This window comes from Stomoxys calcitrans, chromosome 1 (genome assembly GCF_963082655.1).
Source record: "Stomoxys calcitrans chromosome 1, idStoCalc2.1, whole genome shotgun sequence".
NCBI classification, from domain to species: Eukaryota; Metazoa; Arthropoda; class Insecta; order Diptera; family Muscidae; genus Stomoxys; species Stomoxys calcitrans.
In genome coordinates, this window is record NC_081552.1 from 72895804 (window position 1) to 72961882 (window position 66079).

Consider the following 66079-nt stretch of genomic DNA (forward strand, 5'->3'; position numbering starts at 1 on the left):
GTACAGACCCATCTCCCTTCTCCCATCAGTAGCCAAGACGCATTAGGGACTACTCCTTCCGCTCCTTTCGTTGGCCAATTTCAATGCGCCGAGCATCAGCATGCATTTTGAAGGCTGCATAGGACTACAACTGCTTTATATGCCATCACCGTATACAAAAGTGCACTTGTTGTGCTGACAAAGATACCTTGGACTAACCATCTAATGCTTTTGGATATTGTGGCTTAATAAATTGCTACGACCACTGATGTGAAACTAAGGGAGCTTTCTATTTGCTCATGTGGCGGCTACGGACACTGCGTTATCATTGAAGATATCTGTATCCGTTCACAATGGGCAGACTAATTTGCACTAATTTGTTCCAAACCCCACTGTGCGTCACTTGTTTAACTGCCCAGCTAGACCCACTCAATCCCATGGGAGCATCTTCCCTCCTTAATAAATTCAAAGGAACGTTGTTGGTTTCATCGTAGCTCTCCGATGAGGATGATTCTATCAAAACACTTAAGAAACTGATAATTGCTCTTTTCTTGTGGTCTGGAAGGATACAATGTTTTAATTTTTCAGGGATTTTTCAAATAATTCAGCAAATTTCGCACTAACCGAGTTTTCTGTACATTAACACTAGCTGCTGCCATGAATTTTCATCAAAAGTAAATAACAATTACCAATAAACAATATTTATATTTTTTATTTACCTCTGCCTTTTTGAACCATTTTGCCGTTAGCTTTTGTTTTTTCATGTAAAGGCTGATTTTCATAAAACAGCTGACCTTTACAAAGCATCTGTTGAAAGTTGCAAATTTCTGCTGGCAAAAAAAGTCCCAGCAGAAATTTGCAGGTTCTCTATTTTCGAACTGTCAAAATTTGCTCTCTCTCGCGCACTCTTCTGCTGGCAAATAAAGTACGCGAACGACTTTCAGTAATAATTTGTGCCAATTTGCAAAAATTTTTAGGTTCCCGAACACAGCTATTATTTCTGTTGCTTTCGTCGTTGCGTTCTCGATTTGTTTCGTGTACGTTAACTTAGAATTCAGTCTTATCTCTAGCTATTTCACCGACGTCTTTGTAGGGATTGTGATGCATGGAATCAATGCATATTTTCAAAATCTCTCGTAGGTTGCATTTCAAAAGTTCTGCCCCAATATGGCTCGCTGGGCGGTTCCTGAGACGACTTGCATCGTTTTTGGACCTTGTATCGTGCCATAGATTACTATCCGATCTTTTAGGTAGTTCTTCATTATTCTCATCAAGTATCAAGGTTTATGGAAGATCGTCTCTAGAGCTTGTATTACATTTGCCCACCTGAGGCTTTTGAAGGCATTCTTGATGTCTTGGGTCGCTAATAATATGATCGGCCTCGTTAAGTGACTGGCGCCTTGTGCTGCTAGTACTGCATCTACAAGCGCTTTTAGAACTCGTAGCGTTGATTTTCCGGATCGGAATCCGTACTGTCTTCTGGAGAGACCTCCCGCGACACTGATGGCTTCATTGAGTCTTGGCTTAATAATTCTATCAAGCAGTTAACCAGTTGTGTCTAGCATGCACTGTGGTCTGTACGACGACGGTGATGCGAGTCTCAGATCTTGCTCCTTCCAAGCGTTAGGAAATATGCCGTTCAGAATGCAGGAGTTATACATTACCGAGCAAGTACGTTGGGACGGTTAACTAAATGCAAATTTGTCCAGTAACAGGGACAAACTTCTCACATATCAATGAGTGCTGTCCGATTCAAGTTTAATCCTTTCACTACCGATGTCCTCCAAAGAGGACATGACTTTAAGAGACCACAGCGTATTACTCTTATGATTTTTATTCAATTGTTTTGTTTGAGTGAATTAACGGTACTGTTCGTACGTTAACTTACCAATGGTGGTAAGCACAACACGTGGTTAGTCAGTTTTATTCTGATTTTGTGTGATGCTGTCGGCTGAAAACCACATTTCGTTTTTTCTCAAATTAGGTTTGAGTAATTGTAGTGATCTATTGTAAATATATGAATGGCGATTTCTTTTCTGGAAAGAAGAAGTGTTGCTTAGTAAAATTAGAGATCACGCTTAAGGTGTGTGTAGTGTATTCCCAAAAAGTCAAGTCCTCTGAAGTGGACATCGGTAGCCAACGATTGGAAAATCATTGCATTTTCTTAACTAGGCTATTATACCGTTATGAACCGATTTATACCAAGTTGGCATATATGGTTAAGTTCATTACAGGCGTTCTCGTGCAAAGCAAAAAAATAATTCGTTTAACATAAAGGAAATTTTCGCCAAGTTAACTTCTTTTCTGAAAAACGTTGGACTTCGCATGTTTTTACGATCAATTCTTGCAAGAAATTGTGACATATATATTAAGTTTTTTTACACTGACAATACCTTTTTTTCTTGATATATAGACCATGTTATTAGGGGTTTTAACAAGTTCTCCTTTTTATACCCTCCACCATAGGATGGAGGTATACTAATTTCGTCATTCTTTTTGTAACTCCTCGAAATATTAGTCTCAGACCCCATAAAGTATATATATTCTTGATCGTCATGACATTTTATGTAGATCTAGCCATGTCCGTCCGTCCATCTGTCTGTCGAAAGTTTTGGTATAGCTGCCATATAAACCGATCTGGGGTCTTGACTTCTTGAGCCTTTTGTTATGACTTTCAACAACTGTGCAAAGTATGTTTCAAATCGGTTCATAACCTGATATAGCTGCAATGTAAACCGATCTGGGATCTTGACATCTTGAGCAATTATTATGGTCTGAATAGGTCTATAGCCTAATACAGCTCCCTATTGTACTTTTTGAGCCCCTATAGCGCGCAATTCTTATTCGATTTGGCTGACATTTTACACAATGACTTCTACTATGGTCTCCAACATTCATTCCATTATGGTTTAAATCAGACCATAACTTGATATAGCTCCAATAGCATAGCAATTATTTTCTTTTATTCTTTCCTTTACTTTGTTTGCCTAAAAAGAGACACCAGGAAAAGAACTCGACAGACCATGGTGGAGGGTATAGAGGATTCGGCCCAGCCGAACTTAGCACGCTTTTACTTTTGTTTGTATAAATTATTTTAACGACAGACGTTAAAAATGAATTCTGCATATTGAAAAGAATGCCAAGTTCAATTTAATATTGTAACATAACTTAAATTTTTACGAATTATAAGCAGATCTCAGTTGGTATTTCAAACTCTTTCGAATATATTTTGATTTGTTTCGCTGTTATGATACACAATTATATTAGAAGCTTTCCATTTTCGCACAACCATGATGATTTGGTATTATAATCTACTATATTCGTTATGCTATAATTAAAAAAAATTCGCACGTTTAAATACCTACTTTGTTATGGATATTTCATTATTACGTATATGTTACCAAACAATGTATGTGCCTTAGAAATTCTTATTGTGGTTTTCTTGTACCTGGCAGCCATTTGTGTGTTGCTCTAATATTTTTTGTTATTGGACATACCAGCACTTTAGTGCCGAAACTTTAAAAATGTATACTTCCTGAGTTTACCATCCGCACTTGTCCAAACTGCTCAATATACTGTTTGCTCTTTGCTCAGTCAAAACAAAAAAGGAAAAAAATTGTGTAAGAATGTTTCTATGACAACGACGAGCACACAATTGCAATTATTTGCACGCCTATGGGTCTGCATGGGATTATATTTTGCGTACGTACAAAGTAATTAGAGTGAGTATTTTTTCAACCACTAGCCTATACGCTCCATTACCCACCTTTCTCGCTAGTAGGAGAGACACAAACGGATAATTATTGGCCCGGTACACGAATAATCGTTTGCGTCTGTCGAAGCACTTTTGCAATTAAAAAGTTTTTGGTTTTACAGCAAAAGGAAAACCTTTTTACCGCAGCAAAAGGGTTTACAATAAACAAAGCTAGCTACGTTAAAAATACTGCGTTGACGTCTAACGTTTGAAGCGAAACGTTACACGGTTACAATAAAAGCAAAACATCGTGATAACTGTAATTGGTTTGTCGCAAATATTTCCCAAACGTTTAATTTTTTTGCGTGCAGGGGCTCAAGAAGTCATATCGGCCGATCGCTATATATGGGAGCAATATCTAGTAATTGAAAGAATTGTACGAAACTTTGCATGTATGCTCTAAGTCGTCAGATAATAATTGCACTCTAGGGGTTCAAGAATTCATATCGGCTGATAGCTGATCTGTGCAAAAGTTTAAACCTATTGCTCTCTATTCTCTTATTATTCATTCGTAGTAATTTTCCGTTGCAATGACTCCCTTGACTACCAATGTCCTCTCAGGAGGACATTTTGCTACAGACAAGCCAACTAAAATGTATTCTAGAAAATTGCATTTGTGTACTTCTTTGCGCTCCAGAGAACTAATGGTTGCGAAGAGAAAACAATTTTATACTTGCTTCTTTTAATTCGGTAGGGTAAAAGTTAAGCTCAATGATAAGGGGCCTCCTTTTTATACCCAAGTGCGAGACTTCTTTGGGGAGAAGTTTTTACATGGCATAGGTTAGGTTAGGTTTAAGTGACAGTTTGGCATCAGACTCCTTGAGGCCTAGTACTGACTTCGACTTTTCACATGAACAACAGTAAAAACCCACTATAAAAAAAATGGTGACGAAGATAATCCGAACACATTCCGTACAAGTGGTACGGAGTTCTATGAGCAAAATAGTAGCGACATGTCGCGGTATCAGGATAAATTTCGCACAATTTTAATTGCAAATGTAATTAAATGCTCACGAAATGCACCGAATCAACTCTGTTTCAATACTGTTGTCTTTGTTGTGAGTTGTTGTTTGACTTTTGTTTGGGTTTTGACAAAGAAAAAGATTCCGTCGGACTTCGCAATAATTTAATAGACATTTTCGGTGCGATTGAAGGCTTTAGACGTTTTCGTTCATTGTGACACCACAGGAACAGGAGAAGGAAGATGCCTGCCAGTTCCTATCGTTGAACCTCCAGTTCGCTTTAAACAGCCCAACAACATCCGCTTTATCAGACAAGTTCTCAAAGAAGTGGAATTCCTTCTTATTGTCAGTGCGGGAAACACACACAGCAGATGCTCTACAGTCTCTTCTTCCTCGACGTCCTCGGCTAAAGTCATTACTAGCAACTTTCAGTCTGTCAGCATGTTTTCCGATCAGACAGTGACCTGTCATGACGGACACAATGGCTGAGACATCCATTCTAGCCAGCGACAGTAAAGTCAAGTTTAGACCAGGCCACATACTTTTGGTATGCCCATAACCCCCCTCGTCTTCTAGTTTGGAATTACCCGTATACAAGTCTATGTAACTTCTAAAGGGTGATTTTCTAAGAGCTATAGGAAAGTTAGAAAAGCACATAATTCAGAAAAATGCATGAAATCATTATTTGAATCTATTGTACGGTCCATATAATGTAATGTAAAGGTATACTCCATTCTTAAAACACTTCATTTCAGCCCGATATTCTCATGATGTCTGATTTACTGGTGTTTTCGGGGGAGGTGGTCCCCCAGATACTTGGCCCTGAAAAAATATCAGCATCGTGCTCTTCTTTCAAATACCATTTATTTAAACCCCATATTGCCATTGTCTTAAGAGGAATTTACAGGATGAGGCGTCCCCCAAACACATGGCCCCAAAATAGGTTATCAAATTCGTTTACTAATCTCAAACACCTTTCATTTGAGCCACATATTGGCATGGTCGAAAAATGTTTTCCGTTTGGGAGTGTTGTGTGAAAGGGGTGATACCCTAAATACATGGTCCTACATTTGGATATCAATTTCGTATTCTACTCCCAAATACCTTTATTTGAGCCCCATATTGAGATGGTCACTAAAAAATTGCTGTTTGTGGGGTATTTTGGGAAAGGTTAGACCCCCAGAAAATTGGTTCCGAAAATGGGTATCAATTCTTGTCTACCCCCAATATTTTTTATTTAAGCCCCACATTGCCAGGTCGGTAAATATGCCCCATTTAGGGGTGTTTTGGGGTGGTCGCCCAAACACTAAGCCCGGAAAATATATCAGCAACGTGCTCTATTCTCATATATCTATATATCATTTATTCGAACCTCATATTGCCATTGCCCTCAAAATTGGGTGTCAAATTTGTTTTCTAATCACATTTAAACTCCTTATTGCGAAAGTCACCAAATATGTCCGGTTTGGGGTATTGGCCCTAAAAACTATGAATATTTAGTTCCACTCTCTTTAAGACCCAAATAGTCTTGGTGAGCAAATACGTTCTATTGGGGTTGCTATGGTGGTAGGACGTCCCCTAGACAGTTGGTCCCTAATGTTGATATCAGATAAGTGGTCTACTCCCACATACCTTTAATTTGAGCCCCATATTTCCATGACCGGCTTGGGGGGTGTTTTGACCTTGAAAATATATATCGGATTCGCGTTCCACTTTAAAAACCCTTAAAAAAATTTGAGCCTCAAATTGCAATAGTCAGAAAATACTTACTATTTGGGTGGTGTTGGGGGGGGTGTGTGGCCCCATAGACACTTTTCCCGAATATTGATATCAAATTCGTGATTTACTCCCAAAGACCTTTCATTTGAGCCCCATATTGCTTTGATCGTAAATTTGTCCCCTTTGGGGGATGTGTTTGGTGAGAGGCGTCCCCCCAAACACTTGGTCCCGTATTTGGATATCAGATTCGTATTCTACATTCAAATACCTTTTATTTAAGCCCCATATTCCCATGGTCAGTAAATAAGCCAAGTTTGGGGGTGTTTTGGGGAAGGGGTGGACCCCCAGAAACGTGGTCCCACATTTGGATATCAGATTCGTATTCTAATCGCAAATGCCTTTCATTTGAGTCCCATATTGCCATGGTGGGTTAAATATGTCCGATTTAGGGGTGTTTTGGGGCTTAGGGGGGGCCCCCATAACACTTGGTCCGACAATTGGATATCACAAACGTTTTCTTATCCTAAATACCTTTCATTTGAGTCCCATATTGTCGTCATTGGTACATATATGTTTGGTAGGTTTTAGTGTGGGGCGGCCCCCCTAGGTGCCCCATCCGAAATTTGGAAACCAAATTTTTATTTTTAGAGTACAATATGGGAGCACACAAAATTTCGCTTAAATCGCACCACCCATATCCGAGATCTGGCGTTTCTGAAAATTAGGGTAAGGTTGAGGGTCCGCCCCCCTTCAGATATCAAAAAATGTAGTACCCTATTTTCACCACGGGGTCATTATGCACCACCTGTGAAAATTTTAAGAAAATCGGTTCAGCCGTTTCTGAGTCTATAAGGAACACACAAACATACAAACAAACACAAATTGATTTTTATACCCTCCACCATAAGATGGGGGGTATACTAATTTCGTCATTCTGTTTGTAACTACTCGAAATATTCGTCTGAGACCCCATAAAGTATATATATTCTTGATCGTCGCGACATTTTATGTCGATCTAGCCATGTCCGTCCGTCTGTCCGTCCGTCCGTCCGTCTGTCTGTCGAAAGCCCGCTAACTTCCGAAGGAGTAAAGCTAGCCGCTCGAAATTTTGCACAAATACTTCTTATTAGTGTAGGTCGGTTGGTATTGTAAATGGGCCATATCGGTCCATGTTTTGATATAGCTGCCATATAAACCGATCTTGGGTCTTGACTTCATGAGCCTCTAGAGTGCGCAATTCTTATCCGATTGGAATGAAATTTTGCACGACGTGTTTTGTTGTGATATCCAATAACTGTGCCAAGTATGGTTCAAATCGGTCCATAACCTGATATAGCTGTCATATAAACCGATCTTGGGTCTTGACTTCTTGAGCCTCTAGAGTGCGCAATTCTTATCCGATTGGAATGGAATTTTGCACGACGTATTTTGTTATGATATCCAACAACTGTGCCAAGTGTGGTTCAAATCGGTTAATAACCTGATATAGCTGTCATATAAACAGATCTGGGGACTTGACTTCTTGAGCTTCTAGAAGGCGCAATTCCTATCCTATTTGGCTGAAATTTTTCATGAAGTATTTTATTTTTACTTTCAACAGTTGTGTCAAAAAAGGTTCAAATCGGTTCATAACCTGATATAGCTGCCATATAAACCGATCTGGAATCTTGACTTCTTGAGCCTCTAGAGGTCGCAATTATTATCCGATTTGCCTGAAATTTTGTACTACGGATCCTCTCATGACCATCAACATACAGGGTGGCTGATGAAAGCCGCTACCAAAAAAAAATGTAATAACTTTTTTTCTATTTAATAATAATAATTTAATAATTAATTTAATTAATTAATTAATTAATTTAATTAATAATAATTTAATAATTAATTTAATAATTTAATTTAACATGAATAAAAGAAAAATGTATTCCATACACCGAAAAAAAAATGTAGCAATATTCATCATTGTAGCAATATTCATCAGCCACCCTGTACGTGTTTATTATGATCTGAATCGGTCTTTAGTTCGATACAGCTCCCATATAAATCGATCTCTCTATTTTACTTCTTGAGCCCCCAAAGGTCGCAATTCTTATTCGAATTGGCTGACATTTTACACAGTTCTCCAACATGTAATCTAATAGCAGAGCAAATCTTTTCTTATGTCCTTTTTTGCCTACGAAGAGATGCCGGGAAAAGAACTCGACAAATGCGATCCATGGTGGAGGGTATGTAAGATTCGGCCCGGCCGAACTTAGCACGCTTTTACTTGTTATATATAAGATTATAGACCAAACTGTAGATGTTTGACAGTGAAACAAAACACGAAACGGCCGTGAGCTGTTCAAACCAGTGTTGCCATAAAGATACCAGGGTTATTGTAGTTCCCTTTGGTACCAGGGATATTGTAGTTCCAATGGGTTCGATCAGGAATGGTGGTACAGTATTTTTTTTTTTAAAGCGGCTCAGGCAGTATGTAATCCAAACTGCCTGGGATATCGGACATTGTATCAAGGATAACACAGTGTCCGTAGGCGCTGCATGACCAAAGGGAAAGCTCATTTAGCCTCACAGCAGAGGTTGCTGAAACTTGTCTAGCCACGATGTCTAGAGGCATCTAGGTGTAGCAAGAACCTCTCAAACATCCCAGCATTAGGACGGGATAACCACCGCTGAACATTTTTTTTCGAACCAATGCGTTCAGCGTCATAGGCGGACATGCTAACCTTTGCGATCCGATGGTCTCCCTGTCACTTGAATGACCACTACGAGCGTGCCATCAGGGTCGGGTGGCTTCTTACGCTTGAGACTCTTAGCGGCGGCTTGCAGCTCCTCAGTGGTGAACAAAGATATGTTAGCGGTAGGCTCTGCCTCAGTGTCATCCTCTCTTATCTCATGCCCGGTATTTTCACTATGTTGTAAATGGTATCAGCATCCATCTTGCCTACTGAACTACACATTCCGAACTTTTGCATACCCGAGTTCCCAGTTAATTTATTTTATATCATGTCTTATCTCTTCCCATTTGTCTCCTTTGCTGTTAATTATTGTAGCCTGAAGTTCTTTCTTGGCAGCTTTGTATGCGTCGTGTTCCGTCTCAGCGGCGCCTCTTCGACGGCCCTTGAATATTTTCGCCTGGTTTTTATACAATTTCACCAGCATTTGTCAATCGAAGAGAGACAAGAATAAGTCTCATTCTCTAATGAGCGTACTGTTTGAGAGATTAACATATAAGTGAATGAGATAATTGGCCGCCTTTCAATTCGGTTTTGGACGTGGTAGATCCATCATAAATCAAATATTCACACTGTCCCAAATCCTTAAAAAGACCCAAGAGAAAACGATCCATACTTGGGACACTTCCTCAGTAAAAATAGGAAAGTAATTCTTCGAACCTTTCAATACCAGAAAGGTTACAGACAGTATGTAAGAGAAAGGTTATTCGTTAAATTTAAGGATCAATCGCGTTGATGGAGAATGTCGTCATGGCATGAGTCACGAGCTGTATGTTGACGTTTGCATAGCCAAATGCATCGAAATATTGCCATTGATCAACCAAGTGAAGTAGATTTTAATTTGGCGCCTACAGCTGGGAAATACTTTTCTTCCTTATTTATACCCTCCACCATAGGAATGGGGGTATACTAGTTTCATCATTCTGTTTGTAACTACTCGAAATATTCGTCTGAGACCCCATAAAATATATATATTCTTGATAGTCGTGATATTTTATGTCGATCTAGCCATGTTCGTCCGTCCGTCTGTCTGCCGAAAGAACGCTAACTTTCGAAGGAGTAAAGCTATCCGATTGAAAATTTGCACAAATACTTCTTATTAGTGTAGGTCGGTTGGGATTGTAAATGCGCCATATCGGTCCATGTTTTGATATAGCTGCCATATAAACCGATCTGGGATTTGTATTTTATGATGATAAAACCCATACAAAAGACAATGTCTTAAATAAAGCATGGGTTGGTAAAATGGTAAATACAAAGAGTTCAACAAGTTTTCATTTAAATAGAACAATAATTGGTGAAAAATATTTAACAATTTAGGCAAAGTTAATGAAAAAATATTTAATTAAAAAAAGGGTTAAACAAAAATTTAAAAAAGGAGAAAAATAAACTTTAAAGAAAATTTAACAATTTAATCAAAGTTACTGATAAAATAAATTAATAAATAGTTATAAAAAAACAAAACCAATTATTAATTAAAAGGATTATAAATCGAAGATTTGAAGTGTCGTTCATTACTTATAATTCGAATACTATTGGGAAGATTGTTCCAGAGACGTATAGCATTAACAAACTTTACTTGTTTCCCTCTTGTAGAGTTGGCAAAACGCAGTACAGAAGCCAGATGTGACGGTTCATTGGTATAAATTACCTTGTGGATCAATTGCAACGAGAGTGTCTTAAGGATCGAGCACCATATACTTGTCTGGCAAAGCCAGATACCCGGTCTCTTCTACGCAAACCAAAAACGACATCGTTAAAGGCCACCTGCAATTGATTCCTATGAGTTACATCACAACATTAAAAAACTCGCAAGAGTATAATAGTTTCGGCAGAATAAATGTTCTAGCCAAAAGCATTCTTAGTGACAAATAAAAGTTTCGTAAAACTCCGTAGGTCCTGCCCACTGTCGCAGTGACATGATTCTTCCATGAAAGTCTATCATTAAACTCCAAACCAAGGTTTCTTGCAGATGAAACAATCTCAATTGGGGCTCTAGCAGTTGCCACATCAAGATTGGGCGGTATTGTCACCCGATTTCTACCAATTACAAGGTACTTTGACTTTGTTGGATTTAAAGGTAGTCCATTGGCGATTGCTCATGTGTTTGTCCTATCCAAGTCACTATTGAGGCGAAGTACGCTCCTCTCCGCCGAGGAGCTCATATACAGCTGTACGTTGTCGGCATACATATGAATACCACAGTTGCGCAACTGTCCAGGAAGGTCATTGCTATATAAGGAAAAAGGATTGGGCTCAATACAGACCCCTATGGAACACCTCTTGAGACTAGAAGATAACTAGAAAACCGGCTATCAACACATACCGATTGGCTTCTATTCGAAAGATAGGAAAATATAAGATCCGTTGTATTTTCAGAAAATTGAAATAAATGTTTCAGTTTCAGGTTTATTGGGATCAACGGAATCAAATGCCTTCGAATGATCTAAAAGAACAAAAAAGGTAACTTTATCGCTGTCAATATCACTCCTTACAACTGTGCTTGGGCTGGAAACCAGATTGAAAATCTGTTAGCAGACAATTATTCGCAATATATCCTGATCTTGACTTCTTGAGCCACTTTTTTTTACTATTCCCTTGTTTCTCATAGTTTTCCGGGGGCGCGTTGTTGGCCCAGCGCCCCAGCCGCATGGGTTTTGTGGGATGGCACATGTATCCCTTGTTGTGGCGAGCCGCTTGCTCTAAGTTCCGACGCTCGTCCCCAGTCGCCCCTAACCTGGGACAAGACGCTGATGTTCGCCATTGGTTATTTGAAGGCGCCAATAACTCGCCTTGTCATCTCGAGTAACATTGGCACTCAGTATTTAATTGGGAGCCAGTGCTACCTGACTCCTCACTGAGACTCTCCTCTCGAAAATGGCTGACTGCCCGCGGCCGCATTTGCAGCTACTCCGCAAAAAAACAGAGCTTTCCACCATCCACAACCTGTGGACGCGCCCGGTAGCTTTCAGCTAAGCTTCCAGTGATAACGATGGACACCACACAAGTCGGAGCTCAAAGTTCCAGCCTGTGTGGTGCTCGTAGTTGAGATGTTTTGTTTTGATTTTCAACAACTGTGGCAATTATGGTTTAAATCGATCCATAACCTAGTATTGCTGTCATATAAACCGATCTTGTACAATATATTGACTTCTTGAACCACTAGAGGGCGCAATTTCTATCCGATTTGGCTGAAATTTGCATGAGGTGCTTTGTTATGACTTCCAACAACTGTGCGAAATATGGTTCCAATCGGTTTATAACCAGATATAGCTGCCTTATAAACCGATCTGGGATCTTGCCTTCTGGAGCCTGAAGAGGGCGTAATTATTATCCGATTTGGCTGACCCCCAACATACGTGTCAAATATGGCCTGATTCGATCTTTAGCCATATAAACCGATCTCCCTATTTTACTTCTTGAGCCCCTAAAAAGCAAAATTGTTATTCGATTTGGCTGAAAATTTTACACATAGACTTCTACTATGGCCTCCAACATTCAATGCAATTAGCATAGCAATTCTTTCCTTTTAGCCTTTGTTTGTCTAAAAAGAGATACCGGGAAAGAACTCGACAAATGCCATTCATGGTGGAGACTATGTGTATTAGATTCGGCCCGGCCGAACTTAGCACGCTTTTACTTGTTTTTGTTTGATGTCCAGTCACTTCAGCCCTGCTGAAGAATTATTTGGCCATGGAATTATTACGCCAACGCCAAAACTACTTCTCTTTATTTGCAGGACTTATTTTGAAACTATCTGGTACTTGGTAACTGATGATTTATAATTGACAACCGGTTTCAAATATTGAAATAGTGGTTACCAAATCAAAATAACCATCTTAGTGCACTGAGTTCGATTCTTCGCCGGAACACCGCACTATAAAAAAGAATATGATGACGAAAAGAACACAGAGACATTCTGTGTTCGATGAGCAAACAACAAGAGAGATGTCGCTGCGTCAATATAAACAACTCTGTTTCAATGTAGTTGCTCTTGTTGTTGTAAGGCTTTCGTTTCTGTTATGGCGTCCATTAGAATTAGGCACATTTCGCAATCAATTATTGGACAATTTTCGTGCGAATGCGAATATTTCATAAAGTCATAGATCGATATTACCATCTGACTTCTTAAATGCCAAATTTTCTTACCTTGGTTTTGGATTGCTTTTAAAATTTAAATGAAAACACATTAATTTTATAAAAAAAACAATGAATATTGAATGCATTTTATTAACATGAGACAATGTATAATCGATTTCTTTTACTCAAGAAATTTTAGAATTTTATATACTTTTTTTTGTAATAATTACAAAGTGTCCGTTTAGTACAAGCTAGAAAAATGAAAAAGAAAACAGGAAACAAAACATTATATTTTTGGAAATATATTCGATGGCTTATTCGTCCGGTTCTGATTTTATAGCGGGGGCTTTGGCAAATTCAGATTCAAAACTATCTGCTGCTATAGTACCGGCCGTTTCTAAAACGGGGATATCAGGGGTGATGACAGGATTCAGTTCATCTTGTAGCATCTCTTCTAGAGTTGCATTGTATGGACTTGAGCTGGGCGATGGTCGTGGCGATACTGTTGGTGAGCCTCTCGGGGAGTCAAGGATGTCAAATAATTTGGAGCAGCTAATCGATCCATCGGAACATTTACTGCCAGAGGTAGAGGCTACAGCGAGCGGATCACTGCTAGCGGCTGTTGCTGCCGAGTTAAGGCTTACAGGCTGTGATATATGAAATTGTTGTATTGGACTATTTGAGTTTGTTGTGTTGCTGTGGTAATTGTTGCAGCCGTTCAGTTGAGTTGTTTGTTTCTGCTGCAGTTGTAGATGTGATCGTTGCTGTGCCAAAATTCCACCCATCAATTGAATTCTAGCATGTTGCTGTTTTAGTCTTAGATTATTCTGTAGCAAAAGTTTTTGTTGTTGTAGATGTTGCTGTTGTTGCAGTGGTGTCCTTTGCAGTTGTATCTTTTGACCCACAGGGAGCGGTGGTGTAAACATTTTGGAATTCAATTGGGAAGGCCTATTTTGCGTTAGAGTTGTACCTCCTGCTGTTCCACTCAGTGCTGGGCCACAAATGGAATAGCGTCTGCGGAATATATTTGCACTGGGAACATGGGTGGTAAGGTTGAACTTGGTAGCCGATGACGGCGGTGGTGTTCCACTGGCACCATTTGACAATACTGGTGATTTATTCGAATTGGGTGGCAACATTGGAGATTGCGTTGTAGAAGTTGTGGGGTTTGTCGTCTTAATAATTTTGGGATACTGAATAGCAGTACCTCTTATGATGGGAGGTGGCGCTGGCGCCAGTGGCTTGGAAATTGTCACTGGCGCTGGTGGTTTAGGAATTGGCGCTGGTGCTTTAGGAACCGACACTGGTGATATACCTCTGGAGGCCAAGGGCACGACTGGTTTGCTGGGAGGTTTCGATGGCGTTACGAAGAATGTTCCCGTAGAGCCTTGGGTATTTGTTATTCTATCTCCTATATTTGTGAGAGATGCGCCCGCAGGATTCTTGGGATAGATGCGATATATGCGCTTCTTATCTCCACTGTGGGCAAGCAGAGTTCCCCCACCGTTGCCTGTTACTTGCACTGCTCTGTGCAAAATATGACGTGGTATGCCCATGGAGTCATTTGATTTAGTGCTGGTAATCTGACTGGGGGTTGTTTGGTTCTGACTGGGGGTATTGACTTCTTTAATAGGAGTAGGAAATTCAATGGTCATGGGCGAATCCAATTCAATGGTGATGGGCGAATTTGCACCCTTATTCCCATTTTGCTCATTCGTGGTTGAGCTAAGGTCGGTGACAACGGGCACCTGGTTAGTAGCATTAACTATCTCCGAAGATGTTTTAGCTGCTTGCACCAAAGAAACAAGTTGCCTCATTAGACGAATCTCCCCACTTGAGGTAGATTCAAAATGTTGGGCCAAAGTGGGTGGAAGTTCTACCACTTCACCTTCATCATTGGGAAAATTCTTTGCATCATCAAGGACCTCCATTAAAGCTAAGTAGACTCGTTGTTTGAAATTAATCTTTTGGCGAAAGTTCATGTTTCTAATTTGAGGTCTTAGAGACTCTAAAAAGGCTTCATCCATGGGTTCGACGACATTGGTGTTGCATTGAATTCCCATCTCTGCTGTTTCGTTGCCAGCAAAATCGGTATTTGTGGATATGTCAGATGTAGTTGGAGCCTTGGCAAAGCTGCGCACTAGAATTGTTGGTATTCGAGGTTCGGGCAGTTTTGGTTCCGGCTGTTTTGGTTCCGACTGTTTTGGTTCCGGCAGTTTTGATTCCAAGAGATTTTCATATGATTTCCCTGTTTCATTAACAGGTTTCGGCATCTTTGGTTCTTTGAGAATTCCCAAGAGGTTTTCAACGGATTTGCGTGTTTTATCGAGAGGTTTTGGCTTGCGCATTTCTGGCTCCTCATCTGGTTCATCCAAGTTGATGATGTTCTTTTGCATATACTCACGTAAAACCAAACCGCCAATCGACTTGCGACGCTGCATAAGGCGTTTTTGCCTTTTTTCTGCTTGGGTCTCCGGTGCATCAGTGTCCAGTTCATAAATACGCTTGGGGGCTTTGCGGGTACGTGAGGGTCGTAATTCCAGCAGTTCCTCGTTGGCCCTTAAATGAGCCTGTATTTCGGGTAGTGCAGGAGAAGGTGATCTTAACATGACGCAATCATCATTCGCAGCATTATCTTCTTTTTCTATAATAGGTAAAGGAACACTTTTCCGGCGAAGTGGTGTAAGCAGATCTTGCGTTCGAAGATTGGCAGCACATTCCTCCGCACTTTTAGTGGTATCACTATCATTAAATAGCTCACCAATCGGTACATAGTCATCATTCTTTTCCCCTTCCTGCTGAGAAACACTATTTTCGTCAGGCTGAAGAGTACTATCATCATTTCTATCCACAACACCGGTGTGAGGTATCAAAAAATCCAAATGATCCTGCAGATAGTATTGAGAATTGTTGCCGTATTTCCGATATGAGCGGGTGAAGGCATTGCGAATTATCTTCCAACGAAATTTGCAATTGGCAGCTGTTGTTAAAATTGGGAAGAGAAATGCAGGGGGAAGAAAATCGGGTAAAAACTGATGTGGAAATATTGCGGTATGGTTATTACCCTAAATATTTAAAAGTTATTTATTGCAATCTAAATGTACAAATACATTTCCAAATCTGAGGTGCTTTTGTGCTTGGGCTTTCCATTTTTGTGGGAATGTTGTTCAAAATAAACTAATATTTTTTAAATAATTCTTGAAAATTTACGTATATATGAGATACGTGCATGCAAAAAAAAAAACCATTTTCAAGATATTTGTAAACTTATGAGCAAGCAAGCTAAAATGCGGATGGACTCTGCGTGAGTAAGCAAATAATGTATTGCTGTAAACGAATCGTTTCTAAACAATTATGTTATTTAGCTTATTGTAAATGATTCAAACTTCTTTTACGCCAAACAAACTAACATGACCTCTTCCTATACAGAATGGTAAACAAATTACCAATCGATGCTGTCAACGAATCATCTTTTGCTTTAAACGATTGATTTTTGTAGAAATCGAATCGAATAGCATCCCCGAATATTTTACGAGTACATGTGTTTTAATGAACCTACGTTAATTTGATATGTAATAAATTATATTTTACGACCACCAAGGCCACTGTGTCTTTGTCCACTGTGCCGTGGAAGCCGTCTGCTAATGTCCTACAACTATTCTTCATAGTTTTCGAAGAGCGTTTGTCCCAGCGATGAATAAAACAAACTTCTGGAAGATTTTTACGCAATAATTCTTCATTATGAGGCTCGAAACGTGTGGAGAAATTTTGGCAACTCATCACGACATTTATTACGCAAAGCAACACATTCCGTTAAAATCGTCCAGAAGATTTAATTATAAGTCGCCTGAGTTAACTTTCCGTGATTGTTTTTATTTTCATGCTTGACTTGTATTGAATTATGTTATTCGATGTTTTATTTTGAGTGGAAAACTTCCACAACACTAAACCGAATTCTCACTTGGGTTATATGGCGATTGGTACTCAGTATGACGAGTAATACAAACATTTTTTTAAGGTTTTTCGTAGATGTTACGTTTTCAATGAACAAGTCTTGATATGCATTTTTAGATGTTCCAAGCGAACAACGCTTGTTCCAGCCGAGTAATGAGCAACTCTTATAGGAGAGTGTTTTATAAATCTTCGGAAACACTCATTTGTTACTCGTCCACACAATTCTTGCGCGATTCTAAAATCTTCCAAGACTCTTCTGACTTACTGGTTAGCAATTTATATGGAAAAGATTTGCGGAACACTCTTCCAGAAGAGTCGCCTTGAGCACACAACTTTTCACGACGCACGTGTGCGCCTACGAAATTTCGAGAGAACCTATCTTAAGTAAAACATTCCAACGATTTCAAAAATGCTACCCACAATCATAATAAAAATAATAAAAAATATCAGATTTTTAGTTTAGGAGATCGGCCGTTCAAAGTTGACCTTTTTCGATTTTCAAAAAAAAAAAAGCACAATTTATAGGTATTTTGGTCCATTTTTATTTGATCTATAGAAGTATATACTTAATAAGTTTAGAATTATAAAAAAAATAATAATAATAATAATGATTTCTTTGAGCTTCTCCATGTAAATCACTATTTAAAAAGTACCAACTTTTCACTATTTTTCAACTTTGATGGAAAATAAAAAAAATATACCCAAAATAACCCTCGCCATATTTCCAAAATACGCTCCTCGAAGGCAAAAGTCGGGCGGAGCCGACTATATAATACCCTACACCTACCCTACGATAAAAAATTCGGGCAATATATAAATATATATGTATATGAGAGCTATATCTAAATCAGAACCGACTTTAAAACTGATCGTTTGAAAATTGTTGTTACTACGGCCAAATTTGGCGATAAATATGTGTGGGTGCTACATCTAAATCTGAACCGATTTTTGAAATCATGCACACATGTTAAGATCAGTAACAAAACAATCCGTGCCAAATTTTGTGGAAATCGGTTACAAATTGTGTTTATTACAGCCTTATAAGTGTAAATCGGGCGATACATATATATTGGAGCTATATCCAAATCTGAACCGATTTTGATGAAATGTAGCAAATATGTCAAAATTAGTAACAAAACAATCCATGCTCAATTTTGTGCAGATCGGTTGAAAATTGTAGCTACTACGGCATTTTAAATGCAAATCGGGCGATACATATATATGGAAGCTATATCTTAATCGGAACCGATTTTGGTGAAATTTCGCAAATATGTTAAGATCGGTAACAAAACAATCCATGCCAAATTTTGTGCCGATCGGTTGAATATTGTCCTTACTACCGCAATTTAAGTGCTAATCGGGCGATACATATATATGGGAGCTATATTTAAATCTCAACCGATTTTGATGAAATCTAGCATATATGTCAAAATCAGTAACAAAACAATCCATGCCTCATTTTTGTGCAGATCGGTTGAAAATTGTAGCTTCTACGGCAGTTTAAATGCAAATCGGGCGAAACATATATATGGAAGCTATATCTAAATCTGGACCGATTTTGATGAAATTTTGCAGATATGTTAAGATCGGTAACAAAACAATAAAATTGTCCTTACTACCGCAGTTTAAGTGCTAATCGGGCGATACATATATATGGGAGCTATTGGGTTGCACAAAAAGTAATTGCGGATTTTTTAAAAGAAAGTAAATGCATTTTTAATAAAACTTAGAATGAACTTTAATCAAATATACTTTTTTTACACTTTTTTTCTAAAGCAAGCTAAAAGTAACAGCTGATAACTGACAGAAGAAAGAATGCAATTACAGAGTCACAAGCTGTGAAAAAATTTGTCAACGCCGACTATATGAAAAATCCACAATTACTTTTGGGCAACCCATATATTTAAATCTGAACCGATTTGGATAAAAATTTGCAGATATGTTAAAATCAGTAACAAAACAATCCATGTCCAATTTTGTGCAGGTCCGTTGAAAATTGTAGCTACTAGGACCATTTAAGTGCAAATCGGACGATACATATATATGGGAGCTATATATCTAAATCTGAACCGATTTGGATAAAAATTTGCAGATATGTTAAAATCAGTAACGAAACAGTCCGTGCCAAGTTTTGTGCAGATCGGTTGAAAATTGTGGTTATGGCCATTTAAGTGCAAATCGGGCGATACAAATATATGGGAGCTATATCTAAATCTGAACTGATGTTGATAAAATTTTGCAGATATGTTAAGATAATAAAACAATCCGTGCCAAATTTTGTGCAGATTGGTTGAAAATTGTTGCTACTACGACAATTTAAGTGCAAATCGGGCGATACATATATATGGGAGCTATATCTAAATCTGAACTGATTTTTATCAAAATCAATATCTTTCGTCCTTGGGCCACAGAAGTAATATGTGCAAAATTTCATGATGATTGGACAACAAATACGACCTGCACTTTGATTACAAGAATACATGGACTCACAGACAGACAGACGGACGGACGGACGGGCGGACAAGGGTAAATCGAATCAGAAAGTGATTCTGAGTCGATCGGTAAAGCTCTTCTCCTTCTTAGCGTTGCAAACAAATGCACAAATCTATAATACCCTGTGCCACAGTGGTGGTGTAGGGTATAAAAATCAATTTGTGTTTGTTTGTTCCGTAGACTCAAAAACGGCTGAACCCATTTACTTAAAAATTTCACAGATTGTGTAGGTTGGCATGTTACGCCCTAAAACACCCACTTAACTGAGTTTCATTTTCAACTATGGCTATATAGAGCTCAAATCAACGGTATTTAGAAGTAAAGAACGAATTTGATATCTACTCCAGGGCAAATTGCAGGTGGGCACCCAACCCCAAAACACCCTCCCTCCCCTACAAAGCACTTCTCATTACCCTAATTTAAAAACCAGTAAGGAAGGGCAAAAGTCGGGCGGAGCCTACTGTATAATATCCTACACCTACCCTACAAATCGGACGAACATATATATGGGAGCTATATCTAAATCAGAACCGATTTCGAGCAACCTTCTCAGATACTGTCACAGTCGTCGATGAAAGCGTTATACGAAGTTTTGGGAAGATTAGTCAATAAATGTGCTTGCAGTGGCTCTAGGAGTAAAAATCGGGCGATACATATATATATATATATATATATATATATATATATATATATATATATATATATATATATATATATATATATATATATATATATATATATATATATGAGAGATATATCTCAATCTGAACCGATTTTCATGAAATTCACCAGTAATTTCGAGAGTCTGGAGAAAATCCTTCCTGACAAATTTCAAGAGAATCGGTTAACAAATGAGCATTTCATTGCATTATTACTGCAAATAGGACGAATATATATATATACATGGGAGCTATATCCAAATCTAAACCGATTTCTATGAAACTAACCGGTAATGTCGGGAGTCATAAGAAAATCCTTGCTGCCAAATTTCGAGGGAATCGGTTAACAAATGACCATTTTATTGCAGTAGCTACATCCAAATCTGAACCAATTGTTTCCAATTTCAATAGGCTTCGTCTCTAGGCCGAAAAACATGCCCATACCAAATTTGAAGACGTTCGGATGAAATCTGCGACCTGTACTTTGTACACAAATTAACATGGACAGACGAACAGACAGGCAGACAGACGGACATAGCTAAATCGAATCAGAAAAAGTGGTTCTGAGTCGATCAGTATACTTATCAATGGGTCTATCTCCCTTTCTTCTGGGTGTTACAAACTAATTCACTAAGTTATAATTTTTTAGAGGCAAACAAATGTAAATAGACATTGTTCAAGAAATGTTTGGAAAAATCCTATAACATTTGAACGGATAAAAATATCTACACGAAACTTGACATAGTGAATCTAAGCCAGTAATCCGCTTGTTGTGCGCTCTAAATACTAAAAAAGTAACCTCGAAAAAGAAAATATTAGTTAGGAATTCCGTATTACTACAAAATCCTTAGTTGTTTTCCATGCCAAGCCCCTAAGTTGGTTCATGTCTGGGCAATGACATAAGCAATGCTCCAACGTCTCATCATACCTTACACATGCTATCACTTGCCGCACCGATTTAACATAAGTGAGCTCGTAGTCCTATGTGTCCCGTTATGATACCGAGAGCTATACTGACCTCCTTCTTACTTTCTTTCAGTAATAGCCTCGTCTTCTCACGATCTGGATCTACCCATAGGATTTTTGACGTCCTACCGACCGTTTCGCTGTTCCAAGGGTTTATTGACGGCAGTTTTCTGGCCTTCACTGCCAAATCGTCTGCTTTCTCATTCCCAGTTACTCCGTTATGGGCCGGCATCCAAACGATGCGGATCGCGCCACCCTCGGAGAAGGCGTTAATCTCTTTCTTACATTCCAAGACGGTTCGTGATCTTACCGTCCTGGTTGCCATTGCCCTTATCGCCTGTTTACTGTCCGTAAAGATGTTCATATTCGACGTCCTCGCGACGTTATTGCCACACCATCTCGCGCATTCCGTGATCGCCGAGATCCCCGCCTGCAGGACCGTATTATGGTCGACAGTTTAAAACAGTTCTCAGTCCCTGGGTTCTCAATGTAGACCCCCAGGCCAACCATCCATCCCTGTAAAATGATCTTCCAGATGGCAATACTAGGGTTCCGTCAATTCAAGACTTTGCTGCGGGCAGCAGTGCCTCGCGTCATCTCAGGTATCCGATCGGAATCCTCTTCCATTCCTTCCAGGTTTCCTATCGTCGACTCGGTTTTAACGCAATGGTATGGCCTGCTCCTATCCTCTATCCATTTTCCGATCGCCGTAAGTCTCATGGACTGGCCATTGCAGTCCACCGAACTACTGAGGCGTAAGAAAGAATTAGTATAATAACGCTCCTGTAGAGCCAGCGGACTATTCTCGGATTCAGGCCCCATTTTAAACCTACGGCCCATCTACATAGTGCCCAACATCTCTGAGCTTTCTCGGTACGCTCCTGAATGTGACACTTCCAATTCAGTGTCCTGTCCAAGATCACACCTAAGTATTTGACCTTGTCAGATGTCGAAATTCTTTCGGCCCGTCTGCATAGCTGGTTCGGATCCTTCTCCTTAGAAGTATTATAACATAGTCTGCGTAGCAGACGCGTTCAAATCCCCCCATTAGTCAGCATCCTTAATTGGTTATTTATGGTGGCCACCCATAGGAGTGGCGATAAAATGCCCAATAAATATGCAAAATTTGGAGACCCTAGTAGGTCCAGGGGCTGACATGGGGTGCGAATGTAGGTCACCATTGGCATTTAAATTTTAAAGTGCAGCCAAATAGACATTTATAGGCCGATCGTCGTGATACTACAAAAACATGCATATATGTTTGGAATTTTTAGGAGATATTTGAGTTGGAAAATTTTTTTTTAAGATTTAAGTCAAGGTATCGTCGGCATTTTTGAAATTGTGGAAATTGCTAATCAGATTATAGATTATACCATTGGAAAGGTTACAAAATTCTGGTAGTGTAAACAAATTGATAAAGATTGCCCTTTTCTATTAAAATTTCCGAAAAAAACTAAATTACGAATTATGATGAAAATTTTACAAAAAATTTAGAAATTTAAAAAAAAAATAGTTTTGGTTGATAATTTTAAAATATTAAAACCTTAAAAAGAGAATAAAATCTAAAATTAAAAAAAAAATACTCCATTTAGTTACCATTTTCCCACAAATTTTGCCTTTGATAAAGGCCTGGTTATGCTCTCGTAAATGTACCGCAAATGTAGAATGAATGCACCGTAAATGTTAAGAGGCAATTTTGCTTATTATAAAACGTAGCATCGGACGTCGGAAAACTTTAGGCAAACCTCGAGGGTTACGAGAAGTCGAGACGTCTCTCTTACTGAAGGAGTACGCGATGGCGTCTTTCCTGAATATTGTTAGGGCATTTAATAACGAGGAGATGGGTCGACAGTCACCGCCCTGAACAGCACGGGGGTCGAACTGAGTTTCTCCCTTCGTGACTGTATGCTAGAGTCACGAAGGGAGTGAGACTGCCGGACGAGTGTATGTTGGGCAGAGCTCTGTGCCATAACGATAGCCACTAAGGAATTTCTGGGAAGGGATTTACAGTTTTCGAAATCAGTACACATATATGGCGACCCTCAAGACCGTGGGTTCTAGGACAGTGAGGTCGAAGTTCTTGGCGGAATGTGTGGAATCTCTGAATAGACTCCAGTTTCACGACATAGTGCTAACATGGATTAGCGCATAAGAAGGCGCCGTATTGACGCTTACCCCTACTCTCTTCTTGTAATTTCTTTTAATCACATATTTTTCATTTTCATTTCACCACAGGTCAGACTGGCCACCGAGTGAACTCACCTTTTCATGCGTAAACCTAAGCTATTAACAATAAATTGTGATAAATTCCACAGAGAAATCACAAAATAGGGGAAAAGCTGTTTTCTAAATTAAATTTTTGGTTTTGAAATTTGTTTAAACTTCAAATTTTGTCAGCTGACACGAAAACGGAACGTAAAATTTTGTTTATGCAGATCTCTACTTCCCGGTTACGGTCGACAGACGTTCGGTAATCATTTGTATGTGTATTCATAAGCCAAAACGAAACAGCTGACACCTTTTTACTACATTTATGGTATTTTTACGAGAGCATAACCAAGCCTTAAGCCATAACAAAACACCTAAAAAGCGTAGCACCCTTTTCAAACGTTCATTTTATAAGCTGAACACTTATCTGTCATATACCGTTTAAATTATTCTTATTCGGTTCAAAATATAAGATTTTTTGGTTGTTTCTGTTTCTGGAGACGAGCTTAATGATCAAAGATGCAAATGGAAAAGGAAAGCCAAAGGTGGCAACACACACCAACCACTATGGGACGCGTTTCGTCTTTGGTTAGAAGACTTTTCAACCATATTGGGTGTGATGGCTTCAAGGGCCGTGTGTTGGTATGTTGTATTTAAATCGTATTAATTGCGAAAACGCATCTATGATACAATTATCGCATTAACCAAGCTCGACAACCCTGCTTATTAGCCGACTTTTTTCCAATGCATTTATTTTTGTGTAATGACAGACATTCTGTCTGGGGTAAATCACACTTTCTTCCGTACCACACATGATTTTTGTGCATCTGTTGGAAGTTGTATTGATGGCTTCGAACGCTAAGACAACGACATTGGCTCTCGTCGTTGCTCCGTGGTCCCAGGTTCGAATTCTGGCCGGGCTCTGCCAAATTTAAATTTTTCAAGTTTTTTTGCCCGTTGGGGCGAGATTATTAAATTTTACAATTCTTTGTTTGTTTCTCTTTCGAGACGAGCTGAATGATCGAAGATGCAAATGGAAAAGGAAAGCCAAAGGTAGCAACACAAACCATCCACTATGGGACGCGTTTCGTAAGATTTACGATAAGAAAAATGTTTGCAACGAAAAACTCAAACCACGCCACTGTGCGACTGTGGAATCGTCTAAGACTCTTAGATATGCTCGTTCGTGAGCATAACCTTCATCTAGAAGATTCGCGGAAGACTATTTGGCTATTGAAAATGTTTGCAAGGTTTTTACATATGCCTGAATGAGCCACGCAACCACTCATAAATATATTTATTGAGATATACAACATTCAGATGACCAAATCATGTGTTACCCTTGTTGTCCTGCCAGTAACCAGTTGGCATCATCACCTAATTCAGTAGCTAACTTTTAAAGCCAATTTTGTCTCTTCAGTTCCAATTTTACGTAAAATTCTAAATGTAGTTATTTATGCATTTGGCTCTCAAATACTATTGTATTTACCGAATTAGTAACAAGTACTGCTTACAGGAGACGGTTTAAAATAATGATCGTGATTCATGCGTGCAAGAAAGAACTTGAACCACCAAAAATTCACACATGGCACTGATAGATTTGCAAGCCCAAGTCCGAGTTTTTTAGAAAATTTGGTATAATTTTTAATGCATTTCACATTAAATTTTTATACCCTCCACCATAGGTCATCCTGTTTGTAACTCCTCGAAATATTCCTCGGAGACCTCATAAAGTATATATATTATTGATCGTCATGTTAAGTAGATCTAGCCATGTCCCTTCGTCTGTCTATCGAAAGCACGCTAACTTTCGAAGGAGTCAAGCTAGCCGCTTGAACTTTTGCACGGATACTTCTTATGAGTGTAGGTCGGTTGGGATTGTAAATGGGCCATATCGGTCCATGTTTTGATGTAGCTGCCCTATAAACCGATCTTGACTTCTTGAGTCACTAGAGGGAGTTCCGTTGGTGTTTTGTTATGATTTCCAACAACAGTGTTAAGTGTGGTTTAAATCGCTCCATAACCTGATATAGTTGTTATACAAACCGATCTGGGGTCTTGATTTCTTCAGCCTCTATAGGGCGCAATTCTCATCCGATTTGGCTGAAATTTTGCATGAGGTGTTTTGTTATGCCAAATATTTTAATTGGTCCATAACCTGATATAGGTGTCATATAAACCGATCTGGGATTTTGACTTCTTGAGCATCCAGAGGTCGCAATTATTGTCCGATTTGGCTGAAATTTCGTACAACGACTTCCCTCATGAACTTCAACATACGTGTCAATTATGGTCTGAATCGGTCTATAGTCTGATACAGCTCCCATATAAACCGATTTTCCTATTTTACTTCTTGAGCCCCTTAAGGGCCAAATTTTTATTTGAATTAGCTGAAATTTAACACAACGACTTCTACTATGGTCTTCAACATTCTGTTCAATTATGGACTATAACTTAATATTATAGCTGCAATATCATAGCAACTCTTCCCTTTTATCATATGTTTGCCTAAAAAGAGATACCGGGAAAAAAACTCGACAAATGCGATCCATGGTGGAGAATATATTAGTTTCGGCCCTGCCGAACAAGGAATATGATCAACTGGTCAAGTTTGATATATTTGCTTTTAGAAATCTCAATTGGAATGAAAGATTGAAGAATATGGATATTCACAATTTTTTTGGTCTAAAGCTACTTAGCTAGTAGCTATAGACCTTTAAGTTTACTTAGCCATATGAGCAAGATTTTTGAGCAGATATAAAAGGATAGACTTTGGGCCTATGTTGACGATTTGGAGTGCTACTCATCAAATTAGACGAGTCGCAAATTTCATAGGTGCTGAACTAAGACAGAGAAGATCAACAGCCATGGTTTTGTTGGATGTTGAAAAAGCTGTCGACACAGTTCGGCATAATGGTTTGGTTAACAAGTTAATTCAATTCAATTTTTCAATAAATTAATACAATTAATGATTATAAATTACAATACCATTAAAGTTGATCGGGATATTTCCGGTTTTTTGCCATCTTTCCAGGTGTACCCTAGGGTTCCGTTTTGGGTCCTCTGCTGTACATCATATACGCTGCAGATTTACTGAACAGTAACGACTATGTTCATGCTTTTTTGGCGCGTGACTCTGCCATTTTGTACTCAAGCTTGTATTCACAAGACATGGTATGCCATTAACTTATGCAAGAGTTATTAGACAGAATTGTAGAATGTTCAAGTAAATGGAAGATAAAACTTGAGGCTACAAAGTCGCAAGCCAATTACTTTACGAAACGAAAGAAGGCTTGTTACACACCCCAATCCTGTTTGAGAACGGGAACAACATTGAATGGAATAATTCGGTCCGATATCTTGGAGACCTTCTTACTACTCGATTGACTTTTAAAGACCATGCCTCGCATATTATTGACAAAATAAATATAGCTATTAAATTTCTGTATTCTTTAATTAGTCGTAGGTCAGAATTAATCATAGAAAAAAATATATGTATTCCAAAATCTATATTTCAACCAATTTCTTTATATGCCTGTCCTAATAGGAGCAGTTGTGTAAAAACTCATATTGGTGAAATTTAAGTGGCATAAAATAAAGTACTTACGATGATGTTAAATCTGCCCTGGCATTTCAGCAGAAAAAGACTTCCCGAAATAATGTCGTACAAGCAATAATTGTCTAAAAACATTAGAACTAATGTTAATTTATTTAATGTGTCAATAAATAGTTTTGCGAAATTGCTAACCTGCTCTCGGACAATTTTTCCATATTTCATTGAAGATTTTTGTGTTAAAAAATCTTCCTGCGCTAAAAAAAAGTAAAACGTCTGAGACATTTTTACGATAAACAAAATACTTTTATTACGAAGTTCTTCTTTATATAACGTTTCGCTTCAACATATCAAACGTTAGCCATAAACGTAGTATTATCGAATGTGAACCCTTTAGCAACTCGCCTGCGGTAAAAGTACCTTTCTTTTGTTGTAAAACCAAAAACTCTTTAAAGGCAAAAGTGCTTCAATAGCCACAACCGATTATTCGTTTACCGGACCAATAATTATTCTCTTGTGTCTCTCCTACCAGAGAGAGAGAGAGGGGGGGGAGTATTTAAGTTTTTAGACCGGTCATGGATAAAAGTGATGGGCGAATGGTAAACTTGAAAATTGACAATTTTTTAAGTTTCGCCATAGATACGTCCAACTACAAAAATCATTAGTGCAACATGCAAGGCTCTTAATATAACTGTGTATCACATTATTGAAATAAATCTAAATAAATTCTGGAAGAGTTTGAATTACCAACTTAAATCTGCTTATAATTGGTAAGAATTTGAGTTCGAATTGTGTTACAACATTGAATTGAACTTAGTAGCCTTTTCAATATGCACACTCTATTTTTAAAATTATAAAGAATATACATATAATTAATTGAACGTCATAATAAATTTATAACTAAAGAAAAACTAGTTGAAACCCCGAATAAAATTTTATATATCAAGAATGAAAGGTATTGTCAGTGTACAAAAAACTTTAAATTTATCGCAAAAACAAAAAAAAAAAAAAACAAGTATTTTATCGTAAACAAAATCCAAAGTTTTTAAGAAAAGAAGTTTACTTGGCGAAATTTTCGTTTATGTGAAACGAATTATTTTATTGCGTGTAGATATACTTAATGTAAAGCACTCAAAATGAATGCAAATATTGTCCACTCAGGAACAGGCGCAAACTTCTCACATATCAATGAGTACAGTCCGATTCAAGTTTAAGCTCAATGATAAGGGGCCTCCTTTTTATAGCCGAGTCCAAACGGCGTTCCGCAGTGGGACACATCTTTGGAGAGACGTTTTTACATGGCATAGTACTAAAAATGTGTAGATGTAATAATATGTTCAGACCAGAGCAGAGTTGATATCAGGAGGGGGGATTCAAATGAAAGGTATTCGAGAGTAGAGAATGAATTTTCAGAATTGGGTCGAAGCAACTGGGGGGCCACTCCGACCGCAAAACCCACTCAAATAGGCATATTGGACGACCATAACAAATGTGTGTGAAGATAAATTCCGAATTTAACTAGCAGAGACACAAACCGCTTTGTTAACAGAGTGCGAGAGAGAGTAACAGAAGTATTAACAGAGATCCACTGAGGGGTTAGCAGAGCTCTGTAAATACTTAACAGAACCAAAAAACAAGAGAAATTAATTAAATTTCTTACTTTTTATCAATTTTTGCAAATATTTGTAAAAAAAAGTAAAACCATAACAAAATTTGGAGTAAAATATCAATGCTTTGAATCAAAAACACCAAAGTAAAAATATCTATTACCGTAGTACTGAGAAAAATTAAAAATTTATAAAAAAAATATTCTGGGCAGGATTATGACCAATGGTCCTGGAGGACATCTAAGAATTCTACAAGGTACTACCATACATCGTTGGAAAGGTCACGATGTGTGCTTTCCAAAACATGTCTTTATTTGAAAATCGAGCAGTTGATTTTTTCAAATTGCTGTCTTTTTTAAAAAAATTCTGGAAAAAAAATCTGGACAGGATAATGTCCAATGCTCCTGGAGGACATCTAAGAATTCTACAAGGTACTACCATACATCGTTGGAAAGGTGACGATGTGTGCTTTCCAAAACATGCCCTTATTCCAAAATCGAGCAGTTGGTTTTTTCAAATTCCTGTCTTTTTTAAAAAAATTCTCGAAAAAAAATCTGGACAGGATAATGGCCAATGCTCCTGGAGGACATCTAAGAATTCTACAATGTATTACCATACATCGTTGGAAAGGTGACGATGTGTGCTTTCCAAAACATGCCCTTTTTCGAAAATCGAGCAGTTGGTTTTTTCAAATTCCTGTCTTTTTAAAAAAATTCTCAAAAAAATTCTGGAAAGGATTATGACCAACGCTCCTGGAGGACATCTAAGAATTCTACAAGGTACTACCATACATCGTTGGAAAGGTGACGATGTGTGCTTTCCAAAACATGCCCTTATTCGAAAATCGAGCAGTTGGTTTTTTCAAATTCCTGTCTTTTTTAAAAAAATTCTCAAAAAAATTCTGGAAAGGATTATGGCCAACGCTCCTGGAGGACATCTAAGAATTCTACAAGGTACTACCATACATCGTCGGAAAGGTCACGATGTGTGCTTTCCAAAACATGTCCTTATTCGAAAATCGAGCAGTTGGTTTTTTTAAATTCCTGTCTTTTTTAAAAAAATTCTGGAAAAAAAATCTGGACAGGATAATGTCCAATGCTCCTGGAGGACATCTAAGAATTCTACAAGGTACTAGCATACATCGTTGGAAAGGTGACGATGTGTGCTTTCCAAAACATGCCCTTATTCGAAAATCGAGCAGTTGGTTTTTTCAAATTCCTGTCTTTTTTAAAAAAATTCTGGAAAAAAAATCTGGACAGGATAATGTCCAATGCTCCTGGAGGACATCTAAGAATTCTACAAGGTACTACCATACATCGTTGGAAAGGTGACGATGTGTGCTTTCCAAAACATGCCCTTATTCGAAAATCGAGCAGTTGGTTTTTTCAAATTCCTGTCTTTTTTAAAAAATTCTCAAAAAAATTCTGGAAAGGATTATGACCAACGCTCCTGGAGGACATCTAAGAATTGTACAAGGTACTACCATACATCGTTGGAAAGGTGACGATGTGTGCTTTCCAAAACATGCCCTTATTCGAAAATCGAGCAGTTGGTTTTTTCAAATTCCCGTCTTTTTTAAAAAAATACTCAAAAAAATTCTGGAAAGGATTATGACCAACGCTCCTGGAGGACATCTAAGAATTCTACAAGGTACTACCATACATCGTTGGAAAGGTGACGATGTGTGCTTTCCAAAACATGTCCTTATTCGAAAATCGAGCAGATGGTTTTTTCAAATTCCTGTCTTTTTTAAAAAAATTCTCGAAAAAAAATCTGGAAAGGATTATGGCCAACGCTCCTGGAGGACATTTAAGAATTCTACAAGGTACTACCATACATCGTTGGAAAGGTGACGATGTGTGCTTTCCAAAACATGTCCTTATTCGAAAATCAAGCAGTTGGTTTTTTCAAATTCCTGTATTTTTTAAAAAAATTCTGGAAAAAAAATCTGGACAGGATAATGGCCAATGCTCCTGGAGGACATCTAAGAATTCTACAAGGTACTACCATACATCGTTGGAAAGGTGACGATGTGTGCTTTCCAAAACATGGAAAGCACACATCTTGGAAAGCACACATCGTGACCTTTCCAACGATGTATGGTAGTACCTTGTAGAATTCTTAGATGTCCTCCAGGAGCATTGGACATTATCCTGTCCAGATTTTTTTTCGAGAATTTTTTTAAAAAAGACAGGAATTTGAAAAAACCAACTGCTCGATTTTCGAATAAGGGCATGTTTTGGAAAGCACACATCGTCACCTTTCCAACGATGTATGGTAGTACCTTGTAGAATTCTTAGATGTCCTCCAGGAGCGTTGGCCATAATCCTTTCCAGAATTTTTTTGAGAATTTTTTTAAAATAGACAGGAATTTGAAAAAACCAACTGCTCGATTTTCGAATAAGGGCTTGTTTTGGAAATCACACATCGTCACCTTTCCAACGATGTATGGTAGTACCTTGCAGAATTCTTAGATGTCCTCCAGGAGCATTGGACATTATCCTGTCCAGATTTTTTTTCCAGAATTTTTTTAAAAAAGACAGGAATTTGAAAAAACCAACTGCTCGATTTTGGAATAAGGGCATGTTTTGGAAAGCACACATCGTCACCTTTCCAACGATGTATGGTAGTACCTTGTAGAATTCTTAGATGTCCTCCAGGAGCATTGGACATTATCCTGTCCAGATTTTTTTTCCAGAATTTTTTTAAAAAAGACAGCAATTTGAAAAAATCAACTGCTCGATTTTCAAATAAAGACATGTTTTGGAAAGCACACATCGTGACCTTTCCAACGATGTATGGTAGTACCTTGTAGAATTCTTAGATGTCCTCCAGGAGCATTGGACATTATCCTGTCCAGATTTTTTTTAAAAAAGACAGGAATTTGAAAAAACCAACTGCTCGATTTTCAAATAAAGACATGTTTTGGAAAGCACACATAGTCACCTTTTCAACGATGTATGGTAGTACCTTGTAGAATTCTTAGATGTCCTCCAGGAGCGTTGGCCATAATCCTGTCCAGATTTTTTTTCGAGAAATTCTTAAAAAAAGACAGGAATTTGAAAAAACCAACTGCTCGATTTTCGAATAAGGACATGTTTTGGAAAGCTCCTGTCGTGACCTTTCTAACGATGTATGGTAGTACCTTGTAGAATTCTTAGATGTCCTCCAAGACCATTGGTCATAATCCTGCCCAGAATATTTTTTTTATAAATTTTTCATTTTTCTCAGTACTACGGTAATAGATATTTTTAATTTGGTGTTTTTGATTCAAAGCATTGATATTTTACTTTTTTTTTACAAATATTTGCAAAAATTGATAAAAAGTAAGAAATTTAATTAATTTCTCTTGTTTTTTGGTTCTGTTAAGTATTTACAGAGCTCTGCTAACCCCTCAGTGGATCTCTGTTAATACTTCTGTTACTCTCTCTCGCACTCTGTTAACAAAGCGGTTTGTGTCTCTGCTAGTTAAATTCGGAATTTATCTTCACACACATCCATAACAATATGTGGCTCAAATGAAACGTAATCGGGAGAAGATAACGAATATAATCCGAAAGGAGCAACAGGCTATATAATTAATTGATATCGAAAGGCGGCGGACCCTCCACCGTAACCCTAAAATAAACACACTACTCAAAATCAAAAGTGGACCCATAGACACAGTATGAGTATCAAATGAAAAATATTGGAGAGTAAAATACGAATATGGTATACAAAATTGGGTTCAACTACTCATGGGCCCGCTCCAACCCCAAATACCTTTCAAATGAAAGGTATTCGGGGGTTCATTGACCCATTCAAACAATTCAAATTTGTGCTTAAGTGGCAGAAAGGGTGGCGCACAACTCTGCTACACCTATTATGACAATATTGGGTTCAAATAATATATATAAGGTTGTGGACTGCGTTGGCTGCCGTACCCCTAAAACTATGACGACTCGTACATCGTTAATGGCGGAGATGCAACTACAGGCATATATCTCACATATCAATCAAGTTTGTCCAATTCAAGTTTTAGGTCATCGATAGGGGGCCTTCTTTTCCCAGACAAGCCCAAACGACGTGCTGCTGGGTAAAGCTTTTTTGTTCAAAAGTTTTACATGGTTTAATTACTAGCTACAGTTGCCACCGTTACCAAATATAGAGCGGCAAGTTGGTTTTTTTAGAACATAAAATCGTTTAATATGCCAATTTGATTTAATTCAACTAAAAACTTAATTATGACTATTTAATATAATCATAAAATCATTTAAAGACAACTACCACATGACGATCAATGTTATAGGCGTAAGCCACTCCAAGTGAGTAGAACTAACATTTAATGTAGCGCTATCTATTGGATGTTTCCAATTCAATCAACTGAATGGAGACGCCAACACGAACAATGAGAGGGCAGAGTGGTCAAAATTGATCATAGACCATTTATCTTTGTTATGGAAGCCTGTCGGTGCTTTGAATAAAGAAAAATAATATATAGGAATTTGATTGCGGTTGCTTGGGGTATTGTTTTTAAACTTTCTCACTCTGAGACGGGCCTTAACCGAGGTTTTTTAGTTAGTTTCCCTGATGTGGTATAGAGTGTTTACCTCAGAATGAGGTCCAAGCAGTTGTGACCCGACTGAAGAACAACAAGGCAGCAGCAGCCGACGGGTTACCCGCTGAACTAGTTAAGACCGGAGGCGACACTCTGATAAGGCATATGCATCGGCTTATCTGCGCAATCAGGCTAGAAGAACGCATACCCGATGATTGGAACCTCAGCATACTATGTCCCGTACACTAGAAAGGAGACAAGACGGAATGTGCCAACTATAGAGGAATAAGTTTCCTCGCCATCGCATACAAGATACTGTCGAGCGTACTGTGTGACAGATTAAAACCTAAAGTCAATGAGTTAATTGGTAAATTCACCATATACCATATATTCACACTGCCCCAAATCCTGGAAAAGGACCGAGAAGGAGAAATCAACACCTACCATCTCTTTGTTGACTACAAAGCCGATATCGATACCCTTTTTCGTTCAAAAGTATTTCAAGCCATGTCTGGTTTTGGTATCCCTGCAAAATTAATAAGACTCCGCAGGATGACACTTGCTGACAAGGAGGCAGCTTATCGTGTGATTTCTTTAATATGAGCTGTAGAACGGCGATAGCAACGTTAAACGTATCAAAATACAACAGTGGCGATGGCTAGGTCATGTTGTCAGAATGAATGAAGAAGCTTCAGCAAAGAAGTCTTTTGAAGACGATCACGATGGTACACCCAAACCGGTATGTCCAAAAGCCCTATGGAAAGATCAAGTGGTAAGAGACACCTTGAATCTTGGTATCAGACATTATAGAAGGAGCGCAGACGATCGAGGCGCTTGGAATGCTATTCTACGTTCGGCCAATGGGACAAATGTTCTGTCACAGCCAATTAAAGTAAAGTAAGTTTCAGGTTGTTTAAGTGCGTGTCTTTGCCATAGACAAAAATAGAAATATATAAAACAATTTCTATAGAATAAAGAATTTTTAAGAAGAAACATCTGTCGAATTGAAACTTTCTTAGATTTTAGATTGAGAATAAGAAAAATATTTTTCAGATGGTGAAAATGAAAGCTCAGCAGAGCGGGCCGGGCTCAGCAGAGCGGGCCGGGCTCAGCAAATATATCTATCTATTTATCTATATATACAAAAATTAATTTGTGTGTTTTTGTTTGTATGTTTGTGGGTCTGTAGATTTGTTTTGTTCCGTATAGACTCAAAAACGGCTAAACCGATTTCTTTGAAATTTTCACAGATTGTGGTCCGGAAGGAGCAATAGGCCCTCCCTCCCCCTCACCCCAAATGTACTACCCAAAAATAAAAGTGGATCGATCGGGACAATATGGGACTCAAATGAAAGCCATTTAGGAGTAGAGTACGAATTTCATGATAAAAAGATATAAAAGTTATTGAAGACTAGAAGACGAATATCGTATTAAAATTTGGGCCCAACCCCAAAACTCCTCTAACGTTCACGTCAATATGGGACTCAAATGAAAAGTATTCGGCAGTAGATTACAAATATGGCATATAAAATTGGGTGCAAGTAATGGGAGGTTACTGCACCCCCAAATACCATCAAATGGGTATATTAGCCGACCATGCCTATATGGGACTCACATGAAAGTTTGTGTTCAAGTCTAGGTGGTGTTTTTCCTCCTAAAAATACGTCAAATAGGTTCATTGGCCCATTAAAACAGTATGGGACTCAAATGAAAAGTATTTGAGAGTAGAAAACGAATTTGATATACAGTTTTGGAGCCAAGTATTTGGGGGTAAGCCCTAAAGCACCCCCTAAATTGAACTTCATTTTCGACTATAGGAATATGGAGCTCAAATCAACGGTATTTGAGAGTAAAGAACGAATTTGATAACTATTTGCAGGGCAAAGTGCCAGTGTCCGCCCTAGACCCGAAACACCCTTCAAATGTTTCATATTTACTGACCATAGCAATATGGGGCTCAAATAAAAGGGTTTTGGTAGTGGAGCACGAATTTGATATCCATTTTTGAGTCGAAATATCCTAGGTGCCATCCCTCCCCCCTAAAAACGCATTTCATTACCCTAATTTTTAAAAACACCAGATCTCGGAGATTGGTTAAGCGATTCGTTGGAAATTATTTTTGCAATCTTACAACCAAAACAAAAAATGGTTTCTATTGTTGGGATAGGGTGCCTCGGGGGCCATGGGTATATAGACCAATCACGGCAATATAGATATTGATATAGAATTTGATATCCAATTAAAGAGCCATGTGTTTGGGGAACTGCCCCACCCAAAAATACCTCCCTATTATATAAAAGCTATTTGATGTGGAAATTGATTTATTTTCAGAAAATTTATACTCATATTCGGGACAAAGATGCCAGGGTTCACCTCACCCTCAAACAGAACTAATTTAGCGATCATGCCATAATGAGGCTCATATAAAATGTATTGCAAGTAAAGCACGAAGCGTATATTTACTTTAAGGGGCAAGTGTCTGGGTGCCCACCCCACCCCCGAAATACCCCCTAAACCGGAAATATTTACTATTACGATAATAAAGGGCTCAAAAGAAAGGAATTTGGGAGTGGAGTAAAAATTTACCCAGGAACCGAGAAGGGGCAAACTTCTCATACATCAATGAAAGCTTTCCCACCCCCTTATCCTAATTTTCAGAAACGCCAGATCTTGGAGATGGGTGGTACGATTTAAGCGAAATTTTGTGTGCTCTTTTATAGTAAACTAAAAACAAAAATTTGTCATCCAAATTTCGGATGGGGTACCTAGGGGGGCGGCCCCACCCTAAAACCTACCAAACATATATTTAGACCAATCACGACAATATGGGACTCAAATGAAAGGTATTTAGGATAAGAAAACGTATGTGATATCCAATTGTCGGACCAAGTGTTAGGGGGACCACCCCAAGCCCCAAAACACCCCTAAATCGGACATATTTACCCACCATGGCAATATGGGACTCAAATGAAAGGTATTTGCGAGTAGAATACGAATTGATATACAAATGTGGGACCACGTTTCTGGGGGTCCACCCCTTCCCCAAAACACCCCCAAACTGGACTTATTTACTGACCATGGGAATATGGGGCTTAAATAAAATGTATTTGAATGTAAAATACGAATCTGATATCCAAATACGGGACCAATTGTTTGGGGGGGACGACTCTCACCAAACACATCCCCCAAAGGCGACAAATTTACGTCTTTGGGAGTAAAGCACGAATTTGATATCAATATTCGGGAAAAGTGTTTACGGGGCCTTCCCCCCCACAACACCACCCAAATAGTAAGTATTTTCTGACTATTGCAATTTGAGGCTCAAATAAGAGGGGTTTAAAAGTGGAACGCGAATCCGATATATATTTTCAAGGCCAACACACTGAGTGGCCGCCCATCCCCCAAAACACCCCCCAAGCCAGTCATGCAAATATGGGGCTCAAATTAAAGGTATGTGGGAGTAGACTACGTATCTGATATCAACATTAGGGGCCAACTGTCTAGCGGACGTCCCACCACCATAACAACCCCCAAATAGTACGTATTTGCTCACCAAGACTATTTGGGTCTTAAAGAGAGTGGAACTAAATATTCATAGTTCTTAGGGCCAATACCCCAAACCGCACATATTTGCTGACTTTTGCAATAAAGAGTTTAAATGAGATTAGAAAATGAATTTGATATCCAATTTTGAGTGCAATGGCAATATGAGGTTCAAATAAATGATATATATGAGAATAGAGAACGTTGCTGATATATTTTAAGCGCTTAGTTGTTGGGCAACCACCCAAAACACCCCTAAATCGGGCATATTTACCGACCATGGCAATGTGGAGCTTAAATAAAAGGTATTGGGGGATAGACAAGAATTGATACCCATTTTCGGAACCAATTTTCTGGGGGTCTAATCTTTCCCAAAATACCCCACAAACAGCAATTTTTTAGTGACCATCTCAATATGGGGCTCAAATAAAGGTATTTGGGAGTAGAATACGAAGTCGATATCCAAATGTAGGACCATGTATTTAGGGCATCACCCCTTTCCCAAAACACCCCCAAAGGGAAACAATTTTTCGATCATGCCAATATGTGGCTCAAATGAAAGGTATTTGAGATTAGAAAACGAATTTGATAACCTATTTTGGGGCTATGTGTTTGGTGGACGCCTCATCCTGTAAACTCCTCTTAAGTCAATGCCAATATGGGGTTTAAATAAATGGTATTTGAGAGAAGAGCACGATGCTGATATTTTTTCAGGGCCAAGTATCTGGGGGACCACCTCTCCCCCGAAAACACCACTAAATCAGACATCATGAGAATATCGGGCTGAAATGAAGTGTTTTAAGAATGGAGTATACCTAAAGATAAAGGCACTTATATTGTTAAACTGTTAGTCAAGTTAGCATGGTATTTCACTAAAAGATCTTTAATTGTCGAAAATAAATATTCCAAGGAAACTTTTTTTCCATATAGAGTAAAAGAAGGCGCAGTGGAGCGGGCCCGGGTCAGCTAGTTAGACATATATTTGGCTCATTCGCACTTCTTCGCATTACATAGGTGTGAACAGAACGCAGAAATAGTTACTCACAATTAGTATTATTAAATAATAATTTAACTCCTACAATTCAAAATATGTTAAACGTATGACATGTTTACCAATCACTTGCCATGATGCAAAAAATTGGATTTCAATGTCAAAAATAGTTAAAGCAATTAACACCTTGTTTGAAAATTTTTCATTAATAAGTCAATACCATGTTTAATCGGCCAAATGTAGATCTATATTTTTCTATGCAGGCGCTTGCAATTTTAAACAAATACTTCCTGTTAGTGTTGGTCGGCTGGGATTGTAAATGGGCTCCATCGGTCCATGTTTTGATACAGCTCTCATATAAACCGATCTTGGATGTTGATCTCAAGATCCTTTAGACGGCGCAATTCTTATCTGATGTGGCTGAAATTTAATAAGAGGTGTTTTGACTTCCAAAAACTATGCTAAGTATGGTCAAAATCGGTTCATAACTTGAGATTGGTTTATAGGGTAGCTTACCCTATAAACCAATCTCGGATCTTGACTTCTTGAGCCTGTAGAGAGTGTAATTATTATCCGAATTTTGCACGAAGTGTTTTGCTTTGATTTGCAACACTTATGCCATGTATGGTCTAAGTCGGTTCATAACCTGATATAGCTCCTATATAAACCGATCTCCCGATTATACTTCTTGAGCTTCTTTACGAATTCACCAAATTTGTATAAATTTAATTCAAATACAAGTTTTAACACAACTTTTTTTTTTTTAAAAAACAAACATAGGTTGACAGATTTTGTAACAGAGATGACTAAATCCATTAACTTCCCTGTAATACCAAGCATAGCGTTAATGCAATTATAAAGGTGCTTTTCAAATAAGTTTTTTGTCAGTCATGCAATCGTCACTTGATTAAAAACTTAGAATAGCATAATAAAAGAACGTTTGACTTCACTTTGTACACCGTAATAGATCCATATTAGAAACTCTAAATAAAATGTCCATAGAAACCTTAAAGAATTGTGACTGATACAAATAATTATTTAAAAAGCAAAATCTTTTTTTTAAATTTTCTTCTGCCTATGGGGCAATCTTCTTGTTTACCTGTTCTTTGACCGATTGACCTTCATATGTTTGTGTGTTCATAAAAAAACAATATGCAGCTAAGCATCATGCACAAGGCCGGGTATCCGCGCCGACGTTCAATGTGCGTGCACTAATAAATAGGTAACAGCTGAAAACCACGCAAACCCAACCCGTGTTGAACAAACAGTCAATACAACGCTCAGAATAGCCCGAACTTGTAGTGTAACACAGCCCGAAATTATGGCAAGCATGGTCTATATTTTACTTAGTTTGCAGGAACTTTTTTAATTGAAATGCGAACTACAATTTATGCAGCGATGGAATATTTTAACGGCCGACACGGGAGCACCACACAGGCTGAAACATTGAGCTCCGACTTGTGCGGTATCCATCGTTATCACGGGAAGCTTAGCTGAAAGCTACCGGGCGCGCCTACAGGTTGCGGATGGTGGAAAGTTCCGTTTTTATGCGGAGTAGCTGCAAATGCGGCCGAGGGCAGTCAGCGATTTTACGAGAGGAGAGTCTCAGTGAGGAGTCAGGTGGCACTGACTCTTAATTAAATACTGAGTGCCAATTATACTCGAGATGACAAGGCGAGTTATTGGCGCCTTCAAATAACCAATGGCCAACATCAGCGTTGTTCCCAGGTTAGGGGCTGCTGGCGGCGAGCGTCGGAGCTTGGAGCAAGCGGCTCGCCACAACGAGGGATACGTGTGCAATCCCACAAAAGCCATGCGTTTGGGGCGCTGGGCCAGTAACCCGTCCCCGGAAAACTATGAGTAGTACTACTATGAGAAACAAAGGAATAGTAAAAACGGACCTTCCCCCCAACGTTTACGACCCACGCAAACGAAAAAAGGACCATGATTTGCGGATCTGCACCGCACTCTTTATAGAGAAGGTGCAGTATACGCGCTGGCGGATGTATTAGAGAAGTACAAGGCAGATATTACCGTCTTATAGGAAGTGCGATGGACTGGGAAGGCGTCACTACAACACCAAACGGTGACAAATTGTACTATAGCTGTCATAACAGGAGGCATGAATTTGGCTGTGGATTTGTGGTTAGTCGGAGACTGAAATACCTTGTCACCAGCTTTACGCCGGTGGATGAGAGGCTAGCCAAAATCCGCATAGAAGCCAAATTCTTCAACATCAGTCTTATTTGTGCCCATGCCCCGACGGAAGACAAAAACGAGCAGACATAGGAAATTTTCTACGAGCACCTAGAGAGAGAATATGACCGCTGCCCCGCCCATGATATTAAAATCGTTCTGGGAGATTTTAATGCGAAAATAGGGAAGGAAGACATTTTTGGTCCAACAGTCGGAAAGTTTAGCCTCCACGAGATAACGTCCAGTAATGGGTTAAGGCTTATAGATTTCGCCGCGACAAAAAACATGGTAGCACCAGATTTCAACATAAAAATATTCACAAAGCCACATGGCTGTCACCCAATCAAAACACGAGGAACCAAATTTATCACGTTGTGATCGATGGAAGCCATTCATCCAGCGTGTTAGATGTACGATCGATCGGTGGAGCGAATAAAGATTCGGATCATTACCTTGTAGCAGCAAAGGTCCGCACCCGTTTCAACATGGCGAGGAAAGTACGATCTGACACTGCACGGAAGCTGGACATTGAAAAGCTGCAGACACAACAAATGGCAGCGGCATACTCCACTCGACTGACCCAACTGCTTGATGAAAGCACTCCTTGTTCCGATGATATAATGGCGCAGTGGCAAACTATTGCCCACTCCATGAAATAAAGCGAAATCCGTACTTGGGTACCGAAAGCCTTCTCCAAAAAACCCATGGTACGACCAAGAGTGTCGAGATGCTACTGAAGCCAAGAATACGGCATATAGAGCAACCCTGCAATCAGTAGCAACACGCCAGATGAAGGAGAGGTATCGGGAGAAAAGGAGAGAGGAGAAACGTCTATTCCGCAGAAAGAAAAAGGAAATGGAAAGACGTGAGTGCGAGCGAATTGAGATGTACAGGAGTCAGAACGAAGTCCGGAAATTCTACCAAAGAATTAAACATCCAACCGATGGCTTTGATGCAGACACATCCTCCTGCAGAGGCGAAGAAGGAAATCTGGTAACTGACACAGATAACATGCTGAGGATATGGAAAGAACACTTTACCCAACTGTTAGTATCCGACGTTGGCGGCGAAGAGGATACCGCAAAACCAATCAACGAGGATGGTATAGAATGTTTACCTCCTAGTCAGAATGAGGTCCAAGTAGCTGTGACCCGACTAAAGAACAACAAGGCAGCAGGAGCCGACGGGTTACCCGCTGAACTAGTTAAGACCGGAGGCGACACTCTGATAAGGCATATGCATCAGCTTATCTGCGCAATCGCTAGAAGAACGCATACCCGATGATTGGAACCTCATCATACTATATCCCGTACACAAGAAAGGAGACAATACGAAATCCTCCTCTCCGCCCTATCAATGCTGTTTTTGACCTGGTAAATTGACCCTGGACCAGATATTCACACTGCGCCAAATCCTGGAAAAGACCCGAGAAGAACAAATCAACACCTATCATCTCTTTGTTGACTACAAAGCCGCCTTCGATACTCCTTTACGTTCAAAGGTATTTCAAGCCATGTCTGAGTTTGGTATCCCTGCAAAATTAATAAAACTCTGCAGGATGACACTTGCTTATACGCGTTCCTCATTAAGAATAGGAAAGAATCTCTCCGCATCATTTAATACCAAACGAGGTTTCAGACAAGGAGACAGCCTCTCGTGTGATCTCTTTAATATCCTGCTGGAGAAGATTATACGAGATGTAGAAGTGAATAGATATGGCACACTTATCACAAGAGAACATATGCTACTCGCCTATGCCGACGACATCGACATCATAGGTCGGTCACCGGAAGTAGTAACTGCTGTCTTTGAAAGAATCGAAAGAGAGTCAGTGAAAATGGGTCTGGCAGTAAATGGAGATAAGACGAAATGGATGGTGTCCACTCCCAAAACTCCTTGTACAACCAAGCAGATAAAGAAAATTGAGAAAGTTGGGAACCACAACTTTGCTTGCTTGGACTATTTGAGAGAAAGATTCTTCGTAAAATATACGGACCAGTTTGCGTTGATGGAGAATATAGGCGATGTATGAACCACGACCTATATGAGCTGTATGACGACGATAGCATAGTTACACGCATCAAAATACAACGGCTGCGTTGGCTAGGCCATGTTGTCAGAATGGATGAAGAAGATCCAGCAAAGAATTCTATTTCTCTATTCTATTCTCTAATGAAAAAACAATATTTTCATTAAATTCTTTCTAAAGAAAAAATTTTTATAAAAAAAAATCAATAAAAATTTTTCTAAAGACTAAATTTTAATGAATTTTTTAAGGATAAAGATTCAGCGGAAAACTCTCTGAAGACAACTTAACCTTAAAAGCAAAAATTTCAATAAAATTGTGCATGGTGCGACACTACCAAACAGCAAATTTCAATAAATATTTTTACAGACAAAATTTTAACCCATTACGTCGGGCGTAATGTCCGATTTTGATGAAATTCATAATTGATCATAATTTAGAGAATTTATATTGACGCAGCAATTGTTTTAAATAAAGGGTGATTTTTTTGAGATTAGGATTTTCATGCATTAGTATTTGACAGATCACGTGGGATTTCAGACATGGTGTCAAAGAGAAAGATGCTCAGTATGCTTTGACATTTCATCATGAATAGACTTACTAACGAGCAACGCTTGCAAATCATTGAATTTTATTACCAAAATCAGTGTTCGGTTCGAAATGTGTTCAAATTTTGACAAATTTTGTTCAGCGATGAGGCTCATTTCTGGTTGAATGGCTACGTAAATAAGCAAAATTGCCGCATTTGGAGTGAAGAGCAACCAGAAGCCGTTCAAGAACTGCCCATGCATCCCGAAAAATGCACTGTTTGGTGTGGTTTGTACGCTGGTGGAATCATTGGACCGTATTTTTTCAAAGATGCTGTTGGACGCAACGTTACGGTGAATGAACACATTTCGAACCGAACACTGATGTTGGTAATAAAATTCAATGATTTGCAAGCGTTGCTCGTTAGTAAGTCTATTCATGATGAAATGTCAAAGCATACTGAGCATCTTTCTCTTTGACACCATGTCTGAAATCCCACGTGATCTGTCAAATACTAATGCATGAAAATCCTAACCTCAAAAAAATCACCCTTTATATAGATTTTTAAAACATTAAACAAATTACAACAAATAATCATTTTCTTAATATTTTATGACCATTTAGCGAAGAAAGCTGGATTTAATGATATGGGCATAAAACAGCACTTGTTGTCAAAAGATGTAGAATTATTGCCATAAATTTATTTTTGTAATATCGAAACCATCAAATGCAACAAGACACTAAAACGGATTCCAGAAATCTCACTGGTAAGAATTTTGAGAATTTTTTTTGTTTTTTTTGCTCCCATATAAACCGATCTCCCGATTTGACTTCTTGAGCCCCTACAAGCCGCATTTTTTGTCCGGATTGGCTGAAATTGAGCACGTAGTGTTTTGTTACGATTTTCAACAACTATGCCAAGTACGGTCATAATCGGTCTATAATCTGATTGTGATGGCTTAAAGGGTCGTGCGTTGGTATGTTGTATTTGAATCGTATTTAATAGCGAAAACGCATATATGATACAATTATCACATTAACCAAGCTCGACTCTGCTTATTAGCTGTACTTTTTCCAATGCATTTATTTTTGTGTAATGGCAAACATTCTGTTGCATCTCCGATCATTGAGCTCGTCTCGAAAAAGAAACAAACAAAAATTGTAAAATTTAATGAAAATTCGGAAGAGCCCGGGCAGGTTTCGAACCTGGGCACACGGAGCAACAGCGTGAGCTATTGACGTTGTCTTAGCGTTCGAAACCATCAATACAACTTCCAACAGATGATCAAAATCATGTGGGGTACGGAAGAAGTGTAAATTACCACAGACAGAATGTCTGCCATTATAGTCGGCACCGCCCGACTAAATAATACACTACACCCACCCTCTGATTACCAATTGGGAGCTATCTATAATTCTGGAACAATTTAATGGACATCGGCGGAGATGGGTTATTGTATCCGTATCAAATTTCGAGCAAATATGTTAATAAGGCTACGTATTTATGTACACAGAAAAAAATATCACGAACAGTAAAAAGGCGTTTAGTTGGGCCGGGCCGAACTTTGAATTCCCACCACCTCGGGTATATATGTAAACCACATTTCGTCAAAATCCGGTGAAAAATGCATACCGTATGCCCTATAGCAGCTATATCGAAATATTTTCCGATTTGGACCAAATACTAATAAGTACAAGTCATTATTCGATTGTGTATAACAAAATATTGGTCTGAACCATATACGATACGGATGTCGAAAAGCCTAACATTAGTCACTGTGCCAAATTTCAGTGAAATCGGATCATAAATGCGCCTTTTATGGGGCCAAGACTTTAAATCGAGATGTCGGTCTATATGGCAGCTATATCCAAATCTGGACTGATCTAAACCAAATTGAAGAATAATGTTATTGAGCCTAACACAATTCACTGTCCGAAATCGGACAATAAATGCGCCTTTTATGGGCAAAAAACCTTTAATCAAGAGATCGGTCTATATGGCAGCTATACCCAAATCTGGGCCGATCTGAGCCAAATTGAATCGAAGGGCCTAACACAACTCACTGTCCCAAATTCCAGCGACATTGGACAATAAGTTCGCCTTTTATTGGCCCAAAGCCTTAAATCGAGAGATCGGTTTATATAGTAGCTATATCCAAATCTGGACCAATTTGGGCCAAATTAAAGAAGGATGTCGAAAGCCCTAAGACAACTCATTGTCTCAAATTTCGGCGACATCCGACATAAATGCGCCTTTTATGGGCCTAAAGCCTTTAATCTAGAGATCGGTCTATATGACAGCTATATACAAATCTGGACCGTCGAGGGGCTTAACTTAATTCACTGTTCCAAATTTCGGCGACATCGGACAATAAATGCGCCTTTTGTAGGCCCAAAACCTTTAATCGGGAGATCGGTCTATATGTCAGCTATATCCAAATCTGGACTGATCTGAGCCAAATTGAAGAAGGATGTCGAGTGGCCTAACACAACTCACTGTCCCAATTTCACAAAGTCGGATAATAAATGTGGATTTTAGGGACCTAAGATCCTGCATCGGCGGATCGGTCTATATGGGGGCTATATCAAGATATAGTCCGATATAGCCCATCTTCGAACTTAACCTGCTTATGGACAAAAAAAAAAGAATCTGTGCAAAGTTTCAGCTAATTATTTCTATTTTTAAAGACTGTAGCGTTATTTCAACAGACAGACGGACAGACAGGGCTAGATCTTCTTAGATTTTTACGCTGATCAAGAATATATATACTTTACTAGCTCGACCGGGCCCGCTCCGCTGCGCTTTATTTTACTATTTATTTTATTTATTATTTATTTATTTTCGACAATTAAAAATATTTTAGTGAAATACCATGCAACGAAAATAGTATATCGCTTGACAAACAGTTTAACAATATAAGTGCCTTTATCTGAATCCCATATGATCTTTATTGGTCTACGAATTGAAGTTTGGATGTAAGGTGTATTCCATTTTAAAAATACTTTATTTCAGCTCTACCTCCCAAATTCCTTTCTTTTAAGCCCCACATTGACATGGTCGGTAAATATGCCCGATTTAGGGGCCTTGAAGATATATCAGCAACGAGCTCTATTCTCATATATTTGAACCCCATATTGCCATTGGCCTCAAAATTGGATATCAAATTAGTTTTCTAATCTCTAATACCCTTCACTTAAACCCCGTATTGAAAAAGCCAGCAAATAAATTTATGGGGTATGGGCCCTAAAAACTATGAATATCGAGCTCCACTATATTGAAGACCCAAATTGTCTTGGTAAGCACATACTTGGGGGTTCTTATGGTGGTGGGACATCCCCTAGACAGTTGGTCTCGAATGTTGATGTCAGATTCATGGTCTTCTCACAAATACCTTTCATTTGAGCTCTATTTTTCCATAGTTGGCAAACATGTCCGGTTCGGGGGACTGGGCGGCCACTCAGTGACTTGGCTTTGAAAATATATATCAGATTCATGTTCTACTCTAAAATACCTCTTATTTGAGCCTCATATAGTAATGGTCAGCAAATACCTCCTATTTCGGTGGTTTTATGGGGGTGGGGTGGCCCCTTAGACACTTTTTCCGAACATTGATATCAGATTCGCGCCTTTCTTCAAAAACCTTTCATTTCGGCCTCATATTGCTATGGCAGTTAATTTGCTTTCTTTGGGGGATGTTCTCGGGGATGGGCGGCCCCCCAAACACTTGGCCCCACATCTGGATATCAGATTCGTATTCTACACTCAAATAGCTTTTATATAAGTCCCATATTGGCATGGTCAGTAAATAAGTCCTGTTTGGGAGTTGTTTTGGGAAAAGAATGGATCTCCAGAAACTCTGTCCCAAATTTGGATATCAGATTCGTATTTTACTCGAAAATACCTTTCATTTGAGCCCCATATTGCCATGGTCAGTAAATAAGACCTGTTTGGGGGTTGTTTTGGGAAAGGGGTGGAGCTGCAGAAACTCTGTCCCAAATTTGGATATCAGATTCGTATTTTACTCGAAAATACCTTTCATTTGAGTCCCATATTGCCATGGTCGGTAAATATGTCCGATTTAGGGGTGTTCTGGGGGTTGGGGTGGTTGGTCTATAATTTAATCATGAATCGAACAACGTTTGCAAATTATTGAATTTTATTATCAAAATGCGTGCATGGTTAAGAAAGTTTATCGCGTCCTTTTTCCATTGAGCGACGAAGCTCATTTTTGACTCAATGGGTACGTAAATAAGCAAAATTGTCGATTTTGGAGTGAAGATCTGCCTGAAGCATTGCAAGAGCTACCAATGCATCCAGAAAAAGATATAGTTTGGTGCGGTTTATGAGCTGGTGGCTTTATTGGACCGTACTTCTTCAAAGATGATGCGAATCGTAACGTAACTGCGGATGGTGAGCGCTACCATGAGATGATATCCAACTGCTTTTTTGCCCAAAATGCAAGAGCTTGACTTGCACGACATGTGGTTTTAACAAGACGGTGCCACATGCCACACAGAGCGCATTACAATGGACTTATTGAGAGGCGAGTTCGGTGAACATTTTATGTCAAGTTCGGGACCGGTCAATTGGACGCTTAGATCGTGCGATTTAACGCCTTTAGACTATTTTTTGTGGGGCTATGTTAAAGCTCATGCCTATATAGACAACCCCGCTTCAATTGACGCATTGGAAGACAATTTATTCGTGAGATACCGCCCGAAATGATCGAAATAATCTTCAAACATTAAATTATATGGGCCGTACTATCGATTCAAATAAAGATTTCATGCATTTGTCTGAATTGTATGTGTTTTGTTTTTGAAAAACTTTGCTATAGCTCTTACAAAATCATCCTTTATATCAATTTAATTTCACGTTATGCTAATTTTCTCTTATGAAATGGAAATCTACGGAAATCATATCCTATTATGAAATAAATTGCATTTAGTTCATGTAATTGAAATAGGTATATAAATTTCCTACATTTTTCCCCTAATACCAGTTAAAAAATTGTTAACTTAAGTTTAGTTACATATATTACCGACAAGAAAAATAACATCCTAAATCGTAATGTGTGGCATACTAAAAAAAATTTGTATGAAAAAAACTTATGTAGGAAATGTTTACTGAAACATCGATTTTGAGGACTTGGTCCTTTAAAATTCATAACGTTGCAGAACCGAGTAAAAAACTATTTGCTACAACAATTTTTAGTTAGTTTAGAATAAAAAAAGGTATTTATTTCCCTTAAACTAGCGGAAAGAAAACATACGGCAGCATGGAGAAAGTGAATTAAAAAATAATCAAGTCCGTTAAAGATCTCGAGAAAAATTTTAAGGGAAAATCAAATTTCGTTGTGGAAGTCTGCTCCGATTTTTAACAGATGAGTTAAGTAAAATGATGCTTATCTATTGCATTAATTTACATTATCTTTTTGTTTTTTTTAAGCGTTTTCAATGCTAAAATATCGACCTTTTTTCTAGATTCAACCTTTAATTCCCCAACTACAAAAATACAACCAATGGTGTTGTAGGTAAGTGCTACATCATTTATTTATATATATTTATTAATTTATTTATTTGTATATTTACTTATTTATTTATATACAGCGGTCAAAAAAAGTATTCATCATTAGCAAAATTGATAATAAATTCACTTATTTTGGGTAATTGAAGAAAATTTAAAGTAAACAAATAATGCAGTTTTATGCAATAGTTTATTTTTCGTAATATGTTTTAAAATAAATTCAAAAAATAAATTTAATTAGCGCAAAAAATGCAATTTTATATAATAACACCAAAAACAGAACAAAAAAAGTATTCATCATTGATGTGCTATCATCAAAGTCAAATTCAAATATTATTTGGGAATCCCCCTTTTCTGTTTTATTTAGTAAAGGAGGCTTTGCCCTTGACAGCAAATATTTAATTTCATTGAAAATATAGTTTTTGTCAAAATGGGTCGTAAGCAAAACGAGGTTTCTGATGAGGTAAAAGTTTTGATAATAAAACACCACAGGAATGGTTTAACTCAAAAAACTATCAGTGAAATATTAAATAGACCACGATCTACTATACAATCCATCATCAGAAAGTGGACAGAAACGAAAACTGTTGACAATAAACCAAGATCTGGTCGACCAAAAGCACTTTCAGTTGGAGATGTGCGTTGGCTAGTGCGGCAAGTTCAGAAAACTCCGAAGACAAATGCGACCATTCTTCGTAAAAACACTATGGAATATTTAGGGAAGGAAGTTACTACACAAACAATTCGAAATACACTCAAAAGGCATAGTTACAGAGGAAGAACTGCACGTAAGAAGCCCTTTATAAATAAAATAAACCGAGTGAAAAGGATAAACTTCGCAAAAATGTATGTAAAACAGCCCGAATCATTTTGGAAAACAGTCATTTTTGCAGACGAGAGCAAGTTTAATCTTTTTGGGTGCGATGGAAAGGTCATAGTGTACAGAAAACCAAATACAGAGCTTGAAGAACGAAACACAGTTGCTACTGTAAAACATGGTGGAGGTGGTTTAATGGTTTGGGGGTGTATGGCGGCTTCAGGAGCGGGAAATCTTGAAATTATTAATGGAGTAATGGATCATAAGTATTACATTGACATTTTAAAGAGGAATTTAAAAGATAGTGCTGTAAAACTTGGGCTTGGTAATAACTTTCAATATTATCAAGACAATGACCCCAAACATTCAGCTTTAAATACCAAGATGTGGATGCTGTATAACTGCCCCAAAGTCATTAAAACTCCTCCTCAAAGTCCCGACTTGAACCCAATTGAACATCTTTGGGAACATCTCGAACGCAAATTGAGAACGCGCAATTTTTCGAGCCAGAGTCAAATGCAACAGGTGATAATGGAGGAATGGACTAATATAGACCAAAATATAACCGCTAAATTAGTCCAATCGATGTCAAACCGTTTAAAAGAAGTTATAAGACGCGGTGGTCGAATAACAAAGTATTAATTTTTTTAAATTATGTTATTTATTTTTTTGTTTTTTTGCAATGATGAATACTTTTTTTGTTTAATTTTTTGTGTTCAGCTGTAAAATGGCCCTTTTTGTTCCAATAAATACTATTTTTTTCTTTAAAAACAATGAAATTGTGTACATATATATCACACAAGCACTACTGCATCATTAGTTTAATATGTTTTTATTCCAATTGTCTTTTGTAGACTTATTAAAAAAAAAAACATTGAATGATGAATACTTTTTTTGACCGCTGTATATACTTATTTATGTTTTTAATTATTTATTTACTTTTTTCCTTATTTATGTGTTTATTTATTTTTTAATCTCTATTTTTTTTATTTATATACTGACTAGCCCCCTCCGCTACGCCTTCTTTAACTCTATATCTTTTTAGAGTGGGGACACTTCGCCCCGAATGCGGATATCGAATTGTAGCCGCGTTCGAATCCTGGCGAGATCGTCGAACAAAGCGGCATTTATCCCCTCTTAATGTTGGTGACATTTGCGAGGTACAATGCCATGCATGGTCATTTAAAAAAATTTCCCCAAAGAGGTGTTGCACTGCGGGGCGCCGTTCGGACTCGGCTATAAAAAAGGTCCCTTATCATTAAGTTTAAACTTGAATCGGAAAGCACTCATTGATGTGTGAGTATTTGCCCCTTCTCGGTTCCTGGTGGTAATGTTCTTCCTTAGGGCAATATTCTCATTAGGGGAGGGATGGCACCTCAGATATTTCGACTCAAATATAGATAACAAATTCTTGCTGCACTTACTAAATCCCTTTAATTTGAGCCCCATATTGGCATGGCCGGTAAATATGGAACGTTTCGAGGGTGTTTTGGGGCTGTGGCGGCCACCGGCACTTTTTACTGAAAATAGATATCAAATTCGTTCTTATTCCCAGCGGAAATGAAGTTCAGTTTAGGGGGTGCTTTAGGGTGTACCCCAAAACACTTGGCTGCAAAATTGGATATCAAATTCGTCATTTGATACCCTTATTGTGCTCATCGGACCACTTTCGGATATGGGCGGCGTTTTTGCGGTAAAGGGGAGGGTCCGCCTCCGCCCGATTTCTAAAACTTATGTTTCCTTCCAGACAAATCTACTCTTACTACTCTTTTTGTACAGACATCGCATTCACCTCAACGGTTTGTGTTTTTATCAAGCAAACAAAATACGAATTTCTACAAAGATATAATGAAATTCCTTATCTTTAAAATTTTAAAACTGAAATTTTAATGGATGTTATTAGCTTTTAAGTAAGTATTCCTTAAAATGGTTAACATGTACTCTTTAATGCAAGTATAATATATATTCTAATTTTTTCTATACTTACTACAGACTTTGGAAACTATTTACACATCTAAGGATAAGCGAATTACTATATTAAAATACATTATGTATTAATTAAAGGGTTATAGTTCGACTTCGGTTGACGAAGTTTGTTTTAAAGAGAGTGAAATAATTTATTCAATTTTGGTTAAAAAATATATTGAATTTCGACACCGAAATTGAACTTACCTAAAGTATACATATTCCAACATTTTGTAAATTGTAACTAGATTTAAGTTAATTTGTATATAACTAAATTAATGATTTGAATAAAATGGGGAAAAAATGTTTGGCGCCAAATCATGCCCAAATTTACCAAGTTATTTAAATTATGCAAACTAAATATGTTTCTGAAATTAGTATTCTAATAAGAAATTGATCGGAAACATACTAGTTAATTGAAAGGGGTTGGTTTCTGGTCAATGGGGCTCAGGTTAAGCCGTGAACTGTTTAGTCTGCTGACGTCAATCCCATAGAACATTTATGGGGAGACATTGAAATGATGTTACAGAGAACCGACTGTCAAATACAGAAGAGCTATGAAACGCAGTGCATTATGCCTGGCACAAAAATCGTTTTTAACTATCACAGTATCACCCTGTAAACAGATGCCAGGATCTTATTGAGACTCCATGTATCATAGATGGGCCCAAGTCATCAAAACAGAGATTAATACACTAGCCACAGGAATGATTTAAATTTTTGATTAATCAATTTTCAACTTTTGCGCCATTGCCTTTAAAAGTATTGGATTATGTATCACTACTCCTATTATATTGAATAGCGAATTTCGGAGAAAAATATTTATTCAATGAAATATTACAAATTATTGTAGCTTTAATTAAATAATTTATTGTTGAATAATTAAGGGAATTGATTAGTAAATAATCCTACGTAAAATAGTTTTAATAAACAAAACTAATTCTTAAAGTGCATTATTATAATACATACTCTAACACTACTTTTATTTTGAACACAACTGTATATGAGAACATTAAAAATTAAAAAACAAAAGCAAATTTTTTTAATTTTGTTTTATGAAATTATTATTTTAAATTTGTGATACATAGTTTTAAAATTTAGGAAATTCTGCAGAAAGCGGCCTGTGGGCGTTTTTAAATTCAATCATTTGTTTTAAAATTATAGCGGTTCGAAAATTATTTTGTTAAAAAGTTTGAATCTTGACAGTATGGCAACCCTGCATTACACGGACCTAAAATTATGCTCTTTCAAGTACTAAAACATATATAATTGTCAAAAAATATAAGCAGTTTTTTAAGTGGTGTTTTTCTAGAGAACATCTCATATATAAAATATATGCTTGTATATAAGTTGTGTCATTTGCCTTCACTTGTGCAATGATTTCGGTTCTCTTTAGTGGTGGTGTTAGAAGTCCTACTTCATTCGATTGGGATGAGAATTTGTCCTATTTACAATATAATCGACTTATACATTGCATAGTTTGCCCATGAACATTCCACTAAGGAACAGGGGCAAACTTCTCACATATCAATGAGTGCAGTCCCATTCAAGTTTAGGCTCAATGATAAGGGGCCTCCTTTTTATAGCCGAGTCTGAATGGCGTGCCGCAGTGCTACACCTCTTTGGAGAGAAATTTACATGGCATAGTACCTCACAAATGTTGCCAGCATTAGGAGGGGAAAAACCACCGCTGAAAAAATTTTTCTAATGGTTTTGCCAGGGTTCGAACCCATGCGTTCAGCGTCATAGGCGGACTTGCTAACCTCTGCGCTACAATCGACTTATATACATCTATAAAATGATGTGAGTGAAGACAAATCCGAATTTTATTGGTTAAGACACAAACCACTAACTTATAAGCCCTCTGTTACTGGCAATAGCAGATCACTGCCAAAAATTTTTACACACAATCAACTAGCTAAATACGAAACAATTAAAAAGGCATTAGTTTCGGCCGGGCCGAACTTTGGATACATCCGAAATACGTTAACCACCTTTCGTCATAATACGGTGAAAAATACATCATTTTTGAACACATTGCAGCTTTGTCTAAATGTAGTCCGATCTCCACCATATGCAGTAAGGCTATGTAAGGGTCTATCACAAATTATTGCACCATATTCATCGGTTAACAAATTCACCTTTAATGGGCCTAAGAACAGCTATATTCAAATATGGACCGGTCTGAACCATATTGAACACGAATACCGAAGAGCCTAAAGATACGTTCAGATCAGTCAAATATTTGATCTAACTTGTTTCATCACGTTTACCTTAAATATGTCAAATTCGTACATTCTTGAATTTTATTAATATAAGACACATTGATTTGTCCAAAAACAAATCAAACAGCATTAACCATTAAATCTTTTTATTTGCCCTACATTCGATTGCATGTAAAATTTTTGTTTCCTTGTTCGATGTCACAACAAAATTGTATTGGGTTGCCCAAAAAGTAATTGTCGATAATATAGTAGTAATATAGTCGGCGTTGACAAATTTTTTCAACGGCTTGTGACTCTGTAATTGCATTCTTTCTTCTGTCAGTTATCAGCTGTTACATTTAGCTTGCTTTAGAAAAAAGTTCGCGAAATTTTATTTACATTTGTTTGTTTGACGTCAATTTTAATATGGGTACCACATGTATTGAAAGAAATTCATTTAACAAACCGAATCAACGCTTGTGATATGCACCTTAAACGCAATGAATTCGATACGTTTTTAAAACGAATCATAACTGGAGATGAAAAATGGATTGTTTACAACAACGTTAGTCGAAAACGATCATGGTCCAAGCATGGTGAACCAGCTCAAACCACTTCAAAGGCTGATATCCACCAAAAGAAGGTTATGCTGTCTGTTTGGTGGGATTGGAAGACGGTGGTTTATTTTGAGCTGCTTCCAAGGAACCAAACGATTAATTCGGATGTTTACTGTCAACAATTGGACAAATTAAATACAGCCATCAAGGAGAAGCGACCAGAATTGGTCAATCGTAAAGGTGTCATATTCCACCAGGACAACGCTAGACCGCACACATCTTTGGTCACTCGCCAAAAACTGAGTGAGCTTGGCTGGGAACTTTTGATGCATCCACCATATAGCCCTGACCTTGCACCATCAGACTACCATTTATTTCGATCTTTGCAGAACTCCTTAAATGGTAAAACTTTCGGCAATGATGAGGCTATAAAATCGCACTTGGTTCAGTTTTTTGCAGATAAAGGCCAGAAGTTCTATGAGCGAGGAATACTAAATTTGCCAGGAAGATGGCAAAAGGTTATCGAACAAAATGGCAATTATATATTTGATTAATGTTCAATCTAAGTTTTATTAAAAATGCATTTACTTTCTTTTAAAAAATCCGCAATTACTTTTTAGGCAACCCAATAAGATCAAACAAGGAAACACAAATTTTACATGTAATCAAATGTAGGGCAAATAAAAATGCTTTTTTTGATCTAAAGGTTAACACTATTTGATTTGTTTTTGGACAGACAAAATGTGCCAAATATGTCAAGAATTTACGTATTTGACATATTTTGGGCAAAAGTGATAAACCAAGTTGGGTCAAATATTGAACTAATTTGAACGTAGTCTAACACAGTCCACAGTTATTGTCCCAATAAAATCGGGAGATCGGTATATATGGCTGCTATATCCAAATATAATCCGATCTTGACCATACTCGTTACGAATGTCGAAGGGTCTAACAGAACTCTTTATGCCAAATTTCAGAGAAATTGGCAAATAAATTCGCCTTTTATGAGCCTAAAGCCCTAAATCAGGAGATCGGTGTTTATGGCAGCTATATACAAATCTGGAACAGGGATGTCGAGGAGATTAACACAACATGCTGTAAAAAATTTCTCTAAAATCGGACAATAAGGGAACCTATTATGAGCCTAAGACTATAAATCGAGAGATCGGTCGAGGAGCCTTACATAACTTACTGTCCCAAATTTAAGCGTAATCGGACAATAAATGCGCCTTTCGTAGACCCAAGACCTTAAATCGAGAGATCGGTCTATATGGCAGTTATATCCAAATCTGAACCGGTCCGAACCGTATTGAACAGGGATGTCGAGAGGTCTAACACTACCCACTATACCAGATTTCAGCGAGATCGGATAATAAATGTCGCTTTAATGGGCCTAAGACCTTAAATCAGTAGATCGGTTTATATTGGGGCTATATCAAGATATAGTCCGATATAGGCCATCTTCGTACATAACCTGCCTATGGATAAAAAAGAATCTATGCAAAGTTTAGACTCAATATCTCTATTTTTAAAGACTGTAGCGTGATTTCAACATACAGACGGACATGGCTAGGTCGTCTTAGATTTCTAAGACGATCACGAATATATATACTTTATAGGGTCGGATATGGATATTTCGATGTGTTGCAAACGGAATGACAAAATGAATACATATATCCTTCGGCGGTGGGAATGAAAAATTGTTTATTCATAAAAATTTAATTTCAAACGCAACAATAAAGCCCTAAAAATATCTAGAAAATAAAAGGTGAATAAATAATAAAATTGTTTTCCCTCAATGTCAATAATAAGCTCTAACAAGATAAAGAATATTTTAAAAATGGTTAGACCACTGTCGTTTGAGACCGGTTTAAAATTACCAACTTTTCCATTTTCGCACAGTTGTTCCCGCAAAATTCACAAAATTATCCCAAAAATTCGGTATTTAGACAATTATTTGGAATATATGCCTATATGGATTAGAAACTAGACTTTATAAGCTGTCGTTTGAGACCTGTTTCGAATTACCAACTTTTTCCGTTTTTCCACAGTGGTTCACGCAAAATTGACTATCTAAATGCATTAGAAACTAGATTTCTTAAGTCGTTCAAGGCCGATAACAAATTACCAACTTTTTCCATTTTGGCACAGTGGGTCACGCAAAATTGTCTTTCTAGTCTTTTGACTGGTTTTCAAGTTTAACCCAAAAATTCGATAGTTAGACGATTATTTGGAATATATGCCTGTATGGATTAGAAACTACATTTCTTAAGTCATTTGAGGCTGATTTCAAATTACCAACTTATTCCGTTTTTGCACAGTCGGTCACACAAAATTGCCTTTCTAGTCTTTTGACGGATTTTTTCAAGTTTTTTCCAAAATTTCGATAATTAGACGATTATTTGGTATATATGCCTATATGGATTAGAAACTAGACTTCATAAGTGGTTCACGCAAAGTTGCCTTTCTTGTCTTTTGCCCGATTTTTTCAAGTGTTACCCTAAAATTCGATAGTTAGACGATTATTTGGAATATATGCCTATATGGATTAGAAACTAGACTTGATAGGCTGTCGTTAAAGACTGGTTTTAAATAACGATAACAAATTACCAACTTTTTCCATTTTTGCACAGTGGCCTAACCATTTTTAACATATTCTTTATCTTTTGTTTGTTTCTGTTTTGAGGCGATCTTAATGATCGGAGATTTTCTTTGCAAATGGAAAAGGAAAGCCAGAAATCGCAACACACACCAACCACTATGGGACGCGTTTCGTCTTTGGTTAGAAGGCTTTTCAACCATATTAGGTGTGATGGCTTCAAGAGCCGTGCGTATTTATTGCGAAAAAGCCTCTATGATACAGATACCAAGTCAGTTAAGTTAGTGGTTTGTAGATTCGGAAATTAACTTCACTCACATTATAAAAAGTTTGTGTGTATAAAAGCATATTGATTTAATCAAAAACTAGTAAGGAAAGGCAAAAATCGGGCGGTGCCGACTGCATAATACTCTCCACCTACCCTATAAATACAATGTGGGAGATATATCCAATTCTGAACCATTTTTTTCCAATATGAATAGGCTTCGTCTCTAGGCCGAAAAAAAATTTTGAGATAATCGGATGAAAACTGCGACCTGTACTTTGTACACAAATTAAGATAAACAGACAGTCGGACAGACAGACAGACATAGCTAAATCGAATCAGAAAGTGATTCTGAATCGATCTGTATACTTAACAATAGATCTATCTCTCTTATAACACCCAGAAGTTACAAACAAATGCAATTAGTTATAATACCCTTTACCATAGTTGTGATGTAGGGTTTGAATATTCTGACGGTCAAAAAGTTCTTTTGCCAGAAGTTTTAAGGGTATTCAATGAACACAATCGAAATTTGGCTTCCACATTTGAGACAATGTGAAGTGGCGGTACCTGCAAATCTACTGCAGAATCGTTCTTAAACCCCGGTAGACACGTTTGGCGGTGTACAGGAGACTAATTCGATACGTGACTTTATCATAGCTATGTACATGTGTCACATGTACACAAACATTTACAAAACAATATCCTGTTTTGCTATATAAGTCAAAAGATTCATCAATTAATTGACAACCCCTTTAGGACTTGCTCGATTAATCGTTGAAACTCAACTTTCAAATAATGAATAATCGGATTAATCGATTAATGAAATAAATCTACACATGTAGTGTTGACCGCCACACTAGTTTTTCGCCCCACCGAAGTTCCACAACCCTTAAGAAATAGACAATTATTTTTCTTACGTGAAGGAATTGGTACTAATTTATGTGTACCATTAATTTGTATGTATTCTACAGCACATATATCGTTCAATTTTTCTCATACTTAAGAAGCTCTGCCTTTATCAGAGCTGCCATGTATTTTCATGAAAAAACGTCATAATTGAAAAGATTTAAATTTCAAAGACATACTTTCAACATTTTACGAAGAAATCTTCTCTAGGTCAAAATTCTAATGAAATTTTCTCCAAAAGACAAATGTCTTTCAAGTAAAAAAAATATCGAGATTTTCATTAAAATAAACTTTATATGAAATTTTATTTAAAATAAAAGGCTTATGAAATTTTCGTTAAACCAAAATTTTACTGAAATTGGTAGATCGTAAAAGTAAAATTTCAACGAAATTTTTTTTAAAACCAAATTTTAAGGAAATTTTGCTTTTCGCTAAATGTTTTTCGTGATTACTTTTTTTAGATAAAAGATTTTGAAGCAAAAAAAAAAACAGCTAATTTCATTCAGTAGGGTATTCCTTTTAATTAAGGAAACAATTTTAATAAAACCAATCCCGCTGACGATAGCTTAGTCAAAAATAGCTTGAAGGTCACTGGATGAAAGAATTGACACATAAAGAGATGAAGTACAGCAAAAGGCAGTTCTTAGTTTGTCATAGTATACTTTGATTCCATATGAAATCAACTGTGAGTTCTAAGGATATACATACATATACCAGAGACAACCAGGCTGGGAACTGTGAACTGGCAGACGGGATTGCGCCGACGAAGGCCCTAACCAAGCACCCGCAAGGTCCGCCCATGTGATGTTTGTCTGTGTCTGTACCGCCTGTATGTCTGGCGGTTCCTCTTCTGTAATCAAAATAAAGATATTTATTCTCATTGCCAAACCGCCCGTATCTCTCCCCTTGGATGATTAATGAAAAGTATTATGTCGTAATTGAGATTTTTGTAGTTTTTCAAAATGGTAATCCCGAAAAACATGTGTTTCCAACTTTAAAAAGCGAACATATAACGAGCCATAAAGTCAAAGGTTTAATGAACATAGACAGTATATGTACTAAGTTTTAATGACATATGCTTTTAAGATAAAATCAATCAAGGGCATTTTCTCTAAAGGCACAATTTTAATGAACTGTTCTTTAAAGACTCACACCGGTATTTACAAAACTTAATGTAGTTTTTAAATAGGTTTTTTTGACAGATTATCTTTGTAGAACTGTCGAATAAACCTATTTTACACTTTATTAAGTTTTGCGAATACCGCAGTAAACTCCCCCACAGACAAATGATAGATAAAACTTAGTCTAAGGACAAAAATGTCCTTAAATTATAATGAATTTCTAATAAAGGCAAACTTTTAGAAAAGGTTTGTTATGGAAAATATGGAAAGGAGGGAAGATGAAATTTTATCTATTATCAAATTTTAATAAAAAAGTGTAATTAAATTTGTTTTAAATAAATATACAAAATTGACGAAACTGAATATTTTTTACTAAAGAAACCCGTTAGTTTTTGAAGGTATTCAAAGATAACTTCTTCAAGCATCAATAGCCTTAAAATATTTAAAATACAACAAACAACATTTTCCCTTGTAATCAATTGAATACTACTAGATCTTATATACAAATATCGTCAGAACTACATGCTTTTAAATGTATTACTTTTTTTCCTTCCCTTTTAAGATGTACACAAATCTGACAGATTTATCTTAATTTCAACTATACCATACAAAAGTCTTAAAACGATCCAATAATCGATTACCAAATACAATTAATGGTATTCAAATGAAACACAACGCTGCACATCAACATGTGCTATGTTCCACAGCGCTGTTTAATATGACGAAAAAGTTTGACAAGCCATGGAGGCTTGCAAGGGCAACATCTGAATGACTCTCAAACTAAGCCGAACAAGCAGTCGCCACTATGGAAAGCCATCCAACAAGCAACACATTGGCAAATGAATGGAACACAAAACGCACAATGGCACACACACACACAGCGATTAAAATTCAAAGATTATTCACAACTAGCTGGTATCTAACAGAAGCCACTTCCTGGCTGATGATGGCATTTATTTCAGATTTTACTCATTATGGTCCCCTTGAAGTGTGGTGCCCAATTTTGTTGTGTTAATATGTCTGTTATGTAGCAATTGTTTTGTTTGTTTACTTGTGACTGAGGAAAATGGTAGTACTCACCGCTATCGGAGCATTTTTTGGCAACAATTTTCCAAGCCGCAGATGTAGCATTTCTCACTTGGTAGCCCTGCGACAACGGATCGTAGAGACAAGGATGCAGTTTGACGGCTTCACAAAGTCTAATACCGATTTGAGTTTGTTCATCATTGACACAGGGGATATTGCCGACTTTCATACTTGCATTAAATGTTTACAGTTTTCACTTGGCTGGTGGCTATGTTTTACTTTCGCCCCTACACACACACGCACCATAAAATTCGAAAAATTTTAAGGCAGCCTTCCACAATTTACTGTGTGGTGAAGGTAAGTCAAGCACACATTTTGAGTTTTTACCGAACACACACACACACACACACGACCATGCAAACACTCGCGTTAGTGGTTCATTGGAACACTTTAACCGTCGTTTAAATAAACAAAACAAAATAATCTTACGGATTCTCACCCAAAATGAATACAAAACGCGAAGGTTGATATACCAACAAACACACGCACTCAACTATGAAGAGAGCAGAACAACTGTGGCTAAATGAAGCTCATGAAGCAAAACAGCAGTTTTTGACAGCAGTTGACAAATGAAAACGTCAAGTGATATTACATTGTGGATGCCAGATTTTTGAAATGTCATTTGAAAGAGATTGCCATCAGATAAGTTATTATAGATGTATGAGGTCAATAGCGGAAAGATGGTGTAAACATTTTGAAAAAATAGCTACATAGCCACTTTGATTGGTGGGTTTGAGAGGTATTGGATGAAATATTATGGCACGTTTACACTTGAGACCAAATCCACTTGATTTGAGATAATCCCCAAAACCCATTTACACTACGATTCAAATGATTTGAATTTGTCAACAGGGATGTTTTGGAGAGCGTTTTCACTGTGTTCAACATGTGTCTATAATGTGGTCATCAATTAAATTGGTTAAGCGATTTTATTAAATTTAACTCCAAAATTTTATAATTTCAATAAGAAATTGTCAGATGTTGAGAAAAAGTGCTGTATAAAATACCTACAACCGGTATTCAATACAAGGCAGTATTGCATTTAAATTTCGAATGTGATTTGTTGTAAATCTCCTAAAATAAGTAGATTTGCTGTAGTAGATCGCTGAATATGTATGGGAAAACTCGTTGCAAAAAACGAGATTTACGAGATATCGTCGCAAATCTTGATTTGCTTCAAGTGTAAACATGGTTTTAGGCAACTTATTGTTTAAAGGGTAGGTTTTCTATTCTGCTTTCGGAATAGTCGGTTAATAATTGTTTCACGAGCTAAATTTTACAGTCATGATTTGCAATTATTTTCATACCAAAAGACGTTTCTTATCTGCATTTAAACCCCGTTTACACTGCTCTTTAAATCCGGTTTTAATGAGTAGTGTAAAAGGGGCTTTTATGGTTTTATATATTTTTCACAAATAAATAAAATAAATAAAAAGAAAGCGAACCATTGAAACCAATAAAACAAATAACAAGTAAAAGTGTGCTAAGTTCGGCCGGGCCGAATATTATATACCCTCCACCATGAATCGCATTTGTTGAGTTCTTTCCCAGTATCTCTTTTTAGATAAACAAACGATAAAAGAAAAGAATTGCTTTGCTAGTTGAATTTTGGAGACCACAGTAGAAGTATATGTGTAAAATTTTAGTCAAATCGAATAAGAATTGGGCCTTTCAGGAGCTCAAGAAGTAAAATAGGGAGATCGGTTTATAGGGAAGCTGTATCAGGCTATAGACCGATTCAAAATATATATTTGACACGTATGTTGGAGGTCATGGAAGTCGTCGTTGCACAAAATTTCAGCCAAACCGAATAATAATAAGGCACTCTTGAGGCTCAAGAAGTCAAGATCCCAGATCAGTTTATATGGCAGCTATATCAGGTTATAAAACGATTTGAACCATATTTGTTGTAACAAAACACCTCATGCAAAATTTCAGACAAATCGGGTAGGAATTGCGTCCTCTATCGGGTAAAGAAGTCCAGATTAAAGATCGGTTTATATGGCAGCTATATCTGGTTATGGACCGATTTAAACCATACTTGGCACAGTTGTTGGAAGTCATGCAAAATTTCAGCCAAATCGGATAAGAATTGCGCCCTCTAGAGGCTCAAGAAGTCTATTCGGGAGATCGGTTTATATGACAGCTATATCAGGTTATGGACCGACACGACATGCAAAATTTCAGACAAATCGGATAAGAATTGTGTCTTCTAGTGCCTCAAGAAGTCAAGATCCCAGATCGGGTTATATGGCAGCTATATCAAAACATGGACCGATATGGCCCATTTACAATCCCAACCGACCTGCACTAATAAGAAGTATTTGTGCAAAATTTCAAGCGTCTAGCTTTTCTCCTTTGAATGTTAGCGTGATTTCGACAACAGACGGATGGACGGACATGGCTAGATCGACTTAAAATGTCATGGCGATCAAGAATATATATACTTTATGGGGTCATAGACGAAAACAGAATGACGAAATTAGTATACCCCCATCCTATGGTGGAGGGTATAAAAATTATGCCGACAATGGTTTCAAGCTTAGCCACGAAATTAGTATACCCCCATCCTATGGTGGAGGGTATAATTATGATGCCGACAATGGTTTCAAGCTTAGCCACTATAATATTTTTTTGTCATTTTCCTCACTATAAACACATTACTACTTTTTCGCTTATTTTCCTCCAACTTTTCGCCGACGTTTGTTTCATATGGAAAGCTGAACAGAATATTCAGCTTAAGCGAAAACAGACCCAAATTAATTTTTTTTTTGGATCCACCAAGAATAGATACTGGTACATTGATAGAAAAAGTACGGTACTTTGCCTATACCGGCTGGTATTATTTTATTCGCGTTATTGGCCAATATTTGTAATACCATTTGGCATCAATTTAGTACCAGTCAGAGGAGTCTATTAGGAATTGACAGCGTCACATTTGTTTTCAAAATCAGTGTTTAGTGCAACTCTTATTTTTGGTTTTCATATTTTTGTGGCAGGCAAATAAAAAACTTTTAGTGGAGAAGGTGATATCTTTCACAGTATTGTCGGTCGTTAAATGAAATTCGCACGTTAACGATTGACTTCAATAGGAATTAGAAAGAAATGTGCATTGTTCTTAATTTTTGGCAGAAATAATAAATTCTCACTTAAACTTAATTAGCAGGTAAATCAAAACTACTTTATAACGTGATTTGTGTGCTTAAAAATGTTTTGCAATACTCGAAAACGGCACCTCTAGCGAAATTTTCGGTTGCAGAATACAAGATAGCGACAAGCATCGATTTATTTTGATCGAATTTTAATAATTTTTGGCTAATAAAGTACATATGTGCTGTAATAAATAGTTTGTATTTGCAAATAACTTTATTTCATGTTGCATGGAGCTATTAACACATGCATTTTTATTCGTAGTCGCAAGAAAAAATTCACCAATGCCTATTATGTCACCCTGTCATGCAAAGAAAATTTCATTTGATCTGCGTACCTGCAAGCGTTACCGGTAGCGTAATCGCAAATTTCAATGGATTTCTTATGGTAACGAAAATTCCGCCAGAGGTTCGTACTGCGCTTAAAATGGGAATAGTACAAATTCTAAGGGCAGTTATCTAAATATATCAAAAAACATGATAAAGTCTCTCGTGTGGTAAAGGATGCGTTCTTGGATGAAAACCACTTCTGGAAATCAATGGATATATTGGGTTGCCAAAAAGTAATTGCGGATTTTTTAAAAGAAAGTAAATGTATTTTTAATAAAACTTAGAATGAACTTTAATCAAATATATAATTGCCATTTTGTTCGATAACCTTTTGCCATCTTCCTGGCAAATTTAGTATTCCACGCTCATAGAAATTCTGGCCTTTATCTGCAAAAAAACTGAACCAAGTGCGATTTTATAGCCTCATCATTGCCGAAAGTTTTACCATTTAAGGAGTTCTGCAAAGATCGAAATAAATGGTAGTCTGATGGTGCAAGGTCAGGGCTATATGGTGGATGCATCAAAAGTTCCCAGCCAAGCTCACTCAGTTTTTGGCGAGTGACCAAAGATGTGTGCGGTCTAGCGTTGTCCTGTTGGAATATGACACCTTTCCGATTGACCAATTCTGGTCGCTTCTCCTTGATGGCTGTATTCAATTTGTCCAATTGTTGACAGTAAACATCCGAATTAATCGTTTGGTTCCTTGGAAGCAGCTCAAAATATACCACACCCTTCCAATCCCACCACACAGACAGCATAACCTTCTTTTGGTGGATATCAGCCTTTGAAGTGGTTTGAGCTGGTTCACCATGCTTGGACCATGATCGTTTTCGACTAACGTTGTTGTAAACAATCCATTTTTCATCTCCAGTTATGATTCGTTTTAAAAACGTATCGAATTCATTGCGTTTAAGGTGCATATCACAAGCGTTGATTCGGTTTGTTAAATGAATTTCTTTCAATACATGTGGTACCCATATTAAAATTGACGCCAAACAAACAAATGTAAACAAAATTTCGCGCACTTTTTTTCTAAAGCAAGCTAAAAGTAACAGCTGATAACTGACAGAAGAAAGAAAGCAATTACAGAGTCACAAGCCGTTGAAAAAATTTGTCAACACCGACTATATTACTACTGTATTACCGACAATTACTTTTTGGGCAACCCAATACAATCAATAGCTAAATACAAAGAATAGATGTAAATAATCGAAATAAAATAAAGTTACAATTATTTTCAATGATTTCTTATTTTGGTTCATTAGTTCACTTCAAATAGGTTCAATAACACTTCAAATGGTACTAGTCATTACATTTTTCGTGTATACCATGCAGTACTGATTTTATACCATACGGTATTGCTTTGCTATCGAAACCGTATTGTACTGAAGTGAGTACGTTTGGTATCAATTTTTCTGTGGGTGTAAATTTCGTCCCTTGTTGAAAAGGGCACAGCATTTTTTTGATATCTGAATGGTTTGGAATCTTTCCGTAAACCCCATATAAAAAAAATTTAATGAAAAATGTGCGAAAAATTTAAATGCTTCTTTTAGGCTAATGACCTAAGTCCAAAACAGAATGAGAGCGATGAAAAATTCAACTTTGCAAGCAAATCCTACAAAAGCAACGTGAAAAAGTAAATCAATGTCTAACTTTGACGCCTAAAACACTACTTAACGTATGGCAAAACGGACTGATGGTCGATTTCAGTCATCAAAATGGAAAATTCTTTAACCTTTGCGCGTCGCAACGCTCAAAAACAAAGTTCAAGCTCTTTCTGGATTTTGACGGCAGGATTTTGTTGGTGCAGAAAATTTACCGTAGATATGTTTAACTTAATTAAGATATTTTGTTGAAGTTTTTCAGAACAAAAAACAGAGCACCTAGGTCGTTAGTGCATCGATTTAGGAGATATAATGTTTGCACCCTTATATTGACCGAAAAGTTAAAAAAAAAATTGGAAATAATTGGGCATCAAGTAAACTGCGGGAATGCCCCATACACAAAGCAACCACAGAGTGACATGTAGCATGATCAAGACAATATGGGTATCAAATGAAAGTTAGTTGGCATTAGAGTCAGAATTTTATATCCAAATTTGGGTCATATGATCTGGGAGCCGTCCACTTCTTTAATAAACCCCCTGACGAACATGCAGTCCGTTTTGGACAGTAGGGCACTCAAATGAGAGGTGTTTGTGAGTTAAATGCAAATCAAAGACCCAATCTGAGATATATGGGTCTAGCGAATTCGCTAGCATTTGGATAAATGAAACGCTTTTCCCGCTTAAAGCTTTGTACATTAAACGTTGACAGCACTGACACAACTCCAAATAATAATCAAATATCAACAAAACAAACAAAATCCAAGGCAAAGACATAATGTGGAGTGGATCCAGGTAGTTTCAAAATTCTCTTTATAAAATAGCGATACAGTTTATCCACCTCGGTAAAATGGGAATTCCCTCATAAACATCTTCCATTTCGCCGTCAGGTTGGTAGAAGGTTTAGAAATAAAATTTCTCCATGTTGAACTTATTGACATTTTCGTAGCTTCTTCTTTTTTCAATAGGTGCTTAGTAAAAGATAATTTGGGTGTTAATATAATTCCAATTATATTGGTTTACTATTCCTATGCTTTCTCCTTTGAATGTTCATTTTTCATTCGCAGATAGCTTTCCTCCTTTCCTAAACACCATTATTTCGGACTTAATCTGGTTTACTGTCATACCCCATCTGTCTATCATCCGCTACAAAATCGTTGGGCTATCAGCCATTATAACTATGCCATCCGCGTACATTAATAGACGAATGTTGGTGTTATCTACCAAAATACCGCCCTCAAGTTGGTTATGTAAATCATTGAGAGCATTGAAAGCAAATAGGATTGGCGACAATAAGCAACCGTGTTTTACGCCAGTAAAGGTGTTAAAATACTCTGAATTTTGGGTGCCTGACCAAACTGCGGACTTTGTGTTTCCATAGATCTTTTCCACAAAACCCATGATTTTTGACGACAGTCCTATTTATATTATGAAGCTTGTATATAAGGAGGTTTCTTGGCACT

General features: G+C 37.5%; 1 protein-coding gene across 1 annotated transcript; it reads right to left on the reverse strand.

Annotated features, from left to right (window-relative positions):
* Positions 1-13369: 13369 nt before the first annotated feature.
* On the reverse strand, positions 13370-60036 carry LOC106085597 (mucin-2). Its single transcript, XM_013249911.2, has 2 exons — positions 59529-60036; positions 13370-16203 (listed from the first exon to the last, which is right to left on the reverse strand). Exons 1-2 carry the CDS (start codon positions 59701-59703, stop codon positions 13538-13540), a joined length of 2841 nt encoding a protein of 946 aa, XP_013105365.2. The 5' UTR covers positions 59704-60036; the 3' UTR covers positions 13370-13537.
* Positions 60037-66079: the final 6043 nt, after the last annotated feature.

Bases quoted from the DNA above. Each gene is read 5' to 3' on its own strand.
- LOC106085597 (XM_013249911.2), bottom strand. From the start codon at position 59,703: ATGAAAGTCGGCAATATCCCCTGTGTCAATGATGAACAAACTCAAATC. The intron at 16,204-59,528 runs GTGAGTACTACC...TTTTAACAACAG, and splicing joins CAAAAAATGCTCCGATAGCG to CTGCCAATTGCAAATTTCGT.